Source organism: Gavia stellata, chromosome 39, assembly GCF_030936135.1.
Source record: "Gavia stellata isolate bGavSte3 chromosome 39, bGavSte3.hap2, whole genome shotgun sequence".
NCBI lineage: Eukaryota > Metazoa > Chordata > Aves > Gaviiformes > Gaviidae > Gavia > Gavia stellata.
The window spans coordinates 228779-295968 of record NC_082632.1 but is presented as its reverse complement, the minus strand read 5'-3'; the positions used below and the strand labels follow the sequence as shown (position 1 = coordinate 295968).

General features: G+C 50.9%; 6 protein-coding genes across 7 annotated transcripts in view; 4 read left to right on the top strand and 2 right to left on the bottom strand.

The window, feature by feature from the left end:
* LOC132320588 (C-type lectin domain family 2 member B-like) overlaps positions 1–825 on the top strand; it is a 2750-nt gene extending 1925 nt beyond the window's left edge. The window contains exons 5-6 of the mRNA XM_059833133.1: positions 1–40; positions 216–825. The exon at positions 1–40 is cut by the window's left edge and continues 61 nt beyond it. Coding sequence (XP_059689116.1) covers positions 1–40; positions 216–330 — 155 coding nt within the window. The 3' untranslated portion in view covers positions 331–825. The remainder of the gene's footprint in view (positions 41–215) is intronic.
* An 11481-nt stretch (positions 826–12306) lies between these two features.
* On the top strand, positions 12307–14339 carry LOC104255519 (C-type lectin domain family 2 member E-like). 2 transcript variants are annotated; one of them, XR_009484569.1, is made up of 6 exons: positions 12307–12337; positions 12783–12839; positions 13287–13379; positions 13481–13665; positions 13783–13988; positions 14310–14339. XR_009484569.1 is itself a non-coding variant. In XM_059833130.1 (5 exons), exons 2-5 carry the CDS (start codon positions 12806–12808, stop codon positions 13930–13932), a joined length of 462 nt encoding a protein of 153 aa, XP_059689113.1. In that variant the 5' UTR covers positions 12307–12337; positions 12783–12805; the 3' UTR covers positions 13933–14078. The 2 variants fall into 2 exon arrangements, 1 of the variants encoding a protein (XP_059689113.1); XM_059833130.1 differs by lacking the exon at positions 14310–14339 and having other exon boundaries at positions 13783–14078.
* Positions 14340–29689: 15350 nt separating this feature from the next.
* On the top strand, positions 29690–34198 carry LOC104258699 (early activation antigen CD69). The gene is made up of 6 exons (XM_059833128.1): positions 29690–29778; positions 31842–31996; positions 32393–32503; positions 32823–33004; positions 33295–33395; positions 33762–34198. Exons 2-6 carry the CDS (start codon positions 31909–31911, stop codon positions 33901–33903), a joined length of 624 nt encoding a protein of 207 aa, XP_059689111.1. The 5' UTR covers positions 29690–29778; positions 31842–31908; the 3' UTR covers positions 33904–34198.
* Positions 34199–34924: 726 nt separating this feature from the next.
* Positions 34925–37825, bottom strand: LOC104258700 (C-type lectin domain family 2 member B). Its single transcript, XM_059833113.1, has 6 exons — positions 37753–37825; positions 36924–37022; positions 36429–36575; positions 35809–35963; positions 35490–35599; positions 34925–35090 (listed from the first exon to the last, which is right to left on the bottom strand). The coding sequence occupies exons 1-6, from the start codon at positions 37823–37825 to the stop codon at positions 34925–34927; spliced, it is 750 nt and encodes a 249-aa protein (XP_059689096.1).
* Positions 37826–41873: 4048 nt separating this feature from the next.
* Positions 41874–45565, top strand: LOC104264203 (C-type lectin domain family 2 member E). The gene is made up of 5 exons (XM_059833129.1): positions 41874–41931; positions 43418–43516; positions 44267–44439; positions 44871–44977; positions 45400–45565. The coding sequence occupies exons 1-5, from the start codon at positions 41874–41876 to the stop codon at positions 45563–45565; spliced, it is 603 nt and encodes a 200-aa protein (XP_059689112.1).
* A 12110-nt stretch (positions 45566–57675) lies between these two features.
* LOC132320586 (butyrophilin subfamily 1 member A1-like) lies at positions 57676–58806 on the bottom strand. The gene is made up of 2 exons (XM_059833112.1): positions 58731–58806; positions 57676–58242 (listed from the first exon to the last, which is right to left on the bottom strand). Exons 1-2 carry the CDS (start codon positions 58804–58806, stop codon positions 57731–57733), a joined length of 588 nt encoding a protein of 195 aa, XP_059689095.1. The 3' UTR covers positions 57676–57730.
* Positions 58807–67190: the final 8384 nt, after the last annotated feature.

Sequence of the window (67190 nt, the reverse complement as noted above, 5' to 3'; positions counted from 1 at the left end):
AGCGGCTGGAGTGGGTGAACGGCAGCAGCTTCAACCACACGTGAGTCCCGTCGCCAGCCAGGGCTGTGGGGAGACCGTCCTGTGGTGGGACGGGCAGGGGCCTGGTGGGATGTGGCTGCTGGGACTGTCCCTTGCAGGCAGCACTTGTCCCTTCGAGCACCAGGAGACAGCAGCTAACCCGACAGTACCAGCGGCGTCTTTGCTTTTTGTTGCAGGTTCCCGGTGCACGGCCAAGGAGCCTGTGTGTATTTGAACGACGATGCTGCTGCGAGTTCAAGCTGCTCACAGCAACGGCCGTACATCTGCAGCAAGCCCCAAGCTCTGATGTGACAGAGGTGATGGAGAAAGGACCTTCTCCGTGCTGGGGACTCACAGCTTCACCTCTTTCACCAGCGTCGAGTAGCGCAGGGATGTTCTTGCCTCAGCTGCTGGTGCAGGTTGCTCCTGGTCTCCGCAACAACTCACTGCCGGGTCTTGGGGAGATGAACCTGCAGGACGGGGAGACATCGTGGAAGCGGACATGTGGCTGCCTGGACTGGGGGCTCGGGTTGCGCGTGGCGCGGGTTTCTTTCTCCTTCTGGGCCCACCCCAGAACTCATCTTGCTTCTCTCGCGGTTCGCGTAGATCTGCTGTTGCGCTGTGGCGATGGAGCTCGAGCAGCTGCTGCCGGATGAGATGGGCGCGGAGAGCTCAGCGGAGGTCCCTGGCACTGTGCGGGGCCGACAGGACAGAGAGCCGGGGTGTGAAGCGGCCCGTGTCTGGCGCCCACGAGAGTTACAGATGTCGATGCTGTTTTTCTCCTGATTTTTTTATTAAAACATGGTAAACGCCCGTGGGTGTCCCTTCTGATCCGGAAGGTGCCTGCTCAAGGCAGCCCTGTCCGTTCCCGTCCTCACCCCCGGGTGCACTCCCCATCCTGGCTTTTGGAGCGTTGGGGTGCAGGGGTGTGAGGGGACGGCTGCCCCCCGGGGTCTTCTCCCTCGAGCCACGGCAGCCGGGGGTGCCAGAGCCTGGAGGGGGATGGCTGGAGCCTGTCACGGGGCGCTGGCTCTGCCCAATGCCCGGGTGACTTCTGGGGTTTCCCCCAGGCCGTGCTCTGCTGAAAACCGCCGTCCCTCCCTGTCACCCCTTGTTTTCCCGCGTACGGGGGCTCCCGGGGCCCCCCAAGCCCTGACACCCTCAAGAAGGGGCTGCTGGAGGTGCCCCAGAAGCAGCTGAAAGCAGCTGTGGGCATCGGGGACGAACCTGGCCAGGCTGGTGGGCGAACAAACCTCACCGTGTCCCCTGCTAGCACGGTGCCGCTGGGAGGACCCCTTCCCAGTGGTCCCAGTCCACCTGTCCTCGAGCATCCCAGTTAGGGGTTCGGATGGGAGAGGAGTGCTGTGGGGTAGTCTAACCCCATTTTTATTTGGCTTGCTCTTCCTGAGCTGGGGAAACCCTTTTTTGGGGGCTTCTGCCATGGGGAGAGGCTCTTCTCTCCCTCCCCCCCCCCCCAACTTCTTTCTCATCTCTTCCTAACGCCTTTCTTTCTGCTGTCTTTCCCTTAGCGCTCACACCGCTACGCTTCCTCTCCGCCTTTGCTTCCGTTAAGGATGACGATCCAGCTAGAAGAATGCTAACCCCCCCCGCATTAGAGTGGGCACAGGCTGCGGTGAGTGAAGAGTGGGAAAGGCGGGGGCACATACCTGCTTCTGAGGTGCCTTTTTTCCCCGGGGCAAGGTCACTCAGGCTTTTTGGCCGCAGCAGCTCTATAATTACCTTGGCAGATGTGGCAGCCCTCACAGGCTGCCCTTCTCATTGCAACCTTTCTGCTTTCATGCTGTTAACCACAGCCACTCCGCTTCTCAGGGGACAGGGCAAAATTTACCCAATGGGGCCTCGAAACTATTTAAAGGAAGAAAAAATGCCTTTGAGCAATGTTTGTCTCTGGCATGACGGGGGCGGGCAGAAAGGAAATCGGGTGTCAGATGGGGGCTGTTGTGGAAATAAGGGTCTGCACCGAGCTGCTTTAAGCATGGTGATGGCTGGCGTAGGCGGTTCTCACCCAGCTGCCTGCGCTAGCAATGCCTGCACCTTGGTTTAGCTCACATTTCCCCACATCTGACTCTCTTTTTCTTCCTCTCCACGTTACCGGGACTCCTGCCAGCGTTGCCTGCAGTTCAAGCTGGACTGGGAGCAGTGGTTTAAACTGGTCCCTCCAGAGCAACCAGCATGGCTGAGCGTCCATCTTCCACGCACTGCTTAATTCCTTCCTGCTGCTGTAAAGAGGAGGAATCCTGCTCGGCGATATGCAGGGATTCCTGTTCCGAGCTGCAAAATTAAAAATAGCTTAACAAGCTTGCAGGTGTAAAGTTTGCAGTCGGGCTCCCCCACGTGCTCATGTTGCAAGTCTGGAGTGGTTTTGCTCTCCAGAGAAACCACTTTCTCCTAAAGGGGGGTAAATACCTAATTCTTGGATGCAGAAGCATCTGACTTCTCTTCTGACAGTCTGGCTTTTGCCTCGCTGGGGTTGGAGGATCCTTGGGGGGCGTTTCTCAGCCTGTGTGCAGAAAAAGATGGGCAAGTCTTGCAAACAAACCAGTGAGAATGTCATCTTGCGCTTTTATAGCTGTATTTTCTATAACTTTGGGTTTGCGTTTTCTACCTTTCCTGCCCTCTAGTCTAGTCTCATCCTGGTTTCCAAAGGGAGAAGCTGACTGTCTCTTGGAAGTGACTTGAAAACAAGGAATGAAGGAAAACCAAAATAGATTTCTTGAGCTGTTTGGAACATTTTTCCATCCTCTTCCCCTTGAAGGGCTCATTTCTAACCCCTTGTTTCCAGAGTCTCCCAGGCTTTTTTGGCACCTGCTTGCTCCGCAGAGCAGCGAAATGGTGGTGTGCTTCAAACCCAAGCTGAAAAACCAGTGGGATTACAGAGAAATTGGTAACAGGAAGAAGATGGCGATGCTGGAATAGGTTTGGGTGGGGAGAAGCAGTGACTGAGGCTAGAAAACACCTTTCAAGTAGCTAAAGGGAGACGATAAGGGTGGGAGGGACCTGGGTTTGTTTTATTTCATAAAAATCACAATTCTTACAATCCTACTGGGAATATTCTGGGAGATGGCCGAGTCTCTGCATCGTTCTTGCAATCACACCTTATTTTTCTTGCAAAATAACCAATTTGGACAGAGGGAAGCGAAGTCTGGAACTGCCTATTTGCAGAATGACATTTTGGGTTTGTTTGGGCTTTTTTTATTATTAAAGGTGTCTTGTTTGGGAGATTTCGTTTGGTACCTTTGAATATGGCTCGACTTTGAATAGAAGAGGCTTCTTGATGCTATTAGATGTTACTTCCCTTGATGTGAGCTCATTTTCCCTGGCTTAATTCAGCAGAAGTTACGTGAGGTTTCATTTTCAGGCTGGCCAGCGCATCGAACGCGCTCTCTTGCGGCCTGACAAGCATTCAGAGGCTCGTGCTTATCCTTGCAGACCTCTAGCTTGGAGAGGAGCTTGTAAAACTGAGCTGGAGGAGTGAAAAACCTCAGAAAAAACGGATTTCCCCACTGCTGGATTGCCACTGTTCGAGCGAGAGGCACGGCTGGTGGTCCTCTCGCCTCTCCCGCTATGGCTGGGGAAATTATTTACGCTGACCTGGATATCGCTCCCAGGAAACACTGCAGGAAACTGCACTCACTTCCTCAGCCTGGCAGTAAGTGCGATGTGGCTTTTGGGGGTTTCTTGGGGTATATATTTTTTTTTTTTTTGGGCTGTGGTTGCGTTGGGAGACTCCCACCCTCTGGGTGTTGCAGGGAGAGGAATAGGCCCATGGCTGTGGTGGTGTGATAAGGGATCCCATCCGCTGTTTGGGATCCCTTCACTTGTTTTGTCTTGAAACAGCTGTAGGGTTTCAAAGAAACGGGGTCACTGTTTTACTCGGTGCCCGGAATCCTACCGTGGCTCACTTAAATGGGATTCCTCCACTGTGGAAACCAAGTGGGCCCTGCCAGGATCAAGCCTCCGTTTTGCGCGATTATTTTTAAGCTCTAGCTGCCCTCAGCTTGGCCGTTTGAACATCGTCCTGGCGTGGAGAGGCTGAACTCTGAAAACTAAACCTCCGAAGCTTGTGAGGCAGGACTCGGCCACCGCACCAAGTGCGTTTTCAGGGGCTGGTTCTTAAAACCCGCCCGAAGGAACCGTTCTTGTCCTGGAGTGATAGAAGAAGAAATTCGCCCCCCCCTCAGCCAGCAAAGGCTCCCAACCTGCCCGAATCTAGCCGCCCTCAGGAGACCTGCAGTGCTGAGGGGCAGCGGGCGTCTTTAGACGGCCTGACCCAAGTCTCGATACTCCCGGTCCATCTTCCCTGCACCTGTAGTGGCCTTTCACATCCTTGTCTTGTTTCCATCCTCCGCTGCCTTGCTGTGGTGCTGCTTCACGCTCTTTTCCTGCTGCCTCTAGTTTTGGTTTCTAGCTTACGGCAAAAACAGCGAAAGGTTTAATTCTTGCCCTTTCCTCCTCTGGAAGGGACCTCTGCCTGGTGAGGACCAATTCAGTCAACACGCTGCACCCTCTTTTTTGCAAGAATTCACAATTTCCACCAAACGCAGCCCTTTTGACCTCAAAGGGCTGGGCAAAACCCACCTTCTGCTGACGTTAAGGTGGAATCAGATGTGGAATCCTCCTTTGCTGTCTTATTCCTAGGCTGATGATGAACCTTAATCCCCGGTCCACCTGTGCTGGTGGGGCACATCTCTCACCTTGGCCCACTTCTACCCTTGACTTAAGCCATTAGAAAGCCAAAGGGTTATAACATCCAGGAAATTCCCAGTTCTTGGAGTCTTGGGTATCTGGGTAAAACCAACCCAACCTCATCATGAGCGACTTTGCCCCAGTGCCAGCAGGAGGGCTTTTGGGGAGAAAACAGCCCAGATCTGTGCTGCAGATCTGGCTCGCTGGGTGCAGGATTAGGGCAGTGTTTGTTCTTTTTCTCCGAACAACTCTTTCTCTTGCAGCATCGGTCTGTCTCCAGTGGCACCGAACCGCTCTCTGGGCCAGCTGGACCGGGAACCTCCTCCTCGGAGCGGCTGTGGTAGCGACGGGATGCTTGCGTGAGTAGCTCCGCTTGTCGGCACGGGGACGACCAAAGGACAATCCAAAGAGGGGACCATCCAAAGAGCAGGGAGGGGGTCCCTGCTCCTGGGGTGCTGGCCCAGGTGCTTGTGTAGGAGGCAAATCTGCTTTTTATGATCTGCGTTGGCTGGCGCACGTCAGCGCGAGGTGTGGAGAAGTGGGTTTTTATCAGAATTTCTTAAAGCTGATGGGTATCAGCTCTGACTTGACAAGTCTCAGAGGAGACTTGACTATTTTGGTTGGGGGAGGCGATCCAGTAGATCTCCTGCTGGGGTGGGACTGGGGCATGGATTTGCACCGTGGGGATGGATCTGCCGAGCTTTTGGCACGGGGGTGTGGAGGAAGGAGCAAAGGGATCAGGCTTGAGCTTCCCTGAGCACCATGCCCTCCACGGGGCCAAGAGCTGCAAAACACAGATGATGCTCTCGGGATGTGGGAGCGACTTTGGGTGCGAGCTGGGGCACGGTGGCCTTGTAGAGATTTGCTGTCCCTGTTGTAGGGTGGATCTGGGGCCAGCGGCGATCTGGGGCTGATGGTTTGAACTTGTGTGGGCCCAGTACCAGAGAGACCTCAAAATAAACGTGCTGGGAACTGTTTGTGCATGCTGCAGGTGTCTGCGGGCACGCTGTGCTGCAAGGGGTAGTCAGAAAGTGGTGAAGAACTCTTCGCCTTTGTGTCAAGCCTCTCTGGGTGGACAGATAAGGCCGTCACGGCTTGTTTTGCAGGAGAGACCACTTCCGTAGCGGTCAGAGGCTACGGGGCTTTCTGCAGCCATCCAGTTTGATGCCTCCATATCTCGGGTGCTATCTCATGCAGGGTGTGGAGGGGCCACATCCTGTTGCCAGTGCAGAGCAGCAGTGCGGTGGAGGCAGGTCCAAGTGTGGGGGGACAGTAAGCTCAGAGGTGGTGACCCTCTACCCCAAAAGAAGACGATCTGGGGTCTGCTCTGGGTTGGGACCCTGAGGCCAATTCTCATCCCCCATGAGATGCTCAGATCAAGGATTGGGGCGAGCTGAGATAACAGGAAGGATGAGGGGAGGGCTGGAGGGCTCTGAGCACCCGCTTGGCATCACGATCCATCCCAGACGCTTCCCTGCAGCGCGCTGGGGCCGAGTGCAGGTAGATCTCAGTGGGCATTGTGCCTGGGGGAGCCTGTCCCTCTCCCTTGCTCCATCCTTCCCTTGCAGTTCTCCACCAGCAGTCAGAGAACCCAGGGAGCCACAAAAACGCGAGCGGGAACGTAGGAGATTGCAACAGCACCCTGGAGATCGTCCGCTTGGAGCTGAGGAAAGGTCTCTGCTCATCAAAGCTGCAAGGTAACTGCCCTCGCCACGAAGAGATCAGCTTTCCCAAAAACTTGTAGCACGCCCAAATTGGAGAACCAAGCAAAGCTCGGGGCATCCCCGTGTTCCTGGGGAGCAAGCAGGACTTAAACACTTGTCCTTCTTTGGATGTGCAGGGGACAAGGTGGCTTCTTGGTGGCTGAATGTGGCACTGATTGTCTTTCAGAGGGTGAGGGGTGCAAGCTCTGCCCCATGGGCTGGATGCTGCGCAGGACCAAGTGCTATTGGGTTGCTGACAGGACCAACCCTTGGAGCAAGAGCCGGGAGGACTGCGTGAATCGGGATGCCCAGCTGCTGATGCCGGCGGACCAGGATGAGCTGGTAAAGGGATCGGTGGCATCGGGGATGTGGGACGGGTCCCAGGACTGCGCCTGAGGGGCTGGTGGCACCTAGGGAAGGGCTAAAGGGTCACCTAGGAATGTGGGGTCAGCACCCACCCCTGTACCCAAGCCTCCAGGGTGCCTTTGCCAGCATCAGGGTGTGGGGGGTACCGGCGGGGCTCGGTCCTGGGACAGGGGCTGCGCAGGCACAGGCTGGAGCCTGTTTTGGGCTGGCACACTGGCATCAGTACCTTCCCTCTCCCCAAAACAGGGTTTCTTAAAGAAAACCATACGGAAACCCACCCGCTACTTCTGGATCGGCCTCTCCATCCCCTCCTCTGGGAAGAGCTGGACCTGGCTGAACGGCTCCCTCCTGGAGCAGGGATGGTGAGCACTTCAGGGAGGGATGGGTGTCGGGGTGGGCACCTCCACTGTCACCCGAGGGACCCTCGTGCCGTGACATGGGCTCCCTCCTGCATCCGCAGGTTCCGCGTGAGGTCCTGGTATAGAGGTGGGAGCTGCGGGGTGGTCAGGGAGGACGGGATCAGCTCCGACAGCTGCAGCTCGGCGTTGCAGTGGATCTGCCAGAAAGAAGCCACCCAACTCTGAGCCAGGGGCCGCGAGCTGGGCTGTGGCCCTGGGAGACGCTCGGGGACGGGCCAGGATCAGGCCCTCAGCGGGGGGATGCGGGAGCCGGTGCTGACGTTGCTGTGCACCAATCAACCCCTGCACAAATTAATAACGATGTTAGCTGGGCTCTGTTGTGTGGTGTTTTCGAGCAAGTTTGCTAACGGGGCGGGCTGGAAAGAGCATCCTTCTGTACCAAATAAGCCTGCTTGTGCACGCACGCCCTCGTGCACGCCGGACCTGTCCCTTTCTGCCCAGCAGCACTCACCCTTCCACGGCTCCAGGGTGCACCAGGGCCCCCATCCAACCCCCTGGGGAGATGCCTTTGGGATTTCTGCCCAGCGTCCCCCTCAATCTTCCTCCTGGACCGTCCCCATCCTCGGGTCATGCTTTCACCCCAGGCACGGCACAACTAACCCAGGAGAGGCGGCTTGTGCCAGGAAGGGACTGACGGGCAGCGGAGGAGATGGATGCTCGTGGCACAGTGCTCGCAGCAGCATTGCAAAGGCAGAGAGGAAGCGCAGCGGTGAGAGTGTTAGGGTTAGAAAGGAAAAAACAAACAAGGTGGGGGGATTAAAAAGAAATCCAAAACTAAACCCCTAGTAAGTGAGCTCGCCGCGAGGCAGTGCCTGGTCCGGAGCCCAAGGAGGGCAAACGCCCGAAACCTATTTTGCTGAGCAGGGGAGGGGGAGAGGGGATGCAGGATACGGGGATGGCTGCAAGTCTAAGCTGCAGCTGCCACATCAGGGGTGATGGGGAGGAGGTAAGAACCTCTCCCTGTAGCATGAACCTCCAAAAATAGGGTTTCCCCAGCTCAGGGCAAGCTGCAAAGCTCGGTGGGACTGCCCCATGGTATTGCACCACCTCCCCTCCCCGCTGCATGAAAACAGCCACCTGAACTGGGATGGTGGTGGGTGAATGGACTGGGAGGACTGGGAGGGGGCTGTTTGCAGCAGCCCTGATGGCCACCCTTCCACATAGCCACACCGTCACTGCCCTCGCAAGGGATGCAGTGAGGTTTCTTCACCCATCATCCAGGCTGGGCTTGTCCCTGCGACCCGCAGCTGCTCCTGGGGCTCCTGCAGCAGCACCCGGTGGTAGGTATCAGGATTGGGGGGGCCCTGAGAGCCCCCGTACACAGTCTTGCACGAGCAAACACACCCCTGTGCAGACACACGCGCGTCCCGGCGCTCCTCCTCCTGCCTGGAGCACCTCCTCTCATGAGCTCGCTGCGCTGAAAACAAGAGGTCGCGGACGAAGGGGAGAGAAACCACCATCTTCCATCAGGTACAAAACATCACCTTTGTTGTTCCTCAGCTGTTCTTACTCTTCCCTGCCAGTTGCTCTGCAATTATGATGAGGGGGTGGGACACCCTCCAGCTTGTCAAGCCCAGAAATAGTTTTGTCTGCAGCGTCTGTCACCTGGCACCAGCTGGGATAGACGGTGGTAGCTTTGGCCCCATGTTTGGGTTTTTTTAAAGCACTTTTTCTGTAAAAGGAACTATGAGCCTCAAGTGGAGAAGAGAACCTGGCCAGGGAGCTAGCAAATGTTTCTTTGTGGGGAAGGCAGATGGGATCTGTCACCTAAAAAATGTCTGTGTCGCTCTTGCAGGTGAAGATGCTGATGATGGGCAGTGTCAGCTGATGCGCTTGGGAGGATGGTTTTGAGCTGATGCCATCCCCACTGTCCACCATCCTGCCTGCCCTCCCCTGGGTGGTTTGGTTTTTTTTTTCTTGGTGGAATTTGCTGAAGCAGCTTGTTTAATCCAAAAGGGAGTGTGAGTGGGTGGGAGTAATTTGAGGCGGGTGCAAAAAAGCTGGGAGAGAGGAAAGGAGGGGAAAAAGCTCCAAGGGGGGAGATGTGTCTCTGCCTCCATCCCCCTTTTGCTCCTTAGGTTGGAGGACACAGAGGTACCAAGGCGGGAGCAGAGGCAAGTCAGCAGTGGTAAACACTGCAGTAATGAAATTGGCTTTGACCTGGTTTGTTTTGACAGTGCTGGGTGTGGAGCGCTTCCTCTGGGTTTTACTTTCATATATGGCTGCTCCGAGGCAAACCTGAAGGCTTGCCCTTGCCAAATATTTCTTTAGTTCTTTTTTTTTTTTTGGCTGGAGAATGTACAGAAAGCTTTGTCCCTTCTGTATTTCTCTGTAGGAGGCAAGAGACGGGACAGCAACTCTCAAGAGACTCTCAGCCCCTCACCACCCTGGGGACACCCTGGGCAGGACAATCCAAGGATGCCAACCTGCCTCCACCAACCGTCGGAGCAATGCTGTGTCCAGGCGTGGGCTGAAAAGCCTTGAGCTGCTCGGTAACAGAGCCGGGAGAGCTGAAATTAGTGGGCTTCCTGACGTTGGCACTCACCGCCTTTCCCTGGGACCGAGCGGTGAGTTACGGGGCATGAGCCAGGGGTAAAAGCCTCAACGAAAGAGGGGGTAAGAGAGTGTTGCGTGGTGGGAGGTTTGGGTTGGACCGTGGTGGGAAGCAAGTTTAGGTTTGAGCCTAGTTTTAATTCTGGAGATTGCCGTGCCGAATCCAAGGGAGAGGGGAATTCTCAACGGAGGAAACTGGACAATGACTTGCCGAAATCATGTTACTGCTGCTCAAGCTCATGTCTTTATCTGGCCTCATCCCTTGGTGTGGTGCATTACATCATGGAAAAGTTGAGTGAGCTTTTCCGGGTCCCTAACAATCAACACCAGCTGTGAAGTCAGAACAGAGAAACCACACCTGATACTGATCACATCTAAGCAGTAGTGTGACTTGCTCCCACTGTATCCCAAAAGCGTTCAACCTGGGGATGTCTTGTAAGCACCAGTGGGTGCTTTGCTCTGGTTCTGCAAGTTGCAGCAGAGCCTGGCCGGGGTTTGCGATGCAGGCGCTCCCCCATCTCTGCGCTTGGCTTTGGGGGATAGAGGAGGGTGTGAGATTAACTGAAAAACAAATAATATGGCAACAGTGATAAGGAGGTTTCTAAGGCAAGAGTGCTGGTCAGACAGAAGTGTCTTTTATCACGGCATGCAGAAGGGCGTGGGTTTCAGCAGCTGCTTGGTGTCTGTTATTAGACGCCTCTGGTTGTTTCCAGCTTGCTGGATTCTTGCTGCAGTACTATACGTAGGGGATAAATTTGGGGATCAGGAGCAGAAAGCATCCCTCTGTATGTTTAAATCCCTCATCTGGATGGAGGTTGTAGACACAGAGGGGGGGAAAACTGCAGTTTTTCCTCTGCCGCAGAGGAAAAAACGTGCAGTGGAAGTCGGTTGTTCAGTGGGAGCTTATCTATCCTCTCCCAGCAGCTGGAAACCCCAAGTTCAGCAGCGGTTCCCCCATGAGTTTGGACTAGAAAGCTGGCGTGGAAAAGCCCGTTTTCTTTTGAGCGTGCGGAGGGTGAGTTGGGAGCCTGCAGAGAAGGGCACCGAGGCTGCCTCACAAAGCCCTGCAGATGGGAACCCCCTAACTTCATTTGGGGGCAGGTTTTTTCCCACCCTCTAGCATCTTCCCCCTCGGCAGTCCACTCCCTTCTCCCCTGGGACTCCCGCTCCAGCTCCCCCCAGGCTGTGGGTCCCACTTTGGGGTGCTGGTGACCCCAGGGCGTCTCCTCACAGCGACACCTCGCTGTGTCCCCTGTTGCATGGGATACCCCTGCAGATAAAAGGTGGATTTTTCTTTTTTTGCAGTAGTATTCAGGTGTTGTCAGGGCACGAGGGATTCAGTCCTGTTTGCTGCGTGGATTCCTCGCTCCTTGGGTGTTAGACAAAAGCACCTTTGATTTATTTCCACGTGACACTTGCAAAGACATTGCTTCTCTCACTGGGCAGCAATGTTTTCCCCCTACCAAGGCCGTGACCTAGAACAATGTTCGCCTCTAATATTTTTGACATGTTTTTGGGACAGAAAAGTCCTTTATTTCCCGCAAGTCCAGTGTATTTGGGAGTATTTCTGATAATGACGTTCTTCCTGTTGGTGTTTTTCTCTCCCTCTTCTTCCATCACCCGTTTTACTCCAAAATGCGCCAAGCTGCAGCCTGGAGCAGGAGTAATTTGGTTTTGGGTGTTGCGGACAGTAGCAAAATGCTACCTCAGTTAAACCCTATTCCAAATCAGATGTTTTGGGGAGAAAAAAACCTATCTTTTTGATTCTTACCTTTCCAAACGCATGAAGGTGGTCCTTACCTGGAAAATATTTGCACTTTGGACCTGCCTCAATTTGCAGCAAATATAATTTGTGTTTGCAGTGCTGATATTAAACAGCAGCCAGCTGTGCATCTGATGTCAGGGTTGTATGTGTAGTTTTAGTAAATACGGAGCTCTTTGTAGAGCAACCAAAGCTGTAGCTGTCCGTGACTTCAAGGGCTTGTTGATAACAGCATCTGCAGGTTTTTCTATTTTGCAGTGGTGGATTCTTGTTCTGTTTCTCTGAGCTTTTTCTTGTAAATGCGAATGTGCCACGAATAGCTTCTGTGGGACTGATTTTTGCATCTCTGAGGAGAGACCAGAATCTGTTTTGCTGTGGGAAGAGGCCGTGTGCAGGGAAAGGTCAAAACGCAAAAGAATTTAGGAAAGCGGTTTGCAAGAACAATGTAGAAAAATATGCTCTCGTGGGAAGTTTTGAGAAGCAATAATTCAAAGTGGACGCAGGCTGGGATGTGAAAAAAGGAGAAAAGAAGCTTTGAGGAAAGTAAGAGACTTAGAAAAAAAGTGTTGTGACGAGCAGCATTGAGGTTTTGGGGGGATTATGAGGTTTTTGTCTTTTTAGTGACAGCAGGAGCATCCTGGCAAAGCCCTGGGACAGAGAAAGACCTGGCTGGTGCCGTGCTGCGGTCTTGAGGTGTTCTTGACCCTGCTCACCCTGTTGCTGGTGGAATTGAGGGACGCGCTTGTCCCCGGAGGGTGCCGCAGTCCCCTCCGCGGCGTCAGGGACGGCAGAAACATTTCATGTCGCAGGTAAGTAAGCGCCATCCTCTTTCCTAGAGGCTTTAAGAGACGCCTTGCGTATGATGGGGAGATGAGTGGGTGGTTTCTGTGGGGACGTGGCTCAGATGGGTTTGAAGGGCCATCCAGCACCACGTGGGGTAACCTGAGGGTCCTGGAGCAGGGATGGGAGCTGAAAACCTTGCAGCGGAAAAAGTGGGGAAGTAATTGAGACAACACCTCTCCAGGGGAAACAGAGCTGGCAGAAGCCCATAAAATCGAGGATGGCTTGGAAAAACAAAGTAGATCCTGGTTTCCTGAAGGCAGAAATTATGTTTCCCTTCCTGCACTGCATGTAAACCAGCTGAAAGGGCAATGCTGTGCTTTTTCCTTTGTCCTGGGAGAAAAATACCTGGTGTCAGCCGTTTCCTACTGAATAACCTCACAGCATTAGAGGTAACTCGCTTTATTTGCACAGGCGAAGACCCAACTGCTGTAACGATGCCCTCGCAGCAGAGAGCAGAGGAAGGGACCAGTAAGCACTTGTCTTGTTTTGGAGACCTTGTTTCGGCAGTCGTGGCTGGGCTTAGCGTTACGTGGGCAGCTAAAGTGTAGTTAAAATAGCTGGGGTGAGGGGGAGGAGGGTGTAAGAAAGGCAAAGCTGTTTGCAAGCTGCGGGAGGCGCGGGGCAGCCCAAGCTGTGGCTCTGCAGGACGATGCCCATCTCTTGTGGGTGGGGGGGGGCTGGAGAGGATGCAATGAGGTCAGGCAGCCCTAAAAATCCTTGGAAGCTGATGAAAGCAGTGGAATGCACCCCCTGAACTGAGCCTGCACCCCACTGTGGCCCCCCACGTGCTTTGTGGCTGTATTTAAAGATGTTGAAGGCAACCATGGGGGGGAATACAAGAGCTGCGGGGAGCCTAGGGTGCTCTTTGTGCCGTGGGTTTGCTGGCTGTGCCTCTTCTGTGCGGTCTGTCCCCAGGTTTTAGCCTCAAGTGCATTAAAGATAAAAAGGTCCCCATCGGGGTCACTGTGGTCGTAGCAGCATTGCTCCTCACCATCATCGCGCTGGCGGGTAAGTGGCTGAGGATGGAGGTACCCACCACCAAAGTCCTCTCCTCCCCTGGAGAAAACCCAGCGGCATAAGTCACCAGGATGTGTTCTGCTTATTTCCAGCTAAGAAATGCCCATCCTGTCCATCCTGCCCCTCTCCCATCCTTTCCAGCTGCCAGGAAAATGGGATTGGGTACGGGGAGAAGTGCTTTTACTTTGTGGAGGACGAAGCGGGTTGGAACAGCAGTCAGATCTTTTGCCTTTCTCTTGGAGCCCACTTGGCCACCATTGACACCCAGGAGGAGCTGGTAAATGAGAAATGCCTGAGGAACTCATGTGCCAATGGCTTTTGGGAAGCAGATTTGGGATTCCCGTGGAGGGTGTAGAGCGAAGATACTTACGAAGCTTGCTTTTTCCTCCGCTAGCGTTTCCTCTTGCGCTATGGGAGCTCCTTGCACTACTGGGTCGGTCTCAGAAGGGAAGGCTCTGAACCTTGGAAATGGTTCAACGGGTCTCTCTTCAAAAACCAGTACGTCCCGTCTTCTTCTGGAGAACTTAACCATGTCCTGGGCTGAGATGGGTCAGGGACTGAATGCAAGAAGACACATTATATACATATAAATTTAATGAGGTGGGAGCAATTAAACACCACTTTCCTTGCTTGAGCTAAAGCGCTTGGACCGCAGTCCATGGATTTGTGCGACGCAGATGCTGGCAGGGGCTTGAGGGCATCCCCAGATGAACCCCCTGGGACCAAGCAACTGAAAATATTCCCTCCTTTACGGAGTGGGAGGCAGTTTTTGTTCTGCGTGGGGCGGGTTGCTTGCTGGGAAGGGTGGTCCCCGCTCCTTGCAGCACCGTTAACCCATGTGGGAGATGCTCAGATGCTGATCTGAGGCTGACAGCAACCTGTTTGCTTTCCTTTGAATTTTCCTTCTCCTGTTTGGTGCAGGTTCGATGTCCGGGGCAAGGGACAATGTGCCTATATCAACCTTGATGGGATCAGCAGCGACTGGTGCTCCCGGATGAAATACTCTCTCTGCAGCCACCCGCAAAAGCGCCTCAGCGGGATTCAGAAGAATTCAGAAATCCTTCTGAATTTCACCTGAAATTTCCCCCTCGGCAGAGGAAATCAACCACAAGATGCTATTAACCCCACACGACATGGTAGTGGGTGTCTTGATGGTACATATTTATTTCAATTTTAGCTTATAAAACTAGAAACTCCTCATGATGATGACACGGAGCCGTGATCAAAGGATCCTTACTGTAGTCTGAACACTAATGTCTTTCTAGCTTTTGCAGTTGCAGAGGGACTTGGGAATATTCAGGAGGCTTGGAAAACTCCCTGCTTTGCCGGCAGCTGCCATGCTGCAAAGCTCAATCCTGCTGGCTTTGGTGTCTTTTGGTTTTGGGGGGATTTGGAGGAGGTGGAGGCGAGGGGCAGAAATGCAAAATGGAGAAACGAAGCAGAGTTACTTTGGGGTCCTCCTGGCCAGCGCTTGGGAGAAGACCCCAGCCTCGGCGAGGAGCCGCCGAACCGCTGTTCTGGGATGTGTTTTAGCATCCCGGCAAATTGCCCAGCGTCGAGTCCGTCCTGTTGTTCCTCGTGTTGTTTCTTCTGGCTTTAAATCTCGGTGGCCTCTTTCTGGCAAATCCAGTGCAACGGGGTGCTGCAGATGTGGGAGCGCAGCTGATCCCTCCAAATCGCGGCACAAGCGTCCCCCTCTGTGGAATCCAGCACGGGAGACCTAGAGAGCACCGTGATGGCAATCAGCCTGGCGTCATGCACTTGGACGCGGTGTTCCCAGTAACTATTTTATCTCCTTAGTGTGTGTTTTTCCCCCCCAAAACATGAACCACGGCAGCAGTTGTCAGCTCAGCTGCGAGCAGGGGAATGTACCACCCATTTGCCTCTTGTTCTTCCAGCTGCGTCAGGGAAGCAGAAGTGTCGGAGGAGCCTGTGCTCCCTGAGAACTTGCTTCTCCTCCCCAGACCCCCATGTGTGTACTACTTGTCTAATAAATATTAGCTCTATCAGAAACTGCTTTTTTTCTACATACTGGGGTCACTGTGGCTATGACAGCACCCCTGCCTGAAAAATATCACCACTGGGGCAATCTTCTTGCTTTTTAAGGGATTGAAATTTCCCTTTGCATTTGGGCGTAAAATAACAGTAACGGCTTAATTGCTTTTTCCTCTTTTCTCCCTGTTTAGCAGCTGGGCTGCAGAGACTGAACCCGTGTTGCTCTGGTTTAATTTGCTTCCATGAGTGTTGCTGCTGGCTCCAGAGGGATTTTGGGAGCAGCCAGGTCTGTGGTGAGCATGGGGCTGCAAAATATTTCCCCTGGGATGTGGTTACGGCAACCTACTCGTGAACTGGAACGGGGAGGCACTCACAAGGCTTTCTGTAAAGGGGATCCATTCCACCATATCCACTCTTTCCCTCTTGTCCGGTTGATGCTCAGCCCCATCCAGGCTCTGGAGGTTTTTTCGATCATCTCCCCGACGAAAGCCTGGGAGAGGAGGGATGGAGGCTCAGAGCCAATCGCCTGGGGTGGAGACCTGATCCTGCCCATGGGGATCCGGTCTGGGATGAGCTTGGCACTTCCCAGCTGCAGACTGGGGGCTGGAGAGGTCGGTGGGAGCTTTGAAAGAGGTGGGAGAGCAGTCTGGGGGTGATGGGCAGGGAGACAGCATTTTTTGGGGTGATAAAGGAGCCTGGCAGCCCGTGTGTGGGGCAGCATGGTTTTGCCCTCCTCCCTTAACTTCCCCTAAGCTCGGATTTATGTGTTGTGGGGGGTTTTTTCCGCCTGAAATCCCTCCTGGCAGTGTGGGCTTGGGCACTTTGCAAGCCAGGAAGGAAAGTTCAGCCACAGTCTGGAGGTTGTGTGGCTTTTTGTAGAAAGCAAAGCTTAAAAAAGCCAAATGCAGGGGCAACGCTCGAGCCTTTCTCCCTCCCCAAGTTATTTACCTTCTCCTCCACGCTCTCCAGCATGACCAGCTGAGATTGCTGGTCCGAACAGTCGATCGCCACCTCCTCCCAGGTTTTGGGTTTTGTGGAAACCCAGTAGCACTTGGCTGCAAACGGCTGCCAGCCTGCGGGACAGCTGGCAAGCCGAGATGCCTGCGGCAGAGGATGAGTATGAGTGGTCCTTTGTCCCCCTGGGTGCCACGGGGCAAGGGGCAGAGCTGGGGGCACCAGGCTCTTGCAACCCCCCTGGGACACTCGAGGCTTTTCCTGCCCTTTGAGCCCCTCCGGGTGCATTTTTGGAAAATGTGGGCTGTGGCCATGCTGGAAAAATCTCCCCTGGTATGGGGGGAAAGCAAGAGGAGCAACAGAGGAAGGCGTTGAGGGCATGGGGTGGTGCAGGGAGAGAGGGTGATGTGGATGGGGCAGCAGTTGGGGAGGACTGGGGGGTCTTGGGGTGCTTTCCCAATGTTCCTGGCTTTGTTGTTCCCCACTCCCATGCGGAAAGGGAGCACCCCTAACAAGGTGGGGTCTCCATCCACAAACTCAAGCTGTGGGTGATGCTGAGCCACGGTACCTGTTGCATGGTGGCTTCTTTGCTCGCACAGCCGCAGCTGGAAGCAATCCAGGGAGCATTTGAACTCCGCGATGTCCCATCGGCTGGTGTTGGTCAGGCAGCTTTCCCAGGAGCATGTGTTGGCCGGGGCCTCCATTCCCTGGTTTGGGATGGGATCGTTTCCACGTGAAATGAGGACGGATTTGACCCGCAGCATCGTGCTGCTGTTGAGGCTGGAGGATGCAACTGCTGGGGTGAAACCCCGGTGCAAAGCAGCCCTTGGGGATGATGGAGCAAGGTGCTGCCCGGGGACAGGGCTCTTTGGGGGGCACCCCTGGGGTCTTTGCAGTAGCCGTCAGGGTGGAGAAAGGGACCTCTATCAGCACAGGCTCCAAAAACATGTAAATCAGCCCATGCATGTCCGTGGGGGACATACTGGTGGCTTTACCCCTCCTGCCCATCGGGGATAGCCACTGCCAGGGGCAGGAGTGGCCCAGGAGTTGCTCCCTGCTAGAAATAGGGGAGAAATCTGCTCCAGCCCAGGCAGGGGCTGGGATGTGATGGATTTGGGGAGACTTTCACCATTTTGAATGTCAGACCCTGCCACTCACCGTGTTGCTGCAGCAACCACGGCACGACACCCGCCAGGACCGCGGTCCCGACCCATACAGCTCCCAGCAGCGCCCAGTACCACCAAGGACCTGCAACAGAACCCATACTGGGAGTGAGGGAGGAAGCAGCTCTTCTGTGGTCTTTTGTCCTGTTTAACAGCCTTTGTTTCAGCAGCCATGTCGCTCTGTGTAGCGAGAAAACCTTGCCGAGTGTCTGCGGGAGCGATGGAGCTGAGAAAACCAAGACTCCTTGCTCCCTTGTCCAGGGAAGCCGTAGGGAGCAAACCTGCAAAGCCTCGGAGCCGGGAGCTCAGTGCCTCTCCTCCCCTTGCTGCACCCGCAGGTGCCCTAGGGAAGGGAAGAACCCAAGGCAAAGCCCTTGGGATGCTCCAAGAGATGGGGAGAGTTTGCCGGTTGCTGCACGACTCCTGCTCAGCATTGGAAAAAACTAAAAAGCACACAAAGTTCTGCACAGAGGGGTAGCGGTGTCCTTGGGGGTTGGCTGTATTTCCCCCCCCCCCCCCTTTCCAAGAAAATCCGGCTATGGAAAAGAAACCCGCTCCTCCAAACCCCCTCCATCACCGAGCAGAAATCCCGTGAGGTCGGGAGGAGCCCAGCACCCGCTGTGCAACGGCACCGAGCAAATTCACTTACCGGAAAGCTTCCCGCAGCTGCCAGGAGCTGAGCGCGGTGGCACATCTGGCTTGGCACAGACCGTGGTCAGTGCCACGGCCGCTCCCTGCCTTTGAGGCATTAAGGTTCAGGCCAACTGAGGGTTGGTTTTTTTCTCCCCCCTGGAGCAAAAGCGAGCTCGGAGACCAGTAATAGTTGTGGGTTTTGTGTCTGGAGTCACAGCTAAAACCCCCAACGTTCGCTGTTGCGCCCCGGCTGTTGGTGTCTCTTCACTCTGCTCTTCCATCAGCTGCGGCAGCCCACAAAGAGCTGTTTCCGAAAGCAAAGCTGCTTTTTTTTAAGGTGTGGAGCAGCTTGGGGCAAGAAAAGAAGGTGCCTGAAGGTCTTCACCCGTTGAGGAAAGCACGCTCCTCCTCCTCCCAGTGCCAGAGCAGTGCTATCGCTGGCACGGACTAATATATATATATTTTTATCTTTCCTACCTGCTTTTAGCCAGCAGCAAAGAGGAAGGATGTGATGTGCTTGCAATTTGCAGGATGCCAGTTAATTTTGGGCATGTTTTCTAGCAGCTCTTTGGGTCTTAGCGCTGCTGCCATCCCACTGCAGAGAGGTGAGAAAAACGGAGCTGGTGATGCAGGGAAACACAAAACCTGTTGTGTTCGGCTAGAAAAATCACAGTCGGCTTTGGTTTGGTTTTTCTAGAGGCAAATTTGCGGGAGACTGGGGGCTTGCGCTCTTGCAAATGCTCAAAATGCAGCGTTAAAAATCCTCTTTGGGAAAGGGGAGTGACAAAAAGACCGGTGATGCTCCCCGAAAAAATAAAAGAGGAGGTATAACATACTTTCCTAAGCCGGATTTTGCCTTCAGGGTGGGATCGGGCTCATTAAGAGTTGGATCTCTTGGTTGATCCCCTGCTTATGGGGGTATGAATCACCCTGGAGCTGCCCGTGTTTTTTCTGCTTTCAGCATAAAACCCCAACTTCAACGGAAATGAACCCAAGCTGGGGATGAAGACGGCTGCTGGAAACTGCTCCAAAGAGGTTAAATGCAAAGCTGGGGTAACCCATCTTTTGATAAATCTCAAAAAGGCAGAGATTTCTCCCAAATTGCCTTTCCAACCCCGTTCCCACGAGAAGCCGTTGAATTCGAGCCGTCAGCCACGAGGTGGGGACACAACCCAAACCACGCGCCAAGGGCCGGGAAAACCTAACGGGGTTTAGGTCATGTACCACGAGCTGGTGAGAAAACACATTCACAATTCCCCGTCTGAGGGAACGGCTTGCTTTAACGTCCCGATAACGAGAGAAACCTAAAGGAACCTCTGATCCCATGTCTGCTTTTAGATCTAACAGAGCCTGAGTGCTGAAATCATTATTTTTATTGCAATTATTTTCTCGGCTGAAGAGCAGCTGGCTGGGGGGATATTGGGACGAATCCTTTTCAGGTGTATAATTAATAGGATTAACAACTGTGGGGTGTCTTGGGAGCTCCCCCGCACCTTGGGCTCAAAGCGTTGGACACTTTCACTTGCAAAAAAGGGCAAAAAAAAGCAAACAGGAGGCATCTCCCCATGACGATGGGTAGATAAAAGCGAGGAGGGTCTGGATGGACAGCATGGGAAGCCCAGCTAATAATTTGGGGGGAAACGGCTCCAAAACCTATATTTTTTTTAATTATTATAAGTAGTTCTTGCTCAGTGTTTAAGGTTGCAGACGATGGTCTGATTTGTGGGCAAACCAACAAGTCAGGGGGGTTCAGTGCCTTCTGCCTCCATCCTTGGTGGCTTCTTCATCCAGAGTTGTCCCCAGGAGGAGGTTGGGGCTGGTGGCAGGTGCCACCCGGGGTCTTTTCCAGCTTGTCCCCACGCCAAAACACGTGCTGGGGAGGAGACGAGAGGGATGACAGCTCCGTCTCCGCTCACCCCAATGTGTCCCCATGTCCCTCCTTACCTGGGGACTGGGGACCAGCCACGCTGCCGCAAACCCACCCGCAGCCCCAGTTTTATTGCAGCCCCCGTCTTCGCTGAGCAAATCCCTCCAGTCTCGAAGGCGTGATGGGGATGCTGATCACTATTCCCTTTTTGATATGCTCATCCCCAAATTAATTGTGCTGATCAACATGTTTCCTCTCCCTTTTCCGCCTTTGGGAATTGGAGAGGAAGTAAAACCTTGAAGTAAATTAATTGTCTCCAAGATTTTTGGCTTTACGGGACAAAAAGAGTGATTTTTTTGACTGAATTCTGGTGTTTTATCACCCACCTCTCCCAAGATGAGAGCCAGGAGGCAGAGCACGATGCCGGCAGTAGCCATCCGGATGATGCCGAGGATGCTCAGCCCCTCCACCGCCAGCGTATCTGCAAGCCAGGGCACAGGTATAAAGGATGGGTGAAAAGATGAGGATTTTGGTAGTGAAATGGGACTTAGTGGTGGGGTGTGCCTTGCTGTTGGCTCGGCTGGTCTCTAACTTTGCTTTTGTGGGTTGTAGCACCGTAAAAATGCTCCCCGTTGTTATAAAGTGTCAAGGGTTTGGCACTTTCTGTATGTCCGTGATGAGATGTAGCCGCCTGACACCTCTTTTTTAAAAAAAAAAAACACAAAAAAATCTGAAAAAAACAAACCCCAAACACTCGGCTTTCCCTGGCTGCAGCTCACTATGCCTGTGGGTTTTTGAATTTGCTTGTTCTCTCTTGCTTCCTCTGAAAAACGACCCCAGGGCAAACTTATTCTGCTGAAGCTCTATGTTTCTGTTCTGCTGCGGCACTAAAACAAAGACGGGCCGAAACTTGCTTTTTTTTTTTTTTCTAGCAGGCCTTTCTGCTCTGTTTTATTTTTGTTTCTTCTCATCCCACGGTTTAGCACTTTTTTTTTCCCCTATTCCTGCATTTTCCTCTCCCGTTAGCGCCATTTCTCGCCTTCGCTCCATCTTCTCCCCACCTCTAAATGGGTCTAAATGTGCGTTTATTTATTTTATTTTTTTTTTCCACCCCCCTTCCCTAGGTTACCTCTGCTCACGGACAGGTTGACAGCCATGCAAGCCAACCCCGCTGGGGCTCGCACAGTCACCAGGTAGGTCCCCGCGTCCTCGTCCTGCACATCCCGGAGGGCCAGGGCGCCATTTGGTTGGATGTCCACCCGCTGCCCGTACCCCCCGTCCACTGTCCGGGAGATGCTGCAGTTCCACCCCCACCAGTTCTGGGCTTCCCCCGTGCAACCGTCCAGGGTGTAGGTGAGGATGGGACGGTTCCTGGGGCTGCTGATGAGCTCCCAAGTGATGTGGATGAAGGTCCAACCTGAGCTGGGGGACCGGAGGGAGAAGGAGAGCAGTGCCGTCTGGTTGAGGTGGGCACGGGCTGAGTTGCTGGAGAGGAATAACGGGGAGAAGGTACCTGTGCGTGGAAAGGAGAGGCTCTCCGTTTGCAAAGAGCTTTTAAAGACTGGGATGCCAGTGCAGGAATGGGGTGAGCATGAGGCGATGCTTCACCCCAAACATCATCCCGTCTCATCCCATCCCACAGCACGTGGCAGATAAAGACTCCACTGTAAATCAGTGGAGTCTTTGTCTTGACAGTCTAGCTGTTTTTCTTTTAAATTATCATTAATTTTTGCATTTTGGCCAGACTCAGCAAGCATTTAGTCTCTAGAAAAACCTTCTCCTGGGCTTTCAAAACCTACCGTTTACTCGTTGCACCTCCCCACCCCGCGGGATTTGGTGGGACCCCCCCCATAGCCATAATTACCTTGCAAAATCAGTGTGACCTGCATGGTGCGTGCCACGTCCAGGCCCTGCACCGTCAACTCGTAAACCCCAGCATCGTCTGGCCGGGCGTCCTGGAGCACCAGTGAGGCATTGTAGCTGATATTTGCCCTTGGCTTGTAGGAGTCTCCCACCTCCATCCTATGTTGGCACTGTTGCCCGGAGGTTGTGAGGGTCTGGTTGCACCTCTCCATCGTGTAAATCAAAACCGGGCGATCCCCTGTCAGGAAGCTCCACTTGAGATGGTAGAAATCCCAGGTGGGATTGAGGAGCTGGAGGGAGACAGGCAGGACGGCTTTATCCCCAGGGGAAACCCAAATCGGGTTCTTCAGCGGGGCTACGGAGATGGTGGCAACAGCACCTGCAAGTGGGGAGGGATGAGAAAGGAGATCGTGGGTGGGAACTTTGTGTGGATGCCTTCAAGTTACTGCCAAAAATCTGGATTCGGGGCCCAAGATCTGGGGGAATGTTTCCCACCCGGGTCAGCTCATGCCTCTCTGCTCACTTAGATGGACAAGGCATTGGGTGCACCAGGTGGGACTGAGCAATATTTACATTTTCCAGGTGTCCCCTCCAATTTCTTCCTCCTCCACTGAGTCCCAAGGGAACTTTTGGGCAGCGTCAGATTTACCTTCTTGCTAAGGATGAACTGAACAAACGACCCTTGCTGGAGATTATGGATTTATCAGAGCAAATTCAGGTTTCTTTGAGATATTTGAGCTCACGTTGGCTGTGCGGGGCTGCTTTTGCATCCTCTCCACCTCAAATATTGCTCCGGAGCAAAGAGGCTGGCAGAGCAAAGGGGTGGAGAGGAGAAAAGTCTCCTTTCTGGTGGAGAGGACAAAAATTGATGGAATCGGTGACTGGGAGAGGGTTTTCATGGAGAAGGGGTTGCACGAGTCTCCATGGCCAGTGGTGAAGAATGGGTTGGAGAAACGCTCTGCCCAGGAGAAGACGGTGAAAACTTTCCAAGCTCTCCCTCATCCAGCTTTGCTGCCACCCCAGCCCGGTCTCCGAAATCCCTTCACTCACCCACGAACGCCGAGAAGATGACGGCTCCCCTCATTGCGGCACGGTCCTGGCAGCGAGCGGCAGCCGGTCGCCGACTTGTCCCCCTCACTGGCTTTTGAGGAAGAACGAGGTATTGTCTTTAAATCTCATCTCCTTTTTCAGCTGGGAGTAAAAAAAACCCACCAAAACAAACGCACGCGAAGCCCTGCGCTGGTTTCCGTCCCTGGCAGCATCTTGGTTGTCTCCTGCTCTGCGAGGCGGCAAAGGATGTGGCTTTTCGTGGCAGGCACTCGCAGGATGCCTTTTGGTCAAACTTACTAGTTGTGTCTCTACTGAGAAATTATCGTCCACTACCAGAAAGGCCAAAATTTGAGGTGCAGCAGAAAGGACATCTCTGGTGTGAGATTGCTTTGTCCTTCGCCCACGTCTTGTGACCGTATGGCTGCAGGAGTGCAAGCTTGGGGTGCTTTTTTGTGTGCTTGGTACTTCCAATTCCCAAATTTTGGCGTTGTTTGTGACCCTTCAAGTGAGCTGTGAGATTTTTTTGCATGAAATAGCAAGGGGAAAGGAAAAAAAGCAGCCAGAAATTATCTTCCTCCTTTGCTCGGGCTGGGATGAGGCAACCTCATTGTCAACTTGGCTTGGAAGGTAGTGATGGGGTTGCTGCTATCGTTGTTTTTATTAGGAAAAAGGGAAATAATGCACCCTGCATAAGTATTGAAGAATTAGAATTTATTGTCAGACCACTAGATGCTTTAACTTGAAATACAACAACTGCTGCTTAATGCTCCAGTTACAGAAATAATCCAAATCACCTGATTTTTGTTGAGGCTTACCCGTAATACAGGCACTCCAAAGATGGACCTCTCCTCGGGTATCACGCTCTTTGCCACCCAATGTGATGGCACAGTGAGGTTTTTAGCATCCCGTAGCCCCTGGAAGAATACAATATTGGTGGTGGAGGTTTGCTAGGAGTCACTGTTAAATATTTCAACCCCCTATTTAGTAACTCGTTATGCGTTTTCTTCCTTTTACTGGTCCAGAGGGTTGGTTACACCACGATTACGGATTTTAGCAATTGCACAAAGCTTTGCGAAATTGAGGCGGAAAGAGTTTGTGTTATAGTAGAAGGTCAAGGGAGGGCTAGTTATGCTTTCATCCATCTTTTTCATCCATCGCAGATATTTTGGCAATAGCAGACGGGCTGAGCCATGAGGCCGTAAGTTGCCCGAGCAAGCTTTTAATTGGCAAGGTTGGGTATGAGTGGTAACAACCATCTGCCAGCATTTTCCAGGGGTGGTGGGGTCCTGTGGTGCTTTATAGGTAGTTCTGCAGGTTTCTGCTCCTTTTTATTTTATTTTAAAACAGGGACAAAAGTTTAAAGGGTGGGGGGACTAGCAGAGAAGGGTGACCGATCAAGCCATCTAGGAAACTCAACTCCATCCAAGCTGTTGTTTCTTTCCTCCTCCTACCAAGGAGTAAGGGATTGAAGGGTTTTTTTCCAATGTTTTTCTGTGCAGGTTTTATATCAGCTTCTCTGGAAGCACCCACAGTGCTTCCCACATTGCTTCATATCTCAATGGCTTCCCTCTCGCAGATCCACTTGCAGGTCTCAGAGTTGATCCGGTTGGCTTTCACCATCCCACAGCTCTCCAAGTTCATGTTGCCTGAGACTTTGAACCTGATGGAGACACGGAAGATGAAACAGCTCCCCCAAAAATGCTCCCTCCCATCTCCCAAAGCCCGCCCTGGGGCTCTCTGTCTGCATCTGAGCATCTCCTTGGGCAACGCTCCCATCAGCTGGTCCAAGGGAGCCTTGTCCACCCAGGTGCAGTTTTGAGCATTGACGGGTAGGTGCAGCCCGATCCAGATGTAGTTGGTTCCCTCTGATGTTGGAGATGAAATCCCGGAGGGGGTTAGAGAGGGACCAGTCCTCCCATAACGCACCAGTTTTGGACGCGATGGACAGCCAACCACCCCAACATGGACCCAGTTTAGATGGAAACCTGGGTGATTTACACCCCAGGAAGACCTGGCCCCCTGTACTTTCTGTGTTACCATCTCTTCCAGGTCCTGGATGATCAGCATTTGAGCTCTCAGCACCTCAGTCCTTCTTGCTCTTGTTCAAAACCCAACTCTTGTTAGACAGCCAGCAGCACTTCTCCCTGTACACCATCCAGTTCTTGGGGCAGAGCTTGCGCTCGCTTTCGGCTGCAGGAAGAGATGGAGAAACGTACCCAGATCTCGCGATATTCACTCTAAAAATCAGGCTTAAAGAGGAGCGACCTTCTTCCACACTCCCCGGACCAGCATCACTTTGATGCAGCTCTGCATCTCCTCCCAGTTCCCACCATTTTCTTTCTCATCCTTGCTCACAGACCTCTTATTTCCCTGATTTCTCTTCAACTGGAGGTGGTGGAAGTTGGTTTCTCTGTCTGACACCCATCAGAAACATCTTTTGCTAACCAACCAGGCCTTGGTCCATCCCTTCTCTCCTGGGGATGGAGCTGCCCAAAAACCAACCAGAAGTCCTCAACCCAAAGGACAGCAGCAGCTGGACTTTGCTGTTTTTCAGCAGCATTTATTACAAACCCCTCCGTGCTCTGTTTGTAGGGTACGTGCATCTCGAGGGCATGCGTTAGCCTGCAAAAAAGGCGAGCACCCAAACCTGGAAGGGAAAGGGCAGGAGAATTCCAAACCCCATTTTGCAGGCTGTGAAGGCAACATAGCATGGGTCGGGCAAACCAAGGAGATCACCCCTCAGAGTAACCTCCCTGGTCTCACTGCAAAAAAGCAAACTGTGCTCTGCCATGAGGTTAATATGGATTCTTTTTTTCAATTATTTTCTCCTTTTCTTCAGCACAGGGCGCACCGCGGGTACCTGATAAGTTGTCCTGTGCCGGGTCACGGAGGCTTTGCTTCAGCTGAGCTGAAATTGCCTTGAAATGTGTGTTGCTGCACTCCCAGAAAACTACCAAACAACGCTGGTTGGTTTTACAACGGGCACGTTGGGTGGGGAATGGGGGAATTGCAGCATTGAGTTGGGAAAAATAAATTCATGCCTCTGAGGAGAAAATCATCTGTAAAGGCTGCCGCCCCGCGTGTGCAGAAAGCCCTTTTTCTCCATCAAAGTAGAGTGTCTCGTAACTAGACGTTGCTATGGCCAACCTAAAGGTGCTATTTAATGGCTGACTCAGGAATTACGATGCTTTTGCTTTAAGAATTTGTTTGAAAGATCGGTTTCTGGCAAAATTTGTCATTTTTCACAGGAAAAAAAACAAAACCCAGGCTTCTGGAGAAAACTTCTGCCTTGATCGCAGAGGAACTTGGCATCTGTTTTTCTGCTGGTTTAAGAGCATTTTGTTGGCCTGAATGTACGGGTTGGTGTGTTTGGAAAGCTATTGCCACCTGTCCAGGTGACTTAATGCCGTGTGCTGTGTGTCCTGCAGCGCGCACGTGTCTGCAAGAGCTTAGCCCAGGTGGGAGAAAATATGAGTGTTTCTTGCAAATGAGCAGGTGGCTGTTTCCAACGGAAACCTGCGCTTCTTTTTTCTTTTACTTCTGGCCACTCCTCCTAAATCACCAGCGTTATAAGTGGGGCGTGGCTGGAGCAGGGTGGTTTTTCATAGGAAGAAGGGTTTCTCAACGTGCTGATCCATACCTTTGGTAATGTTGCCTTTTGCGTGGCGCAGGAGACGTGGAGGGAGAAGAAGGATTAGGGACAATGCATGATGCAATTGAGTTTCTGAGGCACAACAGCTGGTTGTTGGTACGATGGGGCAGCAAAAGGCTGTGCAAGACAACCAACCCCCCCACCAGGATCAGTGGGAGGGTTCCCCCTCTGGTACTTACCACGGATGCTCAGAAAAATCACAGCTGAGGCCAGGAAGAGGCTCAGCAGCAGCAGCACGGCTGCTTTGTAACAGCCTCGGTGATGGGATGTGTCTGGGGATAAAAACATTTTGGAAGACTTTATGGAGAAATTAGCAGAGCTGAGCGATGGAAGAACCAGTTGCAGGCCACTGGGCTCCAGTGCTGGGTATCCCCGGCTGTATCACGCTTATTTTGCTGGTGCAAGGTTAAACGTAACCCCAGCGGTGCAGGCAAAAAACTGCAATAACAGGAGTTGCGCCATCCTAAGCATTGGTGGAAAAAAAAAAAAGGGAGCAGAAAAAAGGAGTAAGGATTGCTAAGGAATTAAATTTCTTTGTATGGGTTTCCAGGGTAGGCAATGCCAGACTGGCCATTGTTTAGGGAGATGAACCTGGAGGTGCCCAGAGGCTGAAGCGCAAAACCGATGGACAAAATGCCCCCCAAGACCCTTGTTGAAATTTCTCCCCCCAAAGGCACGGCTTTTCTCATGTCTGCAGCAATGCTGACTGAGGGAAAGTCCAGGGGAAGGGAAGAGAAAATGAATTGCAAAATTGCTGCTGCCCATGGTTTCTTCTCATGGCCATTCTGGCTGAGAAGATCCCCGGTACCTGGGTCCATCATCGTGGGCATCAGGGTGGGGTCCTTCACCTTCAGTTTGGTCATGAAGATGTAACCTCCGTCATCCTCCGTGGCTGGTGTCAAGGGCATGCTAAGTGAGTGATGGATGGAAAAGGAGGGAAGCTTTTATGGGCAGAGGTGGTGTGGTTAGGTGAAGCTGGTGGAGGAAACCCTCGTTGCTCCTTCTGCTGCACCAGCATAGCCCTCTGCAAGATGCAGAGGGGTGGGAATGGACCTTGGGGTACTGGGGACAGCTTGCAATGCCTTTGCTCGGGAGGCTGCTGAGGTCTCTTCCTTGCCAAGAGAATCCTGGAGACCCACCGCTGGGAAACATGAGGAACCTCAAGACAAGAGAACACTGGATGCTAAAGGAGAAATTGCTAGCAACCTTGATGATGTGGGAGCACTCATCCTCCTCCCAAAGTCTTCTGTGCTCAACCATGAAGTTGTGAATGTGTGGGGGTTTTTTTGCTTTTTTATTCTGCCTGTTCTCAGCTTCGGGAAAACCCTGCCTGTCACCTTGAGTGACCTCCTGGGTCTGGCACCCTTTTTTTTTTTTCCATGTGCTTGCCTCCACACTTGATGGCATGAAAATCACCACCCTAACCCAAGCAATGGCCTCCCAGGACCAGCAATGGAGGGATACACGAACTTTTGATCCCCATGACCCAGCTCTGAGTCTTCAGGTTAGAGCAGTTTAGAGTGGGGGTGAGTTAGATCTCACATGCCGTGGTGGTATTTTCCCCAAATACCAAAAGAAGCAGCAAGACCCAAAGTCATTTCTTATGACTCATGGTCTCGCTGCCTCCTCGACTCATCTTTCCTGTGGAAAGCATCCTGGGCTGCGACGGATTCTTTCTCTCCCTGGGTTCTTGGCTTGCACATGAGCATCTTTGTTGGGTGCATCTTCAACGGGTCAAGGTGGATCCCGGGCTCCCGGGCTTGTGCTTTGGGTAGGTGGCGATGAGCATGGCCACCTCCTCCTTCCCTGGGGACATGATGTCTGTGGTCAGGGGGCTGGAGTACCCCACACGCCCTTGGCATGCTGGCGGGAGGAGTCGCACCGGTAACCCCCAGACATGTCCACAGCCAATAATAATGGTTTGCAGATGAATGAACGCTGCTCTAACCATTTATAATATTTATATTAATTCTTTTCTCCAAACGGGAAGGGTGGATGGTTTCCTTGGGGAAAAAGGGGGGCCATCGTGGAGGGTGCAAAGAGCCTCCCACGCCCCAAAGGTCTCCAGTGCTCAAAGAAAGAGGGAGACCACGCAGAGCAGTGATGTGGATCTCCAAGCACACGTTTCCAAGTGATTTTAGGGCAGACACCGTGGGGGGGGGGGGTGACAAGAAGAAATGGTGTGTTGGACTCAAACCCAAATGCGTCTGAATAAGAATGAAAATATATCTTGATCTCCCATCCTTGCTGCAGCTTGCCCTGTCTCCCCCTTTCCCCGTGCACCCCAAGAAGAGCCTGGCCCCATCTTTCCCGTATCACCCATCAAGCAGGGCAGGCAACCCCCGGTTTGGTGAGAAATGAAGAAATTATCATTCCCATGAGGCAGGGAATGGAGTGAACCAGGATCCGGTCAAGCTTCTTGTCCCTGAAAAACAAACCCTTTTTTGGGTGTAAAAGATGCTGTTTCAGGCGTGTCTGCAGCCAGATAATGTCCCCAGACCTCAGATGCTTACTTCTGCGATGACAGCCCCAGGGGCTTTCCCAGGACAGCTCAGAGAGTCTCCCCATGCTTTTTCTCACCATCTTCAATGCTCTCAGCCCTTTTCCCGCTGGGTTTAAACTCCCGTCTTACATCTCCTTCTCCTTGGAGCATTTTTCTCATCCCTCTGGGCTGTTTTTTCTTGGAGCCTGTTGCTTTTGCTCCCCGACGGAGAGCAAAAGCACCTTGTTTTTTTCCTCCGCCGTAGCGAGAAGAGATGATTCAAAGCCACGTTAGCGTGGCCTGACCCCGGCTTTGCATGCAAAGTGTTTCAAAGCAGCTTGAGAAGCTGTCAGAGAAGTTGAGAAATGACCGCAAACCTTTGGGGAGCGAGGGGAGCATGGTGCCTTCACCATCGCCCAACTGCAGGGCTCTGTTAAAAATCCCCGCTCGGCTGGATTTATTCAGCAAAAATAATAGGAAAAAAAAGATCCACTTCCTGCTTGGCACCTCTTGAGCTTAAAGCAACTGCTGGTTTCTTGAGGTTTTCCTTCACCCCTTTGCTTTGCCTATGAGCCCAAGAAGGCACCCCGAGGTCAACGCTTGAACTCGTTGGTTGCGACCGAGCGTTGGAACTGCAGCCGTTGGCGGAGTGCCTCACCCCTCCCCACACACAGCAATACTCGAGCAGAACCAGGAAATAATAACCAGCCCGAACACCATCTACCAGTGAGGTAAGTTACAGGAAAAGTGTCTCCTTGCCTGCAGAAAGTGGGGGCTGGCTGGGTCAGTGCTGACTGGAGTGAGGCTGGGGCTGGGGCTGGGGGGACCGCCTGGGGAGAGGTCTCTTATCTTTGGGGGGGCTGAAATAATCAACCGGCTAAACTGAAAGTAGCAAATTGAAGGAAAGGCAAAAGAACAAAAGAAAATCACTACTGTTCAGCTGATTTTGTCGAAGATTTGCCACCACGGGTGCCCTGTCTCCCCTTGCCACTTCTATTGTGGTTGTTTTGAGTTTCTGGACGTGTGTTTTTCAGCTGGTTTTTAATTTTTTTCGCTCTGTTTTTCTGCTTTGTAAACACTTATCAGTGCTGCTTTTTTTTTTTCTTCCCCCCTAGCGCCTTCTAGCTAACAGGGTTGCTTTCTCTGGCAGGGAATTAAGAAAATCGCAGTGAAAAGAGGGGAATAATTGTATGATAAAAAGGACTTAAATTTGTTTCAGTTAAGTGGAGTTAATAACGAATTTTGGGGAGCTGGAGTGGATTGGCTGGAAACCGCAGTGGGCTTGGGAGGGATAAAACCTGGGCAGGAGCTCAGGCTGCCCTGTGAGATCTCTTAATTGTTCTTTTTTTGGGGGGAAGGTGAAAAACACAACCCCCCATGGGGTCTTTTTTAAGGGAATTTTGTTTAATTTTTACCATCGTCGTTACAAAGCAGTGCCAAAAGCAGGACAAACGTTTTCAGCCTAAGAATGGGGAAACTGAAAGCTTAGACTGAGGGTTTTTTTTAGTCTCACGTCAGTACTTTCATTTCTCAAATATTGTCTCAAAACTGCGGCAGTAACAGCTCATCTAGCTCAGGGCTGAAGGGTTTCCAGCTCAAACCCTGCTGAGAGATAGGACCAAGTCTGGTACCCAAAAGTCCCGTGGAGTTTTGGGTACCTCCAGGGCTGGGGAAGCAGCACCCCTTCCCAGCCCACTCTTTTTACGACTTTTTCTCTTCTCCCCTGCCAAATTTAGCCCTAAAAACTGTTTCTGAAACACTATATCCGAGCATATCCTCATGCACTGCGTTTTCCTCCTGCAAATCCCCTGTGCGAGGGAAGGTCTTTGCACTTTTTTCTGTCTGTTTAATGACAACCAAGACCTGCCCTACGTGGCTTTAGATCTTGTTCCCGGAATGAAAGGTTATTTACCAAGCCCAGCTTCTTGGAGCGTACACATGACAGAGGGAGGGAATAAAAGCTGTTTGAAACTCATTGGCTCCGGTGTAGGAAAACAAGCCCTTTGCTCGACGCCATTGCAATGCACCAGAGGAACTGAGATAGTTTACTCCAGAGAGTAAACTAAATTTGCTGGGTGCAGCTGCTAGGTATGCAACTTCTAAAAGCAGCAGTAGTTTACTTTTCAACTCGACTTCCTTCCCCCCTGGGGGTTTCTTGGGGGAGGCCAAACCATGAGCTCCGCTCCCGCCCTGCAGCAACGGCTCCTGACGCCTTAGCGGAGTTGGGTCTTTTCATAAACACTTAGACTCTCTTTAAACTGTAAATAGTTAATAACTTTCTTTTAATATCTTTTAACTTTTAAACTCCCTTTAAACTTGCCTTTTTTCCTCCTCCTCCTCCTCTCTCTTTTTCCTCTCTTTTTTAATCTCTTTTTATCTTTCTCCCCCTTTCTTTATCTTTTTATCTTTCTCTCTCCCCCTCTCTTTTTTCTCCCCCTCTCCTTTTATTTTTCTCTTTAACTCTCTCCTTTTCCTCCCCCCCCTCTGTTTCCTCCCTTTTTATCTTTCCCTCCCCCCCTCCCCCCCCCCGTTGCTTTCTCCCCCTCTCTTTTCATCTTCTCTCGCTTTGTCCTTCTTTGTCTTTCTTCTTTCTGTCTTTCTTCCCCCTCCCAATGTCTTTTTAGCATAGGACAAAGGCTCTCCCCGCTGTGGCTTCTCATGGTACCTGGTGCCCCTGGTCTTGGGGTGTCGCAGAGGCCAAAAAAAAGTCTCCGGACAGCTTGATGGGATCCCACAAACGCAGGAGGCATGGCTGGCTGCGGACTTTCTCAGTGTTTTCCTTGTTAACACGCAGCCTGAGCAGCTATCCCCGCTGAGGTGGGCGAACGCGGACGCCTGGGTCCAGCACTTCTCTGCCCACCATGGGGAAAGGATCCCAACAGCCAAATTCTTCAGACCAAGACGAAGTGTTGAATCACTGCCAGGATGTAGAGAAAGAGTACAAATGGGGTAATGCTGCAGAAAAAACCCAATGCTCTGGGTGAGGGCAGGGGGTGGGAAGAGCATCTCGCTCCGGTGGAGCACCAGTGGGATGGGGACAGAGTTTTTGGGTGGGTGCAGATGGACCCAAGCACATCCACCCTAAATTTCATGATGTGGCCACCTCTAAATGCTGAAAAGCCTAAATCCATCTCCGGATCCTCAAACGCAGATTGGTGCCTTCGAAGGACACAGGTCTGCTCTCCCCACCCCATGGGCAGCCCCGTGAGCCTCTGCGAGCTCTCCCCATCCTCCCAAGCCCCCAAAACGTCCCTGTCCTGCCTGGGGCTTGGGGTGGACTAAGGATCCAGCAGAAAAAGGGGAAAGGACCCAGCCCACACTCTCTCCTGCTCTTTCCTCCCCCAGGGTCCAACATCAAGAAGCCAGACAGGGAAAAATCCGGCTCCTCACGGGTTTTCATCCCTGTGTGCGTGGTGCTGGTGCTCATCATCTTGGCCCTGCTGGTAGCTGTGACTGGTGAGTCCCATCCAGGCATCCCTCATAGGGAGGATTTGAGCAAGACACCTCTGTTTTGGGGAAGTGGGGGGATCCCAGGATTTTCCCAGCATCAAGGGATGCTCCCCAAGCAAAGCACTAAGCTTGCTTTGGGGGGCACCCCCTTTTTTCCCTAAACTGTGATCCAGGCACCCTGGGCCCTCGCTTGGTCACACCATTCCCTTTCCCAAGGGCGTCGTCCCTAATTCCACCCCTGCAGCTTCTAGGAAAAAAATAATAAATCCCATTTTCTTGCTTTTTAGGGCTGCCCATGCATCTCACTCAGCTTTTTCTTTTTCAGCTGCCCATTTGGGATCCCCTTTGCTTCACCCGGACTTCTCCCACGTGTGCCCAGATGCCTGGCTTGGTTTCCAAGGGAAATGCTATTACTTTTCTGAGTCTGAGAACAATTGGACCACCAGTCAGGAAAGCTGCGAGGCCCTGGGAGCTTCACTGGCCCTCATAAGCACCATGGATGAACTGGTGAGAACTGGGCTAGAGCCCCTACGTTAGCACCAGGGTGAGAAACATGAAAAACAAACAGTCAATAAAAAAACACCCCACAAACAAAAAAGAGGAAGGAAAAAAAAAAAACCAAAGAGCAAAAAAAACAGACCAAAGACCTGCTTGGCCCCAAATTGCACCCAATGCTGTAGCCAGGAGCAGATGCCTTGGGGAAAGCACCATCTCTGGGTGGGGTGATGGACACAGGTGGAAAAGAGGAGGTGGGGAAGACAAGACTAACTAAAACATGATGTTTCTTTGCTTTAAAGACCTTCATTAAAAGATACAAAGGCGAAGCTAACCATTGGTTTGGGCTGCGAAAGGAGGACAACAGCTGGTGGTGGGCCAATGGCACAGCCTTCAACAACTGGTTGGTCCTTCTGTCCATGTTAGATGCTTGGGGTTGGCAACTGGGGCAGGTTTGGCTTCTTGGTGTGGATGGAAATGGCCCCGGGGGGCTGTCGTGTTTCTTCTCCCACCTTGGATGGGATTTCTTAGGGTCTGGGATGACCCATCCTGGGATGGGGACCTTCTGCTGCCACTGTGCTCAAGCAGCCCCTGGTTGGGAGGTTTGGGATGGACCAAGGATGCTGCACACCAATCCCCGATTAGATACCCTCAGCCAAACACCGCCCCTTCTCTCCCAGAGATGAAATCCCAGCTTTTTGTAATTTTTTGGGGGTAGCTTTCTTCTTTTCCTCCTTTTCTCGCACTCCTGAGCGTGTCGACATTGCAGGTTCGAGGTGAGGGGCAGTGGACCCTGCGCGTACCTCAACCAGGAGAGGATCAGCTCGTCCCTCTGCCACACCATGAAGAACTGGCTCTGCAGCAGACCGGACGACTACGTCCTCTGGAAGCAAAAAGCATATCCAAAATAAAAGCGCATGTAAACAGGAGCTTCATCCCCGTTCTCTGACGAGAAGGACAGCTATGCACATATTCCTTTGGTAAATCCTTACACCTCACTCTGTCACCAACATTTATGACTGTGTTTTCATGAGACTTTCTGCTCAGGCAAGCTAGATTATCAGTGATCTCTTACTTCTGGATCACTGCATCAGAAAAAGCTTATCAAGGCTTTTCTATGCACTTTCGAAAGCAGTATTTAGCCTCTAAGCCAGCCAGAGCCATAATTCACATGAGTGAGCAACTTAATTTCAGAGAATAGATGTTCTTCCTCTTGGAAAGAGGGGAGGGTGGGGAGGGAATTTGGTAAAATGGTGGATTTGGATGGGTTTGGAATGTTTTATATTTTTTTGGCAAAAAATAAAACTACCATAACTAACAAAAACAAAAAACACAACCAAAATCCCCAACACCCCCCCCAAAATAAAAACCCAAACAAAACAAAATGAAAAACCCCAAAACCAACCAAAAAAAGCCCCGAACAACAATAAAATAATCCCAAAACAAACAAACAAACCCCCCAAAAGACAAAAAAAAACCCCAACCCCAAACGCAGCTGCCTGCATCAGTCCATGTGCCGGTGCTCTCAGCTGCGCCCAGGGAGATACCCGCCTGGTAGCAGACCCCTTCCCGCAGCCATCGCTCAGGAAGACTTTTCTTAATTGCACTTCGCAATATTTACCACACATTTTGTGGCACCCGTGCTCTTATTTACGAATCTGTGTTATTCCAACAAACTGAAGCGAACCAGTTTTATAGGCTTTTATTGATGCCGTAGCTCTATCGACACAGCGCCAGGGGCACGGACCTTTCTGGTTTCCCAGCTCGGGGGCTCATCTGCGCCCCCAAAAAAATTGTCTTGACCCAGGTGGGAAATGCATTTGCAAACCCTGAAATCCCCTGTAGGGCTGTCACGGTGAAGGCGGGGCTGGCTTCACCCCAAATATTGGCGGTGAGTGTCTCACAGGCTCGGCGTTTCGAGAGGGGCATGTGTCAGAGGGAGGCGTTGCATTGCTCTCCGTCTCCCACCATCGATGGGGAGAGCTCTAAAAGGTCTTTCTGGCAAACCCACTTGTGTTCGCCGCCACAGGTATCGACCTCCAACACCTCATTTTTCAGTGTCCCGCACCCTTCATCCATGTCCTTCAGGCTGCCAAACCTGCAGAACAAAAATCTTATTGCCCGAGAGGAGCAAACTCTTCCCAGCTTGCAGAAGAGGGGAGGTAGGGGGTTTCTCCTGCCCTTTTTCTGCACCATCTCGTTGTGCTACGAATGATTTCTCGCTGGTGGGTTGCCCCGATTTGAGGGCAGGTTGCTGTGCTTGCTATAAGATCTGCAAGGAGCATGCGTGCGCCGTTAAAGCTGGTTGCACGGGTAGGGTGGGAGGTGTTGAGTTACCGTGCTCCATAAACCCAACTCTTGGTCTGCAAAGCTTTGGCAAGGGGAATATGAGACCGTTGCATAGACAGTGAAATCGTGGAGGGATGGGTTGGGGCGTGCACCGGCTCGAAATGGAGCAAAGCCGCGTTTTAGGCTGGCGGATTGCGGCTACACTCACGTTTGGGTGTTGAAGGATGTGTTGTCCACCCATCTCCACTTCTTGTGGGATGATATCAATCCGATCCACACCGGCTGTGTGCTTCTGCCTGTGATATTCTTGATGTACTCCTGGGAAAAGGAGGTGACTGGAATTTCGTGGGGTGCAAAGCCATCTAACTCATTTCACCTCCAAATAGATGGGACACGAATGCGCCCCGTGCTTTGAACGCCACCAGGCACCATCTCTACAGGCAGCTCTGGGGGGGAAATAGCTTAAATTCAGAAACAGAGACGAAAGGACTTTTGGGTCCTTTCCAAGCCTTCTCCTCTGTATTTACCTTTTCTTTCTTGTTCTGGAGCACCACCAGCTGAGCATCCTGATTTTCGCAGCCCTTCTTGCTTTGAGTCCAGTTTCCCTCTTCCTTGGAAAGCCGGTAGCATCTTTCCCCGTGGAGCTGCCAGTCCTTGGGACACAGCTTGCAGCCAGCATAGGCTGAAGAAGAGAAAGAGCTGTCCGACACCCCGAAGGGTGGTCCAGATCTTCCCCAACCGCCAGCTGAAGGGCACCAAGGGCTTCCCCATCCCACACCCCGGATCTTTCCCCAGCCTTGAGGTTTTTTCACATCGTTGGGGGTTATTTTCCTGCTCAACCACCGGGGAGGAGGAGGAAGACTGCGGTGGGCTGAGCACACGGCCGCTAACGGCTGGTTGGGGTGGAGGAAGGGTGGTGAGGAGCCTCCTTCCTAGGGCTGGCCCTGCTCCTCCGTGGAAGAGGGGTCAGCAAAAATCGCACGCAGAAAAATAATCCTTCCTCGTGCTGCTCCTCTTTCTTTGCCAAAAAATCCTCAGTGGACTCACGGCATCCCCGGGGGCATCCTTGCAGCCGGGTGGGAGGGAAGCCCCATCAAAGGTCCCACATGAGCCTCTCCCAGCAGAGCCGGACGGGAATAGGGGTTACCTGCGGGGCTGTCCCGCCGGAGCTCGCAGAAATACCGGATCAGGGATGAGATCAGGCATCGCTCCGTGTGGTTCCTTCCCCACCGGCTTTGTTCTGCACCTTGCCGGGGAACGCTGATCGTCGCTGGCTGCAGACAGCCCTGAAAAACTTGGAGGAAGGACCTGGGGTGAGAGGCTGCGGCCGTTTTGGGGGTAAAAACCACAAAACCAGGTAGGCCTGGGTTTGATTTTGTGCAACCCTCCTTTTTCCCCACTGCGGTCGCACCCGGTTAATCAAGGCAGCCTGCAAAGCATGGCTTGTACCCTCCACCCTCGTTTAAAATCGACGGGGCTAAGCCAGGTTTATTTCCGAGGGGGTCGACTCTCGGTGGGTGATGCATCTCGTTGGCTCCCCACGGGGCAACCTCGTCCCCTCCAAAGGCTGAAACGCTGAAATAAAAACCCGATTTCCCCTCCAAGCTGGGTTTTGAGATGCAGATAAGAGCTGGTTACTCACCCTGCACGCTCAGCACCACCACCAGCACCAGCAGGATGAGGTTCCCCAGCCCACTGACTTTGAGGAGGACCCCGTGCCACCGTGGGCACAAGGCAGGAGCTGAAAGAGGCCACATTTGCTTAAAAAAAAAAAAAAAAAAGCACATTTTCAAGTGCAAAAGCTTGGGTTTGTTTTTTTCTTTTGGGTGGGGGGGGAGCCCCTCTGTCAAGCCAGCAAGTTTGAGCAGAAGTTCACAGCTGCTTGGCTTCCTCTGAAAAAAAATAAATCCCCGCCGATGAGGTCTAGAGGTTGGATGCAGAAGTCAGGGCATCGCCTAAGGACGGTTTTGCAGGTGGTGGAGGGGCCGCAGGGAGCCTCAAGAGCAGCCTTGGGCACCCAACGATGAAGCTTTAGCGGACCTGAAACCTTCTGAAATTGGCTTAATTTAGGGCAGGCGAAACCCGCTCGTGGTAGAGACGGTGGGACCTGGGGCTCGCCAGATCTCGTCTCCACCAGGATCCCAGATGTGGTCTCGGCCGCTTTGCCTCCCGTCAAGGTGTCTTGGCTCACGTTGGGCTTCTTGGAACCCATTTTGGCCACCAAAGGGAGGGGCTCAGAGGCAAAACTGTTCAACCTCCAGATGTTTGCCGGCTTCCCCCACCCCTTCCTTGCTCTTCTGCCCCTCCATGCAAGCCAGGATCCCACCTTAGAGGACATTTAATCCACCCAACGCTCTCCATGTCTCTTGGAAACCTCAACGTGGGGATGGAGAAGCAAGCAAACCCAAAGGTCTTCCCAAAGCAAGCAAAGCTTGAAATAAACGCTTCCCCCGCACCAAAATAGCACTTACCCTGACGCTTCTCGGCAGGAGAAAATCCATTCCCAGGATGCCTTAAATCGGCATAAACTATTTCCCCAGCCATGACCGGCTCAGGACATTGCAAGAGCGTCCCAAGAGTGAAGTCATTCTTGGGCCACCTCTCGCCTTATAACCGACCTGCTTGCCTGCGTCCGGCCCCAGGAAATGGCATTGTCTGGGCCTTTTATCTTCTTTTTTTAAAAAAAAAATCTCTATCCTACAGCCTTCCCTTGTAAATGAAGGTTGGTGAGGGGGTAGGTGTCCTCTGGGCAGGAGGGGGTCGCGTAGGAACACCGACGGGTTTAATGGTTGTGCCGAGCAGCTGGGAAAACATGCGGCGATGAAAGAAAAAGATTTTTTTTAAAAAAAAACCTTTAAAGAAGGTTTTTGGGGTCAGGCTGAAGCGCGTCAGGGTCTGGCTGAGCGTGGTTGCCAGGTGAGGAGGAGGCGGCCGCTGGTCGGTGGGTCTTCCCCAGACTATCGGCCGTCGGTGGCGTGACCGGGCCCGACCGGGTATGGCTTCTCCTCCTGCTCCCGCCGGCTTCGCCCCCCGGCCGGCCTGGGGTCGCCCCGCGGCAGGGGAGCCGGCACGGCCGGGGTGCCCGGGGATCGCCCGCCTCGGGGAGAGGCAGCATCTGCTTTTCCTGCCTGTTCCCCGCATTAATTTAATTTAATTTAATTTAATTTAATTTCATTTCATTTCATTTCATTTCATTTCATTTCATTTCATTTCATTATTTTATTTTATTTCATTTTACTTTATTTTATTTTACTTTACTTTACTTTTTCATTTTATTTTGGTTTATTTTATTTTATATTTTATTTTATCTTACTTTATTTTACTTCATTTTACTTTATTTTATTTTATTTTATTTTATTTCATTTCATTTCATTTTATTTCATTTTACTTTATTTTATTTTTACTTCACTTTATTTTACTTTACTTTTTTATTTTATTTTGTTTTGTTTTATTTTATATTTTATTTTATCTTCATTTTACTTTATTTTATCTTTCTTTATTTTACTTCATTTTACTTTATTTTACATTATTTTATTTTATTTCATTTTATTTCATTTTACTTTATTTTACTTCACTTTATTTTACTTTACTTTTTATTTTATTTTGTTTTATTTTATTTCATATTTTATTTTATCTTAATTTTACTTTATTTTATCTTACTTCATTTTACTTTACTTTATTTTATTTTATTTTACTTTATTTTATTTTATTTTATTTTACCTTACTTTACTTTTTATTTTATTTTGTTTTATTTTATTTTATATTTTATTTTATCTTACGTCATTTTACTTTATTTTATCTTACTTTATTTTACTTCATTTTACTTTATTTTATTTTATTTTATTTTATTTTATTTTATTTTATTTTGTTTTGTTTTATTTTATTTTATGTATTTAATTTCATTTTCCTTTACTTCATTTTACTTTCTTTTCCTTTACTTTCTTTCCGTTAGTGTTGATTTTCAGCCTGCAAGCGCGTCCTCCCGCCCCACTGCGGGGTCTTACAGCCCCAGTCCCGCGGTTCCTCCGGACTGGGACACGCTGACGGTTGCGCGAAGCAGCCAGCGACTCCCAGACTCCGCGGAGCTTTTCTCCCTCGCTTCTCTTCTTTTTTATCGGTGTTAACCCCCAAACGGGGTTTGTCCGGTCCCACAGCACCCCCATCCACGCCTTTAGGCAGAGGTAGAAATGATTTTTTTTCTCCACGCACCCAAAAGGCAGCAAAAACAAAAAAAAAAAGCAGAAATTTGCCCCATTCCCTGCGGGCTGCAAGAAACGGGTGACAGAGGAGAAACCCAAAGGTCCCAGCGGGAAAAGCACTGCCTTATTTTTATTTTTATTTTTAAAAGTATTTTTATTTTTAATTTTTATTTTAAAAGTATTTTTATTTTTAAAGTATTTTTATTTTTATTTTAAAAGTATTTTTTATTTTTTATTTTTATTTATTTTATTTTTGGTTTTGGTTTTGTTGCATTTTTATTTTTATTATTTTTATTTTTTTATTTTCATATTTTTATCTTAATGTAATTTTAATGTATTTTAATATAATTTTTAATTTTAAATTATTTTATTTTTATTTTATATTTCTTTTTCATCTTCTTTTTTTCTTTTTTCTTTTTTTTTAACTCTCTTTTTAAATTATTGTTCTTTTTAGTCTTATTTTTTTCCACCTGCAGGCTTTGTCGGCCTCGTGGAAAGTTTTTGTGGTGAACCGCTCTTACACTTTGCTCTTCCTGCGCACTGCACGAGCGGTGGCTCTGGTGCCGTGTGACCATTGCTTAAAAAAAAAAGAAGACAAGAAGACAAGAAATTAGTTTTTTGGGTAAAAACTCGGAGTCAGATCTTTAATTGCAAGAAGACTTTTTTTTCCGGTGTTCTCCCTCTTGGATGCATTGGCTGGATGATCCCATTTATTGGGGGGGAAGGTTTTAATAGGGGTGCGGAGAGAGAGGATCCGGTCTCAGCTCGACGATGCGAGTTGGCAGGAGGTGCTGGCATGGAAAAAAGATATTTTTATCCAAAAAAATCATCAAATGGACTGGGGGAACGACCTGCTGATGGCACCTCCTCCTGGCAGCGTCCCTGCCGTCCCTTCTGGGGTGCCCCGACACCCTGGAGCAAAGCGCGCTCTCGCGGTGTTTCCCCGACACGCACCCCAAAAATCAGCAGGTTTTGGGTAGCTAAAAAAAAAAACCCTAAAAATTCCATTTCCTGGAAATGATCCCCAAAATTTCCATTTCCTGGAGATGCAGGAAAAGGAGGGGAAGTGGGTGCAGGGTGGACGGGAAATCGCTCCGGGTTTGCCCGTGGTCCGGCAGCTCCTTCCCCATCTGCCCCTCGAGGATCCTCACAAAAATCCCCCGGAAAAAAAACGAATAGCAAAATAAAAAATTATTTATTTTTTTAATACTTTCTCTTTCACTTTTCTCTTAGCCGGAGACAGTCGCGCCTCGGCATCCGGCTCATTCCCGCCGGCCCCATCCAGGTAAGGGGGTTTGGGTGAGCTGGGGGGGCTGGGCTTCAATTTTCATTGGGGGGAAGAAATTTTAATTGGGGGGAGAAATTTTTAATTGGGGGAGAAGCTTCTAACTGGGGGGAGAAAATTTTAATTTGGGGGAGAAGATTTTAATTTGGGGGAGAAAAGTTTGATTGGGGGGAGAAAAGTTTGATTGGGGGGAGAAAAGTTTAATTGGGGGAGAAAATTTTAATTGGGGAGAAAGTTTTAATTGGGGGGAGAAGATTTTCATTAGAGGGAGAAGATTTTAATCGAGGTTTTAATTAAAGTTTTAATTGGGGGGAGAAGATTTTAACTGGGGAGAAGATTTTAATTAGAAATTTTAATTTGGGAAGAAGATTTTAATTTCGGGGAGAAAAGTTTGATTGTAGGGAGAAAAGTTTGATTGGGGGAGAAAATTTTAATTGGGGGGAGAAGATTTTAATGGTGGGGAGAAAAGTTTGATTGCAGGAAGAAAACTTTAATTAAGGGGATAAAGCTTTAATTGTTGGGAGGAAAGTTTAATTACAGGGAGAAAACTTTAAATAAGAGGAGAAAATTTTAATTGGGGGGGGAACTTTAATTAGGGGGAAAAAAACCTTTAACTATGGGGTCAAAACTTTAATTGTGGAGAGGAAACTTTAGTTGTGGGGAGAAAACCAATGTCCTGTTAAAAACCACTGCTCCTCTTAAAAAAACAACGTGGTTTTGGTTCAAGGCAGCAGCTTCAAAAAAACCCAAACCGCCCGCTGCCTACTTTCTCACCTTGCTGCGTTCCACCGAGGGAAATACTCGTCCCCTGGAATTTATGACGTTCGCTTTCGTTCCCCCACGTCATTCTTTGTGCTGCCCGTTGCTATTTCTAACCGGTAGCCGGAGGATTTACAGACCCCACAGTACAGAATCGACATTATAGGGGTAGAAATGACATTTTCTGCGATGAGTTCCCCCCTCTGCCCGCGCTCTGTACCTTGCTGACGACCCCGATCTGAAAATCCTACGGGAGGCTGAGGACCGACAGCTTTCGTGACACAGCTGATAGGTGAAACTTTGCTTGACAGGTGAGGCGGGAGCACCTGCGGAAGGCAGAACCCCCAAAATGAAGGAAACGAGGGATTATTCCGGATTTTTGGGTGTGGAAAGGAGCAAGCGGGCAGGTAACAGTAGAGCAATGAACCGAATAATCACCGGGTTTTTCTTTGTTGTTAAATACTTCTGTAATTTGAGGACAAAACCAGCTGAGGTAAGGGAGGAGGGTGCAGGGGAAAAAAAAAAAAAGCACTTTTTCTAGCACTTCCCTCAAAAAATTTTTGTCGATCAGCAGGTGGGATTTTTGCTCTAAACTGTCTCGTTTCAGGCACTTTGGGTTATTCTCACATATGATGACTCCTCCCTCAGGCACTTGAGTCACTGTTTCTTTTGGGTCTTTTTTTTTTTCCCCCAAAGGTGCCAAATTTCTGCTTTATTCTGAATGAGGATAAAGGAATTTTTGAACAACTGAAGCATTAAAAGACCCCAAAAAATACATCTGGGGTTTAAGCCCAGTTTAGACGCATCAGCAAAATATTTATTAATCTCTGCCTTCCCTTCAACACTGCCTTTAGTTCTCCTGACTCTTCCTCCCATCTCCATCATCCTCTTGGTGCACAATAAGGTAGAAAAGGGGCTTTTGGGGTCTTTTCCATCATCACTCTCTACCCAGAAAGGGACTAAGATTTTGAGGAATTATTTTTAATTTTTTTATTTGTTAATTTTTTGATTTGTTGGATTTTTGATTTGTTGATTTTTTTTGATTCGCTGATTTTTTGATTTGTTGATTTTTTTTTGATTCATTGATTTTTTGATTAGTCGATTTATTTTGTATGGCTTTTTTTTTCATTATTTGGCATATTCAGTTTCTGACTTACTTTCTAATATTATTTTTGCATGGGGGGGGGAGGAAGAGGGGAAAGGAGGGTTTGTCCCTTGAGATTCGGTTCATGTGATAGATGGGGAAGCTTAAAAGAAAAATGGGGAAAGGCCCACTGGGTGAAAACACTGAGATTTTTAGGTAAAACCCTTAGGAAACAGAATTTTCTTTGCTCATGGTGAGGGGAAAGAGCATGTTCTGGATCCCAAGACCCAGCGATGGAGTGGCCATGACTCAGATCATTTGCAAGACCCAAAATGTTTCAGTTTAGGTGGAGAAAGAAGTCCACTGAGCTTTGACAATGAAGTAGAACGCAGAAATTAACACATAATTTTAATTATGGTGCATTTCAGAGCCGGAGTTTACAGCTGGAATTGGGGAGGAGACACTGTTCCCCTGCTAATGAAGAGTTCCCAAAAGTAAAAAAATACAAAATCTTATTCCATACGGAGAATAATTTTTGATGTTTCTCACCCAAAATGACAGCAAATGGACATCAAATGATGCCTGTCCTTTAGGAAGGCTCTTCCCAAAGATGCTTTTGATGAGCAAGAGCTCAGATGCAGGGCTCGGTGCTCTCCACGATGGCCTGATATGGGGAGATTGCATTAAAAGTCCCCTTTATCCTCGAGCAAAACAAGGAAAAACCATCTTTTGGGCCAAGAGCCTGGACCTGGAGCATGTTGCTCCCCTCGGTACCCCCGCAAAGGCATTGAAGGTCTCTTCTCCTGCAGGTTACAGCCATGAGATGAAGCCGGAGGCGCGTGTTGCCTGTCAGGTGGCGATGGCGGTGCTGTTCGTAGCTCTGCTTGTCACGGCCATCACTTTTGCAGGCGAGTATTGAGGTTTTCCTCTCATGGGGAACGTCTCTGAGATACTTTGGGTTGTTGCATGTGTGCCAGATCCACCTCCATAGTCCCAGGGAAGACGCAGCCCAACCCAAGAGGCCGTCCTCTCCAGGAGAGGGACGTTTCAATGAGCAGAGAAGCCTTTCTACATAAGACCAAACCTATCTCCTCTGTGTAGGAGCTGATGTCATCTAGAAACCCTTAAAAACCAACAGAAAGAACCATTTCACGGGTACAGTCATCTGAGCTTTCCCAAAGGTGTTTTTTTCAGAGAAGGGGCCACTTCTCTGCTGCTTGCCCAAGCAGCAAGAGATGTTGGCATGAGTCCCACCAAGCCAAGAAGTCTGCAGGAACAAGAGAAGTTTTTCTCTCTCCTTCGCCCATCACTGCTTTTGCACTGATGACAGACAGTGATACTTAAGGGCACGTTTAGGGATAGGGCTATTCTGGAAATCCTCTTAAAACTTGCATCTTTGAAGGCCACCACCCTGTGTTCTTCTTTGAAGGTACAGCACCCACATTTCTTGTCCAACGCCACAAGCTGGGCCATGAATTGAGCTTGTTTTCTCCCTCCAATCCACCCAAGATTTCTCTTGGTGTCTTAATTTTTCTTTCCTGCCACCATTGAGGCAGATGCAAGACTTTTGGAGGCCATGGGGTGGAGGATGACCTTCCCCACCTGGAGAGTCAAGGGGAAGGTGCTGCTCCTTAACGCTGCTGTTCTGTCGACGACAGTGCAGGCTTTTCAGCCTCGTCCCCAGCCCTGCTTTCGGTGTCCGTTCGACTGGATCGGGTACAGAGGAAAATGCTACTATTTTTCGGAGGCTGAGGGGAATTGGACATCCAGTCAGGACAACTGCTCGGCACTCGGTGCTTCCTTGGCCATGCTCGACAGCGTGGAGGACTTGGTAAGGAGACAGGAGGGCATGCTTAACATGGGGGGGGAAAAAAAAGCCACCAACGTAATTGCCACCTTTTGGTTTCTTTGACTGCTCTTCCAGGATCTTCCTTGGAGATCTGGGGTGAGGAGATGGGGAAAATGGTTTTCTTGAGGGTAGGTCGTCACGGGTCTCCTCAAATTTCTCACCAAAGCCAACCGATGAAAGGACTATAGCAAAAAAGGCCCCGTTTCTGCGCAATAATGAAGCTCCACCTTAAAGATGACACTTTTTGGTAGTAGATTGAAAGGTTCAAGCGCCAAAGAAACCCTAAAGGAGCACGAGCAACTGGTAAAATGTAGATTATTGTTTGGGAGGAGGTTTCTGTAGATGGTGATCTGCTGGGGATGTCCCAAAGCCCCGTGGCCTGCCGTAAAGCCTTTCTCTCTCCTCTTTCTCAGAGTTTCGTGATGAGATATAAAGGAATCTCGGAGCACTGGATCGGCCTTTCACGGGAAGATGAGGAGCAACCGTGGAAATGGGTGAACCACTCACGTTTATCTCACCTGTGAGTCTATGTTCGTCATCGTTATGTCGTTGGTTGGTGTTTCCTCCGCCCCGAAACATGCATTTCTTCTGACGCTTGGGGTGGATCCAGAGGTAACAACGGGACAATGACGCTTGGGAAAGGCACCGCTGCATCCAGAGCTGGTCTTCGTTTTTCCCTTTGAATTGAGAAGTGGAAGCGGTGCATTTGGCGGGGAAAACACTGTTTGTTAGATTTTTATTTTTAAAGAAGTTTTTTTTCTTGCAAAGCATCAGGTTTCTTATGGCCAATCTGGACTGCTGCCAAAATAGAACTTATTGGGCATCAATATTGGCATATTGATGCCCATGAGAACCGAAGAGGGGGAAAAAGGCCAACGTGTCATTTTTCTCCTTTTCCCTGCTGACCCCATCTAAGGTGGGTTGTCTCATCTCTCCTTCCAGGTTTCAGATTCGCGACGATGGCCTCTGCGCCTACCTGAACGACAACGGGCTCAGGTCCTCCCACTGCAGCACCGAGAGGAGCTGGGTTTGCAATAAGCCCGAGCTGCAGAGCCCAAGCAAGGGCAACGGGACGAGACGGGCTCAAAACCTTTGCGTCAGCTCCTAAGGGGCTGCAGGGAGCGCTCCTCAAACCCAAATACCCGGTGCACAATAGGGAAACAAAAGAAAACCTCAAAAAAACCCACAGAAAAAGCAAACTCACGGAAAAAAGCCTATTGCCAAAAATCGCTGAGTAAGAACCAAAGTTATTACATGTTTGCGTTTGTCAACCCAACTTTGCCTTATGACCAACGAAAAATATCTGGTGATGACTCACAGCACCCCTGCAAGTCACACCTGGTAATGACTCATTCATAACCCCACTGCCATTAAAAGTCAGAGCAAGAGGAAAGCCATAGCCGTACTGATGACCCTGGGGAGGACGTTGGGAGGGTGAAGCTTAGCGAGATGTCTGCAGCCTTGCATGGTGCGACCAGAAAAATGGGCAAATGCCATAGGATTTTAGCTTTTCCCACTTTTTGTGGCGTTAAAGCAGCAACCTTCAGGCTTGGTTGGCTGAGAAAATCTTCCCGACACCTTATGAGTATGTGGAAATGCTGCAAGGATGGACAATGCTTGCAAGACCTCCAAGGATTTGCTGCTCTCATCCTCGGGAAAGCCCAAGCTAGAAAGCAACCAAGTCAACTTGTGACCATACGTGGCTCTGAATCAAGAGCAAGATGAAGGTGAAGAGACTTCCACGCATCAAAAATCAGATTATTCTCTCCAAGGACACAGCTTTGGGGGTGGGACAGCGGCAGGATTGGGGAGGATCTGCCAAGTCAAGGTTGGAGCGACCAGCTCCAACTGGCTGGAGAGAGAAGGCGGGAGAGAGAGAAGGTGACATCTTCACCTTAATGTGCCGGTGAGGTTAGAGACAAAAGCCAGCAAGGTTTTTTAAGGACAAGGCGGGGTAAAAGAAAAGATTTTTGCACGTTTCCATGGAAGGCTGTGTCCAGGGAAGACTTTTGAGCATCTCATCTTGATGAAATCTCACACATTTGCACGGACAACTTCTGGGGAAGACTTCTTTTTGGCGTGCATCTCAACCTGGGGACTGTCAGTGAAGGTGTAAATGTGAAGATATAGTAGAATTTTAGCAGCACTTTTCGTTTTAGCGGTATTTAGCAGCAATAGCTAAAGGATCCAGCTTTTTCCCAGGACTGATGAAATCCCGTGTTTCCTCCTCTTTTGGCAATTTGGTGACCGTTGCCTTCTCAGATGCTCTCCCAGCAATGTTCTGCCAAAGCGAGGGGGGTTTGGGGGCAGGATTATGGACATCCTTGGCTTGTGGAGTTGGCAGCTCCATCTTCTGGGATCAACAGGGATCAACAGGGATACCAACCCCAGCATAGCCCAGACCCCAAGGAAACCTTTCCCTCTGCCCCTCCGCATCCACCCTCACCCTCCGAAAGAACCATCTTCAGATCAGCTAATTTTATAGCATCTCGTAACACTTGATGACAACAAAACTGAGTGGGTTTGAGGGCTTTTAACGCACCCTTGAGCTGCTGGCAAGGTTTTCATGAGATGAGGTGGCCTGAGGGTAGTGTCAGAGAAACAACGAGCAAACTATTTAGCAATAACTTCATAATTACTGCTGGAAAACTGAGCCAAATTTAACCTGGAGTAGGGCACTATTGAACATAATATTATTATTATTATTATTATTATTATTATTATTATTATTATTATTGTTGTTGTTGTTGTTGTTGTTGTTGTTGTTGTTGTTGTTGTTGCTGCTATTATTGTTGTTCTTATTAAAATTATTAGTATTACTACTACTATTATTACTATTATCACTATTATTGTCTTTGCGTGTGCAGGTCAAACAACAATGCTCTGCGTTACAGCCTGTTTTCCTCCCCTGCTAAACACATGCTTCAAATATTGCAGCTCAAAATCCACCTTCCCTCCATCCCAACCGATTCTTGCCACTAAAAAGAGGAGAATTGCAGCAAGGGACCTCACACCGCTGTGTTTAGATAAGCGCGTGTTTAAATTCAGGCGCTTTTTTGGTGCTTTTTCGGTGTTTTTTCAGATCATTCTGCCTGCAAAAGTGTTGCAAAATGAGACATTAATTGATTATATCGTGCTTTTAGCTTAGGTGACCTCACTTGCTTGCATTTCCATGGAGCTGTACCTGCACTGTCGCACCCTTTCTTTATTTAAGGTGAAACACTAAACAAATAAGAAAGGAAAAGACCTAGAATTATATCTAATATACAGAGAGATATATCCTAATCATAGGAAAAGACCTTGAATTAAATCTCTGCTGTTAATGAAAATACTGAGTGTTTATTGGCCTCTTTGAGGAAAAGAGCAAAGAAAAAAACATGCTTTTTTTGGGTCTTTCTGTGTGCATTCAACCCGCAGGATTCACCCCTGCGGGATCCATCAGATGGAGGTGGAATAGTCGCAATAAATCACCAAGTGAGGGATTTTCCCAGAAATTTCCAAAAATCGATGGATGAACAGGCAAAGCTTTGCCTTTTTTTTTTTTTTTTTTTTAATGTGTTTCGTGATTTCTCTTCGTTTCTGTGTCATCGCACCAGGCACTGCTGAATTCACGCTCATGAGTTTTGCCGGTGCTTTTTTAGCGGCGGACACTTTTGAGATGTTTTCTGCACAATGTGTTAGTGCCATTTGTTACAGACCGAGTCATCACGTGTGACAACTACATGCAATAAAAATTTACCCTTGGTTAACGAACCTATTCTGGCGCTGCCCTTCATCACCCGCTTGCATTGAAGCACAGTGGAAAACGCTTCGATAGGAACCATTTCTTCTTATTTTAGGTTTTTCTCAGCCTTTGCACATCAATGTGGGGGCAAACTCCTGCTTTAGGTGGGTGAAGCGTGAGGGATCCCCAGACAAAACCTTTCTCCCATCCACCCTGCAGCAGCTGTTAGCATCGCTGAGCTCCTCGAGCATCCAAAAAGCAGATTATTTTTTAAAGACTACCTGCCGTTTGTTAAAGGCGCTCTCCTAAAAGCGCGATTTGGGTGAGTTGCAGTGAAATTTTCCAGGCTTTCTTAGCGGTTTCACACGCTGTGGCGTGGGACATCTCCGTGGCCCTAAAATCATTGGCCACGGTGGCGGATAGCTGCTCCCATCAAAGCCGTTTTCAAAGCTTTTCTGCTTCCTGCAGAGCTGAGGAGCCCCCCGGGTCCAGCCGGTCTGGGGGTTTCTTAAATAAAAACCTAAAAACCAAAAGAACTAAAGAACCTAAAAAAATTAAAAAGCTGAAAAACTAAAGAACTAAAAAAAGTAAAAAAAGAAACCCCTAAAAAATTAAAAAGCTGAAAAACTAAAGAACTAAAAAAGTAAAAAAAGAAACCCCTAAAAAATTAAAAAGCTAAAAAACTAAAGAACTAAAAAAGTAAAAAAAGAAACTCCTAAAAAATTAAAAAGCTAAAAAACTAAAGAACTAAAAAAGTAAAAAAAGAAACCCCTAAAAAATTAAAAAGCTGAAAAACTAAAGAACTAAAAAAAGTAAAAAAAGAAACCCCTAAAAAATTAAAAAACTAAAGAACTAAAAAAGTAAAAAAAGAAACCCCTAAAAAATTAAAAAGCTAAAAAACTAAAGAACTAAAAAAGTAAAAAAAGAAACTCCTAAAAAATTAAAAATCTAAAAAACTAAAGAACTAAAAAGTAAAAAAAACCTAAAAAACCCTAAAAATCTAAAAAACTAAAGAACTAAAAAGTAAAAAAAATTTTAAAAACCCTAAAAATCTAAAAACCTAAAGAACTAAAAAGTAAAAACCTAAAAATCTAAAAAAACCTAAAAACCTAAAGAACTAAAAAAGTAAAAAATTAAAAAAACCTAACCCCCTAAAAATTTAAAAAGCTAAAAAGCAAAACCCCTAAAAAAACTAAAGAACTAAAAAACCTAACCCCCTAAAAAATTAAAAAGCTAAGAAACTAAAGAACTAAAAAAGTAGAAAACTACAAAAACCTAAAAAGCTAAAAAACTAAAAGCCTTAGGAACTAAAAAAGTAAAAAACTAAAAAGCTAAAAACCTGAAAAACTAAAGAACTAAAGAACTAAAAAGCCTGAAAACCTGAAAAACTAAAAACCTAAAGAACTAAAAAAATGAAAAAACTAAAACCCTGAAAAACTAAAAAAACTAAAGAACGAGAAAACCTCCTAAAAACTTCCCCCCAGTCAAAAGAGAAATTAAATTGTCAATATTGAACAGGTAAAACAATTTCTTTTTAAAGGCAGCAAATGTGCATCCAGAATCTTCTCGGCCCGTGGTGTCCCCCCCCCGCGGCTGTTTCTGTTACTGCTTTACATTACAGCCTGAAGTTTGGTTTTTTTTTTAAAATAATCTCTGCTTTCTTTTGCGCATCCGAGGGGCCGGATCCCGGCGTCGCTGCTCCTTCACCCGCAGCCGGTGCGACGCCGAGGAGCGTCTCTCACCCTGGAGCTGACGATAAAGGGAAAAACTTTGTCAATTTACCCCCAAATTCTGGAAAATTATTTAAAAAAAAAAAACAAACCCACCAGAATTGGGAGAAAATTGAAAAACTGGTGAATATTCTCATTGTTTGACCCAAAGGGGATCCACGCGGCTGCAGCTGCCCCCGAAATTCGCCCGCATCCCCCTCTCCCTTCCTCCCGCCGCCCGCTCCAGCACAGGGAGATGCTTTTCTCTGCGTTCACCGCCGAGAATCGAAACACCGGCAGAAAAGGAGCGCGAGCACCTCGGGACGAGGTGCTGGGGCAGCGCCTTGGATTCCCTCCAACCCACAGCTGATTGATTTTATTTTATTTTTTTTTTTAAATGATTTTAATTTTTTTTAAGGCTGGTGACGGCGCTTTAGAATGGTGCTGGGAAGAGTTGGCGTCGACATGCAGGTCCCAACAGAGCAGCATCATCCCCTCCCATCCAGGCACCCTGGTAAGTCACTTGGTTTAATTTTTCCTTCAATAAATTTCCTTTTATTAAATAATAAAAAAAACCTTTCATGCTTAAAGGCGAGGATGGTAACCCAGCTTTTCTGCATTTCAAAGCATGCTGCCAAATTGTCTTTTCTTCCAGATATCCATGTTATTTTTCTTCCTCCCCTTCTGCAGGTGCGACGGGCACGTCCGCACGGCAGCCGCCTCTGCGGCGGCATCTCCTGCAACCCCGGGAGCACCCATGGGTGGGCACCCATGAGCTTGCACAAGGTGCCACCCTCCCCTGTGCCTGCTCGGAGGGTGCAAGAGGCCTCTTTCCCGTATTTTCCCAGCCTGACTTTCACCAAAACTCGTTGTTGCTGCAACGTGGGCCAAAGTCCAGGGGTGGCGGCAACCGCCCCGTGACTCGGCTGCAAAGAGCCGCCTCGATACCGGCCTGAATCGGGTTGACCCTCGTCCCCATGGGATCTGCAACGGCCAACACACCGCTGGGTCCCATTTGGATGAGTTTTAATGAATTGTAATGAATTGCAATGAATTGTAATTGATTTTAGGGAATTTTCATGAATTTTCATGAATTGCAATGAATTGCAATGAATTTTCGGGAACTGTAATGAGTGTTGGTGAATTCTAACAAATTTTAATGAATTGCAATGAACTGTAGTGAATTGTAATTAACTTCAGTGAATTTCAATGAACTGTAATGAATTGCAAGGAATTGTACTGAATTTTAGGGAATTATAATGAATGGCAATGAATTTTAAGGCGTTTAGGCTTAAAAAAGGAGTTTAGGCTTAAAAAAGAAGGAGTTTGGGCTGAAAAAAGGCTTTTAGGCTTAAAAAAAGGAGCTTAGGCTTAAAAAAAAGGCGTTTATGCTTAAAACAAAGGAGTTTAGGCTTAAAAAAAGGCTTTTAGGCTTAAGAAAAAGGAGTTTAGGTTTAAAAAAGGAGTTTAGGCTTAAAAAAAGGAGTTTAGGCTTAAAAAAAAGGAGTTTAGGCCTAAAAAAAGGAGTTTAGGCTTAAAAAAAGGAGTTTAGGCTTAAGAAAAAGGAGTTTAGGCTTAAAAAAGAAGGAGTTTGGGCTTAAAAAAAGGCTTTTAGGCTTAAAAAAGGGAGTTTAGGCTTAAAAAAAAGGCATTTAGGCTTAAAAAAAAGGAGTTTGGGCTTAAAAAAAGGCTTTTTAGGCTTAAGAAAAAGGAGTTTAGGCTTAAAAAAGAAGGAGTTTGGGCTTAAAAAAAGGCTTTTAGGCTTAAAAAAAGGAGTTTAGGCTTAAAAAAAAGGCATTTAGGCTTAAGAAAAAGGAGTTTAGGCTTAAAAAAGGAGTTTGGGCTTAAAAAAAGGCTTTGGGGCTTAAAAAAAGGAGTTTAGGCTTAAAAAAGGAGTTGGGCATAAGGGGAGGGTAGGAGGGTAGCACCAAGAGGGTAAAGCATGAAAAATTTAAAGTCAATGCTGGGTTAGAAAAAGGGCGTGGCCAAACCATCACTGACTTTGCCGAACTCCGGCCGCTGAGTCACCCAATGACACACAGGTGATGTTCCAGCCCACTCCCACGTCCCCGTCACTGCTGCACGGGCGGACAGGTGAGAAAATCCTGCGTCCCCCCCAGAGAAAAGGTACGGGGGGGCCAAAAAGGGGAAAAATAACCCCCAAACCTCTTTTTTTCCGCTTTTTTTTCGACTGGAGGAATTTTTTTTTTAATATTTTTGGGGGGCCGGTCAGTTGGCCTCAACTTGGGCCTTCGCGTCACCCCCGCCAAAAAAAATACAGCTTTTTTTTTTTTTCCCCCCCTTCCCCACCCAAATTAAACAGCTTCGGCCCTGGGCGGGTCAAATTAATCGTGTAATTAATTAATTCCCCCCCCATAGGATGCTCACTCTTCATCCTCCTCCTCCGGGCATTCCCAAGGAAGAAGCTCATGGGCCGTGACGCCGTTTATATAAATATATAAAATTATGAACACCCCCCCCGAATAAATCCCATTTAGCCACACTGTGTTTGCGGCAACACCCCTCCCCACCAGCCCCCCCCCCCGCATCTTTTTTGGCAGAAAAAAATGACCACGGGGACAGAGAAGAGGAAAAGTGTTTATAAATATGACGCGAGAATAAATACTGCCTTGGTAAAGACACAGGGGAATAAATTATAGAAATATGCACAGGAAAATAAATTACAGAAATAAGCAAAGAATAAATTACAGAAATAACTAACTACCACCACTACGTACATACAGAAAAAAACCTTTTAAATGGAGATTATTTTTTTTTTCACATTTTTCCAGTGTAAACAGGGAGAAATAAGTGGAATATTTCTCTTTTTAAATACTGGATGGCATAAAAGAACTGCTGTTTGCAGCCCAAATTTGAAAGGAAAAAAAAAAATAATGAGGGGCAGAGAACGGTCTAATACAAGAAAATGAGCACCTGCACTAGAATATGTATCTAAAAGTTACGTATAAATCTGTATTAACCTATTTTAGTTTATTTTAAGGGGGTTTAGGGCAGGGTGAGGCTCGGAGCAAGGAAAATCTTGCCTTCCTCACCTGCTATAATGGGGTTTCCCCACTCCCTTTTTGCAAAAAAACCAATTTGGATTGTAAAAAACGGGTTAATAAAGGACTTCTTTGGTTAAATGGGGAAGGGGGGCAGCTGCAAGCCAAGCTGGGGGTCGAGGCCTCATCCTGGCTGGACCTCCTGCCCCCCAAATCCCTATTTTCTCCTTTTTTTTGGATCCAACAGCTGATGCAGCTCAAATCCCACGAACACCGGATCCCTCTGGTGCAGATGAACCAGATCGCCCCGAGCACAATCACGAAGAAAACCAGCAGAGTGACCCAAACTGCAACTAAAAAAAAAATAATATCAAATATAAAATAACGAGCGACGCGAGGGCAGGGAGCGGCTGGGGGCGGGATGGGATTTACCTGCACCGTGGCTGTGCTCGCTCGGGGATTTCGTGGTCTGGGGAGGTGTTGTGTGGGTCAGACACAGATGCGGCGGCGGCTCTTCGGGAAGAAAAAGAGGAAAAATAGGTTAGTATTAATTAATATTAATTTATTATAATGTTATTTATTATAATATTAATTAAAATTAATTAATATTAATTAATGCTCCCCCCACCCCCCCCCCCTTTTGCTTGTTTTTACCCCACGCGGTGCAAAAAAGCGTCTTCCCGCGCTGCGGTTTTGGTGGGGGGGGGGGGGTAGTTCGTGCGATTCGGGGTGCAAAGGTGGGGAAAAAAGCGGGGAAAGGTGTGTGGAAGGGTGCAGGGACCGGTGCGAAGGTGCGGGGCGCTGCGCGCGGCTTCTGCCGCGTGCCAAGACACGAGCCAAGGTGCATGGGAAGACGCATGCAAAGACGCATGGGAAGGTGTAGGGTGAGGAACTCGGCCAAGAAAGCACCCCAGGACTCATAGTGAACCAGCAGCAGATTTTGGGGTGCGCGAGCTGGCTGCTCGCCACCAAGATGCATGCTGAGATGCATGGAAAGACTCATGCAAAGACGCATGGAAAGGTGCATGGCAAGGTGCAAGGCAAGGAACTTGATCAAGAGAGCACCCCAGGACCCATAGCCAAGCAGCAGCGGATTTCGGGGTGCCCGAACTGGCTGCTCCCCACCAAGGTGCAAGCCAAGACGCACGCAAAGACGCACGGCAAGAAACTTGACCAAAAGAGCACCCCAGGACCCACAGCCAAGCAGCAGTGGATTTCGGGGTGCGCGAGCTCGCTGCTCCACGCAAAGACGCACGGCGAGAAACTTGACCAAGAAAGCACCCCAGGACTCGTAGCCAAGCAGCAGCGGATTTCGGGGTGCGCGAGCTGGCTGCTCCACGCAGACGCATGGCGAGAAACTTGACCAAGAGAGCACCCCAGGACCCATAGCCAAGCAGCAGCGGATTTTGGGGTGCACGAACTGGCTGCTCCCCACCGAGATGCAAGCCAAGACGCATGCAAAGACACGTGCAAAGATGCACGGCGAGAAACTTGACCAAGAAAGCACCCCAGGACTCGTAGCCAAGCAGCAGCGGATTTTGGGGTGCGCGAGCTGGCTGCTCCACGCAGACGCACGGCAAGAAACTTGACCAAGAGAGCACCCCAGGACCCATAGCCAAGCAGCAGCGGATTTCGGGGTGCGCGAACCGGCTGCTCCCCACCGAGATGCAAGCCAAGACGCATGCAAAGACGCACGCAAAGACGCACGCGGAGAAACTTGACCAAGAGAGCACCCCAGGACCCACAGCCAAGCAGCAGCGGATTTCGGGGTGCGCGAGCTGGCTGCTCCACGCAAAGACGCACGGCGAGAAACTTGACCAAGAAAGCACCCCAGGACCCATAGCCAAGCAGCAGCGGATTTCGGGGCGCGCGGGCCGGCGGCTCCCCGTACCCCACAAGGTGATGTCGGCCAGGCAGGCGTTGTCCAGGCTGCGCTGGGCTCGGTAGGTTCCGGCAGCGGCATTGCTGAGCCGCAGCTGCCCGTCCCGCAGCCCGATGTCAACCTCGAGGCCGCTGGAGAGTTTCCGGCAGCTGCCGTGCTGGCAGAGGGCGAGGGGCTTCCACGTCCCCCCCTCGAGCTTCTGCAGGACGAAGGTCGCGTCGGTGAAGTTGGTGATGGAGACGCAGACGGGGACGTCGCGGCAAAGGGCGGCGGTGACGGCGGGGCACGGCGAGGCTGGAGGAGGAGAAGGAGACCTGTGAGGCCGTCGAGCGGAGGTGTGGGCCCAACACCGCCCCGGCCCGAGGGGTGGAATTCTGGGGGGGGGGTGGGGAGAAAAGTTTTCATTCAAGTTTCCAGGCGGGTCCCCCCTCCCCTCCCCCCCTTCACCTGCCGGGCCGGCGGAGGGGGAGGGGAGCGAGAGGAGCGGCAGCAGCGGCAGCAGCGTCCAGAGGGTCCCCATGGCGCGGGGGGGGGGGGGACAACGGGAACGCGGACGGAGCGGCGGAGCGGCAAACGGTGGGGAAGCTGACGAAACGGCGGCACGCGTTGGAGAAATGGGCGGGGCGTGGGCGGGGCGTGGGCGGGGCGTGGGCGGGGCGTGGGCGGGGCGTGGGCGGGGCGCGGCAGCGGGGTGCGGCGGCCTCCCCGACGCGGGGCGGCGCCCCTACGCGCGTGCCCGGCCCGTATAGACATACATAGGGGCAAAACGGGAGCGCGTCCGCGCCCGGGGCGCCTCTGGTAGCGTGTGGTAATTGGGCTTTGTGTGTTCTGTGTTCTGTATCGTGGATGTTGTTAGATGGCGTAGAGCGTATGGCGTAGAGCGTATCGCATATCCTATATCGTATACCATATATAGCATGTAGTATATAGTATATATAGTATATACTATATAGTATATAGGATATATACACACACTCCATGTATTATGCGTATATTTTATATATATACACATATATGGACACATATATATAGTATTACTATAGTATTAGCACATTAGTATATTATATATACACTATTAGTATATATATTAGTATAGTGTATATAGTGTAGTGTATATATACACACTATATATGCTATATGTGCTATATATACACTACATACTACTATATATACACTATATACACTGTATATGCTATATGTGCTATATATGCACTATATACTACTATATATACACACTATACAGTACACTATATTAGTATAGTATATATAGTGTAGTGTGTATATACACACTATATATGCTAGATATGCTATATGTGCTATATATACTATATGCTACTATATATACACGATATACACTACGCTATATATACACACACTATATTAGTATAGTATATATAGTGTAGTGTGTATATACGCACTATATATGCTAGATATGCTATACGTGCTATATACTATATATATACTACTATATATACACTATATACACTATGCACACTATGCTATATATACTAAACTAATATATATACTAATAGTATATATATAATATACAAATACCCTAATGCTGTAATAATACCCTATAAATGTGTCCATAAATGTGTGTACATATAAAATATATACATATATATAATATAGTGTGTGTATATATACACTATATACTATATACTATTTAGTGTGTATAGTGTGTATAGTGTGTATAGTGTGTATAGTGTATATAGTGTATATAGTGTGTATGTATATTATATATAATATATAGTGTATATATACACGACACTATATATACCACCCTAATAGTACCCTATATGTATTAGTGTCTGTACATACACACACATACAGTCTTAGTGTGTGTGTATATATACGCACACTAATACATATAGGGTACTATTAGTACAGTGTATGTAGGATACTACAATATCAGTACACTATATATACTGTGCTAGTATAGTATAGCATAGTATAGCATAGTACAGTATAGTATATACTACTATTAGTATCGTATACTATATGCACACACTATATAGTATATTTACCATATGGTATATATATTATGCGGTATATATACTATACTACACAGTATATACACTATATAGGATATAGGCACACTATATAGACACACTATACGTACACACTTTAATACGTACAGTATACTATATACATACTATACTGCGGGGTTCCAGGGGGCCAGGGAAGCTATGGGGGGCCAGGGAAGCCTTTGGGGTCCCATATGGGGCAGCCCCGGAGGGGGCCTTGGGGGTCCCAGGGGTCCCAGGAGGCTGTTGGGGGTCAGGGCAGCCTTGGCGATCCCATATGGGGCAGCCCGGGGGGGCTTGGGGGTCCCAGGGGGCCAGGGAAGCCTTGGGGGGCTGTGGCAGCCTTTGGGGTCCTATATGGGGCAGCCCTGGGGGGCTGTGGGGGGTCAAAGGCAGACGCCTCCTCCTTACAGCGAACCAAAATCGGTATTTATTGCACCCCGGGCGCCTTAATTGGGCGGACATTGGCCCCGCGGGGGGGACCAGCAGGCGGAAGCGGGGGGAAAAGCGAGCGTAAGCACATCCTCAGGGTGACAAAACACGTTTTAAGGCGAGGCAGCGGCCGGGCTTAAGGCAAAACCTGCAAAAATGACGATCTGGGGAATTCGGGTTGGGAGCCCGGCCGGAGGGGGCTGAGTTTGGGAGGAAAACTCAAGTTTTCAGCTCAAAAGCAGCCGGGTGAAGCCCGGCTCCCGTTAACGAGCTCTGGATGAATTTAACAGCTGCGGCTTTCAGATGAGATGAGCTGCAGCGAGCTCGGCCTCGAAACCCCCCGGATTTAACCCAAAACGGAGATGTCAGAGACGGAGGTAGGACCGTGAACTGAGGTGGAAACCACTCCAAACCCTGGCAAATGAGACTTGAGGAGCATCGAGGAGCGTCTCCAACCACCGTGGAGCAAACGGCTTCGGGGGGACCCCGCCGGCGCGTCACCCCTTGGGGGACAGCTTGATGGTGGAGAGGAGCACGCAGAAGTAGGGGAAGACCCTCTCTCCACTGAACGAGGCCCCGGGGAAGGTGAAGACGCGTTGACGGCTGCCGACGGCGTAGAAGGAGACCTGTCCCACCTCGTAATCCAGGTAGACCCCGATCTCCCCGTTGAGGAGCGGGACGGAGGTGTTGGAAGGAGCCGTCAGGGCCACGCAGAGCTCATCGTACTTCTGCAAGCCCCAAATCTCGGCGTTGGGCTTGAAGAGGACCCGGCCTTTCCTCTGAACCGACTCGCGGGCCACCCCGACGGCCCAGAAGCGCCCGTTGACTTCCACCTCCCAGTAGTGACGACCCGAGGTGAAGCCCTCGCTGCCCAACATGCACGGATCCGTGTCGAACCGGCCCGGACCCTCAGGCCACCGGCGTCTGGGTCTACCCCAGGTGGCCTCTTTGAGGTCCTCGGAGAGAATCACCTCGGGACCCGCCGTGGCCGGATCCAAGGTCACGTCCACTGGAGAGCAAAAGAGAGAAGGTATCAGAGGCCAAACTCAAGCGTGGAGGATCCACATCCCAAAAATCCCCTCCATTTTTCAAGAAGGAGAAAGGGAGAGGAGTGGTGACGTTGGAGATGGAGGAGTCAAGAGATGGAGGTTGGAGATGGAGGAGCCAAGAGATGGAGGTTGGAGATGGAGGATCTCCAGGTGAGGCTGGAGATGGAGGAGCCAAGAGATGGAGGTTCGAGATGGAGGATCTCCAGGTGAGGCTGGAGATGGAGGAGCCAAGAGATGGAGGTTGGAGATGGAGGATCTCCAGGTGAGGTTGGAGACGGAGGAGCCAAGAGATGGAGGTTGGAGATGGAGGAGCCAAGAGATGGAGGTTGGAGATGGAGTATCTCCAGGTGAGGCTGGAGATGGAGGAGCGAGGGAGATAGGACATCTTGATGTGCCCAGAAACCACCGGGAATCAGTACTTTGCTCCTCACCGGTCGCCTTCGGTTACCTTCAAACTGCTTCGCCGTGTGATAGTCCAGGGCAAGATCCCACGTGCGCGGCCGCGGCTTGAGGAAGAAAGCCATGGCGCCCGCAGCGTCCTCCCCGCCCGGCTAGAGGCGCCGAAAGGGGAAAGAAAGAATAAAATAAAATTCTTGTCCTACAAATGGGCACGTCGGAGCTTTTCACCCCATTTCATGACGGAAAACGGGTTCAACCACCGCATTTAATCAAAATACTTGAAAGAAAATGCAAGTCATCAAAATACTTGAAAGAAAATGCACGCTCCTTGCAAAGGAGCGTGGTTCGCTTATGGGAAGACCCACAAAGTCGGATTAAATCTATTAATTCCCCGACGACGGTGAAGGGAACACGAGGAGCACATTGGGATGGACCCATCTACCTCGTAGATAGGATTATACCCCCAAATCCCCATCCCTTAGGGATAAATCCGTCTTAAATCCATCCCTGCCTCCGCCGTTCATTTTCCCGGGCAATCAAATCCGACAAGGTTTATTTGCCCGAGAAAAATCTTAAAAATTGCGATAAGCCGAGTCCAACTCTTCCCCCGTCCAGAGAGGTGGAGCAATTTGCCGCTGGCCACAGGGACAACGTGCACAGCGGAGATAAGGGCCGGCGGCGAAGAGCCTGGAATCCGTCCTCTGGAAGCCGGCCTGCGGCTTTGAGCGCAAACAAGTGGTCACCCACGGTAAAAGGCTGCAATTCGGAACTGGAAATTAGTAATAATGCCCCAAAACGGTTGAATAAACCAGGCTGCCATGCTCAAAAATAAACAGGTTGCTTCTTTTCCCAGTGTTTTCCCCAGTAAAAATGCCGAGAGGGGGATTAAAGCAGCGGGTGGATGAGTAAAAGTGGGAAAAAGGTGGGAAAATCACCCTGAAATGTAGAGAAAAGCAGGGTCTGGGCTGTTTCTCACCCAAATTTCACCTGCCAGCTCGTTACGGCTGGATGAGAAGCGACTAATAACCACAACCACCCACTGCAACCCCCCCCTTAAATCCCGAAGATCCTGAGGGCAAAGCAAGGATAACTCCGCTTTCCCTGTCGCTGGGATGGGGAAAGTGCTCAAAATCCCCCTTTTTCCCCCCAAAAAGACAGCAGGGCGATGTAACCCCTCTGCCAGTGCTGGGTTTTCCCCCCTCTCTCCAACCTTTCGGGGTTTTCCTTGGTGGCACCGGCGCCGTTTTGGGGTTCCTCCGGCTGCTTTTCCTCCACCGGCTGCTTCTCCGTTTGATTTTTTTCTTCTTTTGTTTTTTTTTTTCCCCTTTTGTTTTTTTTTCCCCCTTTTGAATTATTTTTTCCCCCCTCTCTCTGGCACGGGCTCAGCGAAAGCTCGGTCCCGTCTCTGCCTCCGCCAGCTTTTATCGGCCGGGGAGGGAGGAGACCTCCAATCTCCCGCCCGCAGACAGGGCCACGACGCGCTCGGACGCCTCCTGCACCCTCCGATTGCGCCTTTTTTCCCCCATTTTGGGGCCATTTACTTTCTGAACGCAGGTGTCGGGGAGGGAGGAGAGAAAAATAAAAGCGGTGTCAAAAAATATCCATTATTGCACCACAAGGAAGAAATCGGTGAAATTTTTGATCCCAAATCCGGCTGCAGCCCCTTCCCCGCGATGGAGCTGGGGGTGGGAGCGGCTTCCAGGCGAGGGATGAGCTGGGGAAGGCTGGAAATGAGATGACTCGGGGGAGAGAAAACATATTTAAAGGCAACCGTGGGCGAGGAAATTGGCTTTTCCCAGCCGGGAAGGTCATGCCGGGAGCCGGACGCGGGAACACCCAGGGGCGGTTCAAGGGAAGGCGGCTTCACCTGGCGTCGCCAAACTCCAGCGCCGATTTCTTCTCGCCGGGAGGGAGGGAAGCACAGCCGCGCCGTGGAACCTCCGTGCTGAGACCGGCCACGCCGTCGCCGTGTCTGGGTGTCGAAGAGGCGAAAATCCTTGGGGGCCAAGCGGGCGGCGATGGGCGAGCAGCCGCCAGCGGCGGCCACTGAGCTTTTGGGGGGAGCCACCGGGACCCGCGAGGTGAGAACGTCTTCCCAGGCCCCATCGGGCCTCTTCCACCCCCCCTGAAAACTGGTACAAAGGGAAAATGTTTTAATTTCTTGGTGGGAAAGCAAAGCGGCAGCGCCTTGGGGAGACGGAAAGCCCGGCGATTCCTGCTTTCGAGGGAAAGCAGCCAGGTGGCTTTTTTTGGGAGGGGGGGATTATTTGCTTTCCTCCCCCAAATAATTCAAGATTTTAAAGGCAGGATTATACAAACGAGCCGGGCTGATTGCTTCAAGTTATTCTTGGGGTTGTTTTTTTTTTTTGGGTGCGTTCAGGAGGAAATCCAGTCTCACCTGCGATCCCTAAGGAAGGTGTTGGCAGAGTTTCTGGACTGGAGGGCGAGCGAAGAGAAGCAACGCCTGGATTACCTGGTGAGGGTCCCCTCGGCGTTCCGGCAGCCCAAAGGGGTCCTTGGGAATTCCATACACCCCCACCCCCCATCCCTGTGGCAGAAACACGCGGGATCGTCCCCGTGACGGGTCCCGGCTCCCGGCAAAGATCCAAAGCCGGTCACGGCTGCCGGGCAGGTTTGGCGAGTGCCACCTTCACCTGCAGCTGCTTCTTTATTCCAACTTTTCTAAAAATGACTTCATTTTCGTGGCGCCGCTCGTTTTCATGCTGGACCAAACCCTAAAGGGACGTTCCCTGGGGCGGAATTAACCCTCCCTCCTGCTTCCCAGGGCCTGGGTTGGTTTTGGACCGATTATAAAGAGGGAATGGCAACGGGGAAGGGGAAAGAAGAAGGAAAAGCATGGGATGAACCACTTAATTACCCTACGGTCGTTATTTAACTGCGGCATTCCAGCCCCCCCGGCTCCAACCGAAGCGCTTGGTCCTTTAGCTTAAAAGGGGCAAATTCAGGTCTGGGGGTCGGGGGGGGACCGGGTGTTTTCTCTCTCCTCCAGGAGACGAGCGCAGCCGAGCGGCGCCGCATCGGGGCTGAATTCGAGCGGCTGCGCCAGGTGCTGGGGGAGAAGGAGCGGGCGGTGCTGGGGCGGTTGGCGGAGCTGGACCTCGCCTTCCAAAGCGCCCAGGCGGAAAAATCGTTGCGGGTGGCCGAGGGGATCGCGCGGCTCCGGGGGCTCATCGGGCAGCTGGAGGCCGAGCGCTTGCCTCAGGTGAGAGTCCGCCTTCCCCGAAAGACCCCCACATTCCTGCCCATGGGGTCCTGAACCCCCTTTTTCCCCCACTTTTTAGGAGAGCGGGAGCATCCTAAGCAGGTACGCGGCACTTGGTCGCTTCTCCCCGTGTCACCCCGACTGCGGTGAGGGGCTCGGCCGGGGCTGACATCCCCCCACCTTCACAGGCAGAGCCAGGGGAGACCTCAGCTCCCGGGGGGGCTGCCGGCCCGGCTGGAGGAGAGCCTGAGCGCCTGCCGCCGCCAGCGGGACGCCCTCGGGGAGGCCCTGAGGGGATTCCGAGGTACTGGGGGGGGTATTCAGAGGGATTCGGGGGGGGAATTCTGGGTGATTTGGGGAAGATTCAGTCATTTGGGGAGAATTCAGAGGCATTTGGAAGGGATTGGGAGGTATTCGGGGGGGGAACACGGAGGTATTTTGCGGGAGGATTCTGTCGTTTTGGGAGGAATCCAGAGGGAAGTGGGGTGGGGAATTCAGTTATTTTGGGGAGAAAAAGGAGGTTGTTCAAGGGAAGGCGGCAGCCGCACAGCACCATGCTCACCTCCCCTCCTTCCAGACACCAGGAGAGCCGACGCGAAGCCGGGAACCGGGAACTTTCCCAGCGCGGAGGAAAAGAGTGAGGCGGCTTTTTTCCACCCCTTTCTCCCTGCCCCCTAAAACGGCCTCGGCCTCTCCCCCCTGACCCGCCCGGGTCTCCCCGCAGTGAAGCCGCCTCCGGAGCCCGGCGCGGCTCCTCTCCCGCAGCTCTTGGTGGACAGAAAAAGCGTCCGGTGGGATGAGGAGGAGCGGGATGAAGAGCGGGACAGGGCCGGAGAGCCCCAGGAACCGTCTGGGGGCTGCGAGGGGGTCACCCCCGGGAGATGCAGGACACGGACGCGATAGGCGGTCGCTGCGAGATGCCGCCGTTCCCTCCGCACACCGGGGCGCTGCCTGTGTCCCCCGAGACCCGTTTTACACGGGAGTTTCTCTTCCAGCTCAGATCTCACAGGGGAAGCCGGCGGCTGCGGGAGATGCCGCGGAAGTCTGTGCTCCGGCCCAGATCCGCCTCCAGCAGCGGCTCTGCCTCTTAGTAGAGCCCGGTCTTGCGGTTCTCAAACGGTGCTTACTCGCCGTAAAGAAAATAAACCGGAAGATTTAAAAGAAAACAGGATTCTTCTGTATATAGAGTAAATGTTAATGTATTTATTGGCTTTTACGGGGCTGGGGGCCGAGCGGGGGGCAGCACGACACAGCTCCCAGTCCACAGGTGCGGAGAAGCATCGCCGGACCTGGTTGAGAACTACGCCACGCCACGCCACCCTCGGCCTGCGGGGCCGCCGGACCTGATTGGGAACCTGCTCCCACGGCGGGCGGGGGCAGCAGCGCGCAGCCACAGCCCGTCTCCGCCGCTGGAAGCACTTTCCCGGCCCGGAGACGTCGCTCTTCGCGCAGAGGAGGTCGATCCGAGCGGTGCCGCGCCCGTCCCCCGGTGCAGCTCCTCCTGTGACACGGGGCGGCGGCCGCGCCTCGGCGCAGCACTTTTATGGCCGCCTCACACCTCCCTTCCCCCAGAGCAGCCCCTTTTACTCACCCCTCAGCTGTCCCTCGGTGCAGCTCTGCCGGTGACAGAGGGAGGCAGCCGCCCCTCAGCACAGCTCTTATCGCCGGCTCATCGCGCCTGTCCCTCGGTGCAGCTCTTTTGGTGACACGGGGCGAGAGCCACACCTAAAGTAGAGCCCTTTATTCAGACCTGGCCCATCCTGCCGGCGCGGCTCTTTCAGGGACACAGGGAGAGGGGCACCCCTCACTGCAGCTCTTCCATCACCGCCTCACACCCCCCTTCCTCAGCGCAGCCCCTTTTACTCACACTTCACCCTCGGTGCAGCTCTTTCAGTGACATGGGCAGTAGCCACACCTAAATACAGCCCTTTACCAGGACCTCGCCCATCCCTGGGTGAAGCTCAGTGACATGAGGAGGCGGCCACCCCTCGGCACAGCTCTTCTATTGCCGCCTCGTCTCACCTGTCCCTCGGTGCAGCTTTCAGTGACACGGGGCGACAGCCACACCTAAAGCACAGTCCTTTATTCAGACCTCGCTTGTCCCTCGGCGCAGCTCTGTGACACAGGGCAGCGACCACCCCTTGACGCAGCTCTTTTATCGCCACCTCACCTCGCCCATCCCTCAGTGCAGCTCTTTCAGTGACACAGGGTGGCAGCCACCCCTCTCTGCAGCTCTTTCAGTACCACCTTCACACCCCCCTTCCCTCAGCACAACCTCTTTTAATCACCTCACCCTTCCCTCGATGCAGCTCTTTCAGCAACACGGGGCAGCAGCCACCCCTCAGCACAGCTTTTATTGCCACCTCGCCTGTCCCTCAGTGCAGCTCTGTCGGCGACACAGGGCAACAGCCACAGCTACAGCAAATCCCTTTCATTCAGACCACGCCTGTCCCCCCGGTGCAGCTCTTCTTCCAGGGATACGGGGTGGCGGCCACCCCTTGGTACAGATCTTCTATGGCTGCCTCGCCCATCCTTCACTGCAGCTCTTTCAGTGACATGGGGCGGCAGCCACCCCTCGATGCAGCTCTTTCAGTACCACTTCACACCCCCCTTCCCCTCAGCACAATCTCTTTTATTCACACCTCACCCTTCCCTCGATGCAGCTCTTTCAGCAACACAGGGCACCAGCAACCCCTCAGTGCAGCTTTTGTCACCACCTTGCCCATCCCTCGGTGCAGCTCTTTCAGTGACACGAGGCAGCACCCACCCCTCTCTACAGCTCTTTTAGTACCACCTTCACACCCCCCTTCCCCTCAGCACAACCTCTTTTATTTGCACCTCACCCTTCCCTCGATGCAGCTCTTCCAGGTACACTGGGCAGCAGCCACCCTTCGGCGCAGCTCTTCTATTGCCGCCTCGCCCGTCCCTCGGTGCAGCTCTTTCAGTGATGAGGGGCAGCGGCCACCCCTCAGCACAGCTTTTATCACCGCCTCCTCACCAGTCCCTGGGTGCAGCTCTTGCAATGCCGCCTCACCTCGCCTGTCCCTCGGTGCAGCTTTCAGTGACATGGGGCACCCCCACCCCTCAATGCAGCTCTTTCAATAGCACCTTCACACCCCCCTTCCCCTCAGCACAACCTTTTATTCGCACCTCACCCTTCCCTCAGTGCAGCTCCTTCAGTAACACGGGGCAGTGGCCACCCCTCGGTGCAGCTCTCCTATTGCCGCCTCGCCCGTCCCTCGGTGCAGCTCTTATCACCACCTCACCAGTCCCTCGGTGCAGCTCTTGCAATGCCGCCTGTCCCTCAGTGCAGCTCTTTCAGTGACATGGGGCACCACCCACCCCTCGATGCAGCTCTTTCAGTACCACCTTCACACCCCCCTTCCCCTCAGCACAACTTCTTTTATTCACACCTCACCCTTCCCTCGATACAGCTCTTTCAGTAACACGGGGCAGCACCCACCCCTCTTTGCAGCTCTTTTAGTACCACCTTCACGCCTCCCTTCCCCTCAGCACAACCCCTTTTATTCACACCTCACCCTTCCCTCGGTGCAGCTCTTTCAGTAACAGGGGGCAGCAGCCACCCCTCAGTGCAGCTCTTCTATTGCCGCCTCACCCATCCCTCCGTGCAGCTCTTTCAGTGATGGGGTGCGGCGGCCACCCCTCAGCACAGCTTGTATCGCCGCCTCCTCACCAGTCCCTCAGTGTGGCTCTTGCAATGCCGCCTCACATCACCTGTCCCTCGGTGCAGCTCTTTCAGTAACACGAGGCAGCAGCCACCCCTCGATGCAGCTCTTTCAGTACCACCTTCACACCCCCCTTCCCTCAGCACAACCCCTTTTAATCGCACCTCACCCTTCCCTCGGTGCAGCTCTGTCAGTAACACGAGGCAGCAGCCACCCCTCAGTGCAGCTCTTCCATGGCTTCCTCACAGCTCCCCTCAGCACAGCCTTTTACTCAACACCTCACCCGTCCCTCAGTGCAGCTCTTTTAGTGCCACACGCCTGTCCCTCAGTGCAGCGGCCACATCTACAGTACAGCCCTTTATTCAGACCGGGGCTGTCCCCCCGGTGCAGCTCTTCCAGGGGCACAGGACGGCAGCCACCCCTGGCTGCAGCTCTTATCACCATCTCACCCATCCCTCAGTGCAGGTCTTCTAACATCACCTCGCCCATCCCTCGGTGCAGCTCTTTCAGTGACATGGGGCAGCAGTCACCCCTCTCTGCAACTCTTTTAGTACCACCTTCACACCCCCCTTCCCTCAGCACACGCCTTTTATTCACACCTCACCCTTCCCTCGATGCAGCTCTTTCAGTAACACGGGGCAGCAGCCACCCCTCCGTGCAGCTCTCCTATTGCCACCTCGCCCGTCCCTCGGTGCAGCTCTTTCAGTGATGGGGTGCAGTGACCACCCCTCAGCACAGCTCTTTTATCACCGCCTCCTCACCAGTCCCTCGGTGTGGCTCTTCCAATGCCGCCTCACCTCACCTGTCCCTCGGTGCAGCTCTTTCAGTGACATGGGGCAGCAGCCACCCCTAGATGCAGCTCTTTCAGTACCACCTTCACATCCCCCTTCCCTCAGCACAACCCCTTTTAATCACACCTCACCCTTCCCTCGATACAGCTTTCAGCAACACGGGGCACCAGCAACCCCTCAGTGCAGTTTTTATCACTGCCTCGCCCGTCCCGCGGTGCAGCTCTTTCAGTGACACAGGGCAGCAGTCACCTCTTGATGCAGCTCTTTTAGTACCACCTTCGCACCTCCCTTCCCTCAGCACAACCCCTTTTATTCACACCTCACCCTTCCCTCGATGCAGCTCTTTCTGTAAGATGGGGCAGCGGCCACCCCTCAGTGCAGCTCTTCCATCACCACCTCACCCCTTCCCTCAGTGCAGCCTCTTTTACTCAACACCTCACCTGTCCCTCAGTGCAGTGGCCACACCTACAGCACAGCCCTTTATTCATACTGGGCCTGTCCCCTCGTTGCAGCACTTCCGGAGACAGAGCAGCAGCCGGCGTTCAGCACAGCTCTTCTATTGCTGCCTCACCCATCCCTTGGTGCAGCTCTTTCAGTGATGGGGTGCAGCAGCCACCTCTCAGCACAGCTCTTTTATCGCCACCTCACCAGTCCCTCGGTGCAGCTCTTGCAATGCCGCCTCACCTCACCCTTCCCTCACTGCAGCTCTTTCAGTGACATGGGGCAGCAGCCACCCCTCAGTGCAGCTCTTTCAGTACCACCTTCACACCCCCCTTCCCCTCAGCACAATCTCTTTTATTCACACCTCA

Coding starts and splice junctions, on each gene's coding strand:
- LOC132320586 (XM_059833112.1), bottom strand. CDS start 58,806: ATGGCTTTCTTCCTCAAGCCGCGGCCGCGCACGTGGGATCTTGCCCTG. Junction 58,243..58,730: donor CACGGCGAAGCAGTTTGAAG/GTAACCGAAGGC, acceptor TTTGCTCTCCAG/TGGACGTGACCTTGGATCCG.
- LOC104258700 (XM_059833113.1), bottom strand. CDS start 37,825: ATGGCTGGGGAAATAGTTTATGCCGATTTAAGGCATCCTGGGAATGGA. Junction 37,023..37,752: donor TCCTGCCGAGAAGCGTCAGG/GTAAGTGCTATT, acceptor GGCCTCTTTCAG/CTCCTGCCTTGTGCCCACGG. Junction 35,091..35,489: donor ACATCCTTCAACACCCAAAC/GTGAGTGTAGCC, acceptor TTTGTTCTGCAG/GTTTGGCAGCCTGAAGGACA.
- LOC104255519 (XM_059833130.1), top strand. CDS start 12,806: ATGCCCTCGCAGCAGAGAGCAGAGGAAGGGACCA. Junction 12,840..13,286: donor GAGAGCAGAGGAAGGGACCA/GTAAGCACTTGT, acceptor GTCTGTCCCCAG/GTTTTAGCCTCAAGTGCATT. Junction 13,380..13,480: donor CACCATCATCGCGCTGGCGG/GTAAGTGGCTGA, acceptor GCTTATTTCCAG/CTAAGAAATGCCCATCCTGT.
- LOC104258699 (XM_059833128.1), top strand. CDS start 31,909: ATGGGGAAAGGATCCCAACAGCCAAATTCTTCAGACCAAGACGAAGTG. Junction 31,997..32,392: donor AGAGAAAGAGTACAAATGGG/GTAATGCTGCAG, acceptor TTCCTCCCCCAG/GGTCCAACATCAAGAAGCCA. Junction 32,504..32,822: donor CCTGCTGGTAGCTGTGACTG/GTGAGTCCCATC, acceptor TTTCTTTTTCAG/CTGCCCATTTGGGATCCCCT.
- LOC104264203 (XM_059833129.1), top strand. CDS start 41,874: ATGAAGGAAACGAGGGATTATTCCGGATTTTTGGGTGTGGAAAGGAGC. Junction 41,932..43,417: donor GGAAAGGAGCAAGCGGGCAG/GTAACAGTAGAG, acceptor CTTCTCCTGCAG/GTTACAGCCATGAGATGAAG. Junction 44,440..44,870: donor TCGACAGCGTGGAGGACTTG/GTAAGGAGACAG, acceptor CCTCTTTCTCAG/AGTTTCGTGATGAGATATAA.